This window comes from Gouania willdenowi, chromosome 7 (genome assembly GCF_900634775.1).
Source record: "Gouania willdenowi chromosome 7, fGouWil2.1, whole genome shotgun sequence".
Lineage (NCBI taxonomy): Eukaryota > Metazoa > Chordata > Actinopteri > Blenniiformes > Gobiesocidae > Gouania > Gouania willdenowi.
In genome coordinates, this window is record NC_041050.1 from 16,569,564 (window position 1) to 16,641,652 (window position 72,089).

The 72,089-nt window shown below is 40.0% G+C and overlaps 1 protein-coding gene across 7 annotated transcripts; it reads left to right on the forward strand.

Annotated features, from left to right (window-relative positions):
* The first annotated feature begins 2,526 nt into the window (after positions 1–2,526).
* Positions 2,527–45,889, forward strand: LOC114467065 (potassium voltage-gated channel subfamily KQT member 2-like). Of its 7 annotated transcripts, none has more exons than XM_028453073.1 (18): positions 2,527–2,867; positions 18,113–18,203; positions 18,285–18,411; positions 19,092–19,267; positions 23,541–23,666; positions 23,773–23,883; positions 25,480–25,575; positions 25,795–25,889; positions 28,339–28,398; positions 32,085–32,114; positions 33,553–33,606; positions 35,246–35,451; positions 36,653–36,670; positions 37,340–37,445; positions 38,811–38,942; positions 40,312–40,380; positions 43,229–43,322; positions 43,603–45,889. In XM_028453073.1, the coding sequence occupies exons 1-18, from the start codon at positions 2,575–2,577 to the stop codon at positions 44,464–44,466; spliced, it is 2,748 nt and encodes a 915-aa protein (XP_028308874.1). In that variant the 5' UTR covers positions 2,527–2,574; the 3' UTR covers positions 44,467–45,889. The 7 variants fall into 7 exon arrangements, 6 of the variants coding, with proteins under 6 accessions (XP_028308874.1, XP_028308870.1, XP_028308869.1 ...); XM_028453069.1 differs by lacking the exon at positions 40,312–40,380 and adding an exon at positions 18,558–18,564 and having other exon boundaries at positions 18,285–18,404; XM_028453068.1 differs by lacking the exon at positions 40,312–40,380.
* The last annotated feature ends 26,200 nt before the right edge of the window (positions 45,890–72,089 follow it).

A 72,089-nucleotide genomic window follows, 5' to 3' on the forward strand; every position in this document is an offset into this window, starting at 1 on the left:
AAGTGGTACTGGGTTTGGATTGGGCCTGTTTGGTGGTTGCTCCCTCCTTCCTGAGTCTGCGCTTGTCCTGTGCAGCATGGCGGAGATCATCAATATATTGTGCAGCACCCTCACGTACACAGTTTCTCTGTCGTCCTGTCTATTGACTTGCCTTCCCAAGACTTAAGGTCTATGTGGCACTTCCTCAGGTTTGCCTCGACGTTATCCTTAAACCTCTTCTTTTGGCCTCCCACGGCCCGCTTCCCTTCAACAAGCTGGGAATGAAGGACTTGTTTTGGTAGGTGAGAGTCAGGCATGCGGACAACATGGCCAGTCTATCTGAGTTGATTTTTGGCAATGGTGGCAGTGATGGTGGGCATGCCATCCTCCTCCAAGACACACACACACACACACACACACACACTCTCTTTGTCAAACTTTGTCACGCTGCAGTGGAAAGTATGTACAGACTGAAGACGTTTTTATAGAGACAGCATCCATACCTGCTGTGCTGCAGAAACCACACCATTGCGTTGCCATGTTGGGAGTGAATAAACCCGAGAAACTGGGAAGTAACTTTGTGTAATCCATTCATTTTAATGATGTACCTGTAATCTGATTACCAACCATTTCAACTGTAACTGTAACGGATTACAGTTACTCATATTTTGTAATCTGATTACGTAGCGCTGTTACATGTAGTCCGTTACTCCCCAACACTGGCCATATTCTCATTAAACTAAATTATCTCTCTTTTTATAATCTCCACTTTCTCTGATAACATCTAAAGGGAAATGACTTGTTTCATTATATACATACTATATAGTAACACAAATAATGGTGTCATCATGCTACATTATATATATTTTTCTCCTTTCTGAGATGAACAGCGTTGTTTGTGCAGTGTGGTTTAAGTAAAGCCGTGTGTGCAGCTCCGCAGTCTTTATTCCTGATGTTAGGAGATGTTTGCAAAAACGGTGTTCATCTCTCCTCAGAATGTCGAGCGCACGCAGAACCTTCCCAGCTTGACACACTTTTTGGTGTCCATTAATCTGACTGTAGAGAGCTGCTCAGATAAATATTGCATGGACGAGTGTCAGCCAGTGAAAGCCTCTCCCTGCAGCTTCTGTCATTGGCAGGATGGGATCAGACATTTTCAGGATGAAAACACAGCAGTTTATGGTTCTGTGGTTTCTCAGTGACAAATGAAGGATAGGTTCGGTTTGTGCAGATCAGTAATAAAGAGGTGAATTTATTATTAGTCATTGAGCTTCAAGTTGGAATAAAGACATCCCTTTGGAATGGGTATGAGTGCAGTAAATGAACAAGACTCCAGTTAAAGTTTATTAGTGTGAGGTGCTTTGATTGCAGTATACTTTTTCAAGGAGGGCTGAGATTCACATAAGTGTGTAAAGCAGTAAAAACAGACAAATGACAAGTTACGCTTTATGTTGTGCATAGTGGTAAAAGATAAGGATTCACAAGTTTGTAGTAAATTTAGTAAAAGCCAACATACTTCAAAGCGGACCTTCAATTTCAGTACAATGGTGACTTAAAGAAGGAGCACATAAAGGTGGAGGAATAAATTACTAACTAAAATGTGGGGGCACCCTGACTTTTTGCAACATTCATTGAACCAAGAAGCAACATAGAATTTTATTATCAAAGGAATTCACTCCTTCATTTCACAACACAAAACTGATTCATTGGTAAATTATGTTTTACTTTATTTACAAGACCCCCAATTCCTCATTATGAGTATTTAATCTATTATTAAGCAATTTCTCCCTGGGATTAATAAAGGAATTCTGATTCTGATTCTGAAATTCTGAAAACCCTCCCACTATTATAATAACGACCAAAGCTGTCAATTCTTCCTATAATGCAATATTTGTTTAATCTTGCAGCCCAAAACTCACAAAACCCTCCCACATATACTTTTAAATATCTGGTTATAATTATATAATCCCATTTTAATAAATTAACTAAATCAAATATTAATCCATTGCTGGACAAAATCAAAAATTTGTGGAGATGAAATAATCTCCATCTCACTCCATGAAAATCCTTCCAAAAATATATGATCTGTTTTTGTATTGGTACCTTAATTGTTTATCATATATATTCATGTCATAAAGTTGCACCTGCATCCAGAAAGTAGTGATCCCAGGAATAAGGTGCATGGGTAGTACAGCAGGTGGGATACACCATTCACCAGTTAAATTCAGGAAACAAAAATACACAGATTATTTTTTGGTAAACAGTAGGTTTGAAAATGATTGGATAATATATGTTTTATAAATATTACTTATTGCGGTTAAAAAGCTTCCATGCAGTGGTGTAATTAGTCAATAATGGCCATTAGATGGTGGGATCATATATTAAAGTCAGTCTCTCTCTCTCTCTCACACACACACACACACACACACACACACACACACACACACACACACACACACACACACACACACACACACACACACACACACACACACACACACACACACACACACACACACACACACACACACACACACACACACACCATCGGTTCGGGCTCAGACAGCTGCTGGTCAGACTGGTCTTGACTTTAGAATGGTGCAGAAATCTCTTAACGGGGGGGTCTTCCCAGCTCAAGCCGGAGATAAGAAGCACAAAGTGGGCTTTGTCGGCCTGGAGCCCGGAGCTCCGGAGTCCAGTCGGGACGGGGCGCTGCTGATCGCGGGCTCGGACAGCACCAAGCGGAGCAGCATCCTCCGCAGATCCGGATCCGGCACCGGGAGACCCAGAGCGGCCAAGAAAAACGCCAGTTACCGGAAACTCCAAAATTTCCTCTATAATGCGCTGGAGAGACCGCGGGGCTGGGCGTTCATCTACCATGCTTATGTGTGAGTATGTGCGGGGTGTGAGGGTCCTGCTCTCAGCCTGTCTGTCTGTCTGTCTCTCTGTCTGTCTGTCTGTGGGACTTTTACACTGAAAGTCATGATAGAAGGAGGAGGGCCGCATTTCACCTGCAGAACTAACTGTGATCCATCATCATCACCTCATAATGGTGAGTCAGTAGTAGTACAGGGTAGTGGTGATGGGCCACGCCTGCAGTGGACTGTGTGTGTGCAGGAGTTGGGATCATTCAGTGGAGTCAGCAGCAGCTTATGTTGCGGCAGCGTTCAGCACCAGCTCTGTGGACAGCTCCAGTACTTTGACTAATGTGTGCGTGTGTGTGTGTGTGTGTGTGTGTGTGTGAGGTCACAAAAGTCTCTGCTCAGAGTTGATGTCAGACATTTGACGATCAGTGATGCTGTCATAGATCTTCTGATGTTTCATCTAAAGACAGTGATTTACATCCAGGCAGGAAATATACAATTGTAGCTATTGTGTCTTTGTAAAAAGGTTCATTAGGTGTTATATACAGTATTTGGCTTCGATTGAGATTCTCCTTGAGTTTTAATGATAGGGTGGGACGATATACTGAGTTCACAATACGATACAATAGACGATAATGGGCTCACGATAACGAGTCGATGCAATATTTTTAGAAAGGAAAAAAATAACCTTGCTTTTTATTTGACCTTAACTCTGGAAACACTTGCATATTTACTCTGGGCATGAACTCAATATGAATTAAAAATAAATAAATAGGAGCAATTTTTCCTATAAAATGAAAAAAAAAAGTGCCACTTTGCAAATACTACACAAAACAGATGAAAACCAAATCTTGTCCTCATTATAACCTCAACAAATATTGCTATTCATGCTCTGTAATCTTACAAACTCACTCTGAGTATGCGCTGGAGTTCAACTCAACAGGTCTATAAAAAATATAAACAATGACAATCTGTGGGATATTTCATCAAAGTGCAGGTCTACGGGTTAAACCTGGTTTACCCAAGTCGTCCGTGGCCACACTGGCTTTTCTTCTCAGCTTGAGTGTTTTTGATGAATAGTTTCTTAGTGCGCTGATGGTTGTGACACTGCTGCAGGTCACATCCAACACTGCAGCCATTGCCTCTGTGCAGGTGAGCATTTACATTTCTAAATATTAAACCCAATATCTCCACATCGAATAAGCAATGGAGAGGAATAACTCCCTTTAAAGAGAGAGAAAACTACAGCTGAACCAGACTCAGAGTTGGTTATAGACTTCTGCCTTGATTGGTCAGGATTTGTGGAAAGGAAGGAAAGAGAAGAACATGAGCGAGAACCTTCATCTCTTCCAACATGGTTCCATCAAGTTTGTCTAAGCCTTAAGTCAAAATGTAGTCATCAGCATTATTTCAGTTATACTATAGTATAGTGTTAGTCAATTAAATTACATTAGGATTTTAATCGGCTAAATCATTGACAGTCAGGTATTAATGTTTGTAAATACAGTACACGCAGATTTGATGTAAACAATGCATAAGATCATATGATCACATGAGTTCTGATTGGATTTAGTTCAATGTGACGATTATAATTTAGTTATTATTAGCTGACAAAATTTCAATATATTTTGATATTGTTTTTGTCCACGTTTGTTTTTTTGTTTTTGTTTGTTTGTGTGTGTTTTTTAAAAAGAGTCATTGTCCGGTTATTGTTGCTTAAAAAAACGTAGTTGACAAAAACCATAACAAAAAATCTTGGTAAAGAAATCTAACAATGGTCAAGAACCTAATGGGTTTTCTGTTGACTTAACATTATATAACACAATGGAGTTTTATGACCAATATAAATGTGTTTTAGATGCTTTTTACAGAATTCTACAGTACTTTGTTGTGTGTGTTTCCACTCCAGCGGGGTACATACCCCCTCGCATAAAAACCAGCTAAGCTTTAGAATATTGAAAATATGTATTACAAATTTGCTGCAAAGATGAATGGAATATTATAAAAAAGATATACATCAACATTTGCTACAAGGTGGTTAATAGTATGGGCATTATGGGCTGTTTCCTTTCCTTCTTTCTTTTTTAGGGAGGTTTATGATAGAATTATACCATTGAGACTTCAGGCTTACTAATGCATCGATGCAGTAGCTTAACTGTAGGAGGTACCGGTACATTGTTATTTGTCCTAAGTCGGTCATCTTGGAAAGGTCCTGGAGGTTCCACTTTGTTCAATGTTCTGAAATGGAGCAGTATATGTTCCTGTTTTCAAAGTCAGGTTTGTGCCAAATTGGAGAGAACGTACTTGGTTTTAACGAGGTCTTTCTAATCTCCTGGGCTTTCTGTGCACAGTTAAGGTGAAGGCGACCACTGACTTGTTGTAGCAGTCATGGTGTTAGAGAGGGGCAGTGCTAAAGGGAAAGTCAGAGAGTTTAATGTCATTTGCACTGACGTTGTTCTATTTTTAACCTGGTGTTGAGGTCCTGCTTTGGATGTGACCATCTTGAAATGTTTATATTATTATTTTGTTCCTAGCATAGGTTTTTGTAATTGCAGAATCCAGTCTGCGTGTTTCAGTGGGATCATGGAGAACACTTTATTATTATTATTATTTATTTTGGGTAAACACTTTGACTGCAGCAATTTGGCCAAGGAGAGAGATAAGGAATATTATTCCATTTTGCAGATCTGCTGTTATTGAAGTTAAGGTGTGTTAATTCATTTCAATTTGTTGATGATTTTGTACCCAGATGTTTAATAACATCTGTGGTGGGAGGGTAATGTGGGTTTGGCCTGCAGGATTCAATGATCGTCTTGTTGCAGGAAGAAGAGTTGATCTAGACCAGTTCATAGAATAGTCACATATTTGTGGAAAGTCATAAAGGCATTTGTAACTATTGTCTTGCTCCCTAAAATATGCAGAGTCTGCAAAAATACCCCCTTGCAGAACAATCTTTTTGCAGCTCTGGCTCAATGCCTGTTTTATTCATTATTCATGCACATCACTCTACGGTTATTCACTCAACTCTTTGCTTCCATTCAGCTAAATTACAAACCTATGTGCACCAGGTCTGTCCTATACACAAAACGAAGCATTGGACTAGCACAATGATAATATTGAATAGTTACTTGATTGTGAAGCTTTCTAATCCATCAGGGTTTCCTTTATATGTCGATCTTCTGTGGTCTCGTTTGTGATGCATTTATAGGATCAATAAGTGGAACATGAGTATATCCGGATTACTCAGTTCAGAAGCTTCTGGATCCCCCTCTATTGGTCTTAGTCATGACTTTTAGTTTTGCCATCGGTAAATCATTAGCACATGGTGACATAAACCTTGCCAATAGTTCAAGCTGTGAAGCATTTTGTGTGATACAGCCGGCGTCTGTTCTGACGAGTTCAAAACCCGTGAGATAAATCTCAGAGGTGCTGTAACTCAATTCATCCAACTCATATTATTTAACTGATTCCAGTATGTTTTATCATAAAAACCCCCATATTTTTGTATATTTGTCTCTTATTTTGTTGTTTTTTGAAAATGTGGTTTTATATGTTTTTCTTGTAACTTTCTATTTTTGCAATCATTTGCCGTAGATTTGTTCTGTCATTGAAAAACACCTTTCAGTTGGACTTTGATAGTAGCTTCTAACTTAGACACATTACAATTTGACTTTTAGTCGACTATATCTTAATGTAATTTTAATGTCACACAATACAGAAACCTCCAACGGACCAACTAATAATTTATTTGGGACTAACTTGAGCATTTACTTTGGAGGCCACCAGTTGCCCATGTCTGCTCTACAGCTTTAAAATGACAAAAATCGACCAGTTCTGCACAAAACTGTAACAAGTTTGCCTGAAAACATTGAAAAAAGAGAAGTATTTGATCCCACAGCGGTGAATTAAAGGACTGAAGTTTGTCATAGAGGCAGATTGAGGACAAAAGGTTGCTTCTGTTCTTTTTGCTGAGCTCGCCATCAACAGACAAACTAAGGACGTTACAAAGAAAGGACACGAGCAGCAGAATGTAGCTCCAACCCAGTGATTGTAGTGAAATTGACTAATTATTATGGTCCTAATTCATGATTTTTGTATTTTACTTTGATGCTGCAATACTATTTTATTTATTTTTATTAGTGATGCCATTGGCCATTATTAGTAACTTGCTTCATGACATGATTTTAAAAGATGTATTGGTCTCTTTGGAGAGTGCAGGTTGAGGTGATGCCAGTGGTCTGATGGAGGCTAATCACGTGACTCTTTAACTTTGTGTTTTTTGGTTGAAAATTGCTGCATCTTCCTCATCCCACTATGGTAACGATAGAGTTTTATATATTATACAGTGCAAAATACCACCAGTCCAGCATGTACAATGATGTCAGTGTTGCACATAATTAAAGATGCCATCTGCGTAACAAAATGATGAAACCCACATCCAAAGCTATACACATACATGCATGAATAGAAATGATTATTGCTATAGGTTTTAATGACTTCTGACTCAGAAATACTTCAATGGGATTTGAATTTGTAAAGTGCAAAAAGTATTTTTGTAGCTTTTGTTAATAATTGACCTTTTAATGTAATATAGCAGTAGTGCTAAACATAAACGTAGGGTGGAGGTTTATTCAGACTGTCACCAAAACCTTTATATAGTTATCTAATGTAATTTCAAATCACAACTTATTACCAGTTCTTTTGCTGATCATCTGTCTTTTGAAAGCATAGAAGTAGTAACAAAAGAGCAGTTTACAGACACCCTAAGTCTTTAGGAGTCTCCTGCCTATTAATAGCATCTCCCAGATGTCTGCAAATTATGTAAAATCCACCAGAATCCTGAGGAAGCTTCCATCATTTTTAGTTTCAGTTGGATTAGAGATTGATGTTTACTTTAGTAAAGTTTTTCTCTACCTTCTTCCCGGATATTTTAATTGAACATCTCAGAGGACAGAAAACAAGAATAGTATAACTTCAATGAGCTTTATTCTCTTTACAGTTTCAAATACGCACACAGCTTTCTATGTCTGTGTGTTTCTCTGTTCTCTGTGTATCTCTATCTGTGTCTGCGTCTATTTGTGCATCTTCATGGCTGCGCCCTCCATGTGTCTGGTACAACCGTGTCTTAGCCATATATCACAGTGCAGTCTAGCTCTCGCCGGCTGCTGACCTTGAGGTCATGAAAACAGTTCACAGTTGTGTGTGTTCAAACCAAAGCAACAAAGTGTCAGGGCCTCCCAAAATAACATTGAAAAATACAGAAATAATCTTCTACATTTAATCTTGGGATTTCGTAAATGTGTGACGCAGTGGTATTGTTTCAATAGTTTTTGGTTATCTGTAAGTTCAGGTTCATTTGTCAGTTGGTTCATTATTTTTATTCCTGTCAGTGTAGTTTTAAAAAATATAATGTATGGTTGACCATGTGCTCTGTTAGTTCTCAGTTTTGTCTTTGTTGGTAATAGCTTCCTGACCGTGTATTGATTTCATGTTCTGTCAGTATGCTTGTGTGATGGACGTCCCTCCTTTACCTCATGTTCATACTCAGGAGTTTTCCATCAGCTCTTCACCTTCCCCATATTTAACGTCTGCCTTAGCTCTGAACAAGTGTAGGTTCGTTATCCGTGTGTTGCCTTTTCCCACCATTAGTGTTTACATTTAGTTTATTCAGTCGTTTGCACGTTAGTGTCTTTGTCAGCTTATAATATTTGCTAATACACTGCTCATACATAATGGAAGCCCAGATTGCTTTGATAGCAGCCTTCGGGTCATCTTTATTGTTGGGTCTAGTGTCTCTCACCTTCCTCTTGACAATAACCCATAGATTCTCTATGGGGTTCATGTCAGGCCAGTTTCCTGGCCAATTAAGCACAGTAACACCATGGTGATTGAACCAGCTTTTGGTACCTTTGGCAGTGTGGGCAGGTGGCAAGTCCTGCTGGAAAATGAAATCAGCATCTTCATGAAGCTTGTTAACAGAAGGAAGCATGAAGTGCTCTAAAAATTCCTGGTATATGGCTGAGTTGACTGTGGACTTCAAAAAACACTGTGGACGACACCAGCAGATGACTGGCAGCCCAACTCATCGCACACTGCAGAAAGTTCACATTGGACTTCAAGCAACGTGGATTTTAAGCCTCTCCTCTCTTCCTCCAGACTCTGGGACCTTGATTTGCAAACGATATGCAAAATTTACTTTCATCAGAGAACATAACTTTGGACCACTCAGCAACAGTCCAGTTCTTTTTCTCCACAATCCAGGTAAGACGCTTTTGACGTTGTCTCTGGTTCAGGGGTGCTTCCTTCTGCTAACAAGCTTTATGGAGATGCTGATTTCATTTGGCACCTGCCCACACTGCCAAAGGTACCAAAAGCTGGTTCAATGACCATGGTGTTACTGTGCTTGATTGGCCAGCAAACTGGCCTGACCTGAACCCATAGAGAATCTATGGGTTATTGTCAAGAGGAAGGTGAGAGACACTAGACCCAGCAACAAAGATGACCTGAAGGCTGCTATCAAAGCAGTCTGGGCTTCCATTACGCCTGAGCAGTGCCACAGGTTGATCACCTCCATGCCACGCCACACTGATGCAGTCATTCATGCAAAAGGAGGCCCAACCAAGTACTGAGTGCATTGAACATACTTTTCAGAAGCCTTACATTTTTATTTCTAATAACTTTTTTTATTGATCTTATGTAATTTTCAAATTTTTTGAGACATTGAATTTTGGGTTTTCATTATCTGTACGCCATAATCATCAACATTTCAAGAAATAAAGTCTTAAAATATTTCACTCTGTCATGAGCCTATATCATATATGGGTTTGACTTTCTGAAATGAGTGACACAAAATATTGAACATTTTCATGATGATCTAATTTTTTGAGACATACGTACCTATATAGTGCACACTGGACAAGAAGGCAAAGCAAATTTATTTGTGTACACATTTCCTACAAAAGGCAATTTAAAGTGCGACAGCACAGACTTTTTTCACAAGAAAAATGCGATTATGTGATCTGAGTGCCATATTTTATATATTTTCCTGCAATCTTTGTTGTCATTTTGTGTGTGTTTTATTTTGGTAAATATATATATTTTTTGTGTGTGTATTGTTGGTGTATGTGAGGTATCTACGGGAATAAGATCTCTGCCAATCATCCACACAATAAATGTGTCACTACGTGAGGAATGTGATCTATACTGTACATATCATATCATATCATATCACGGGAGCAGGTATAAATCAATCAGTTGAGTAGTCTTTTCTGCACCCTTTTCTTCTTTGCATTCTTTGTCTTAGTTGCAGTCTAAATTTAGCGTAGCGTATGTTTGGCCAAGCGATGTGCTGAGTAGAGCAGATCAATGTTTCTTTATCTGCAGCTCAGGGAGGAGGTGCAGGTTTTTCTTCCCCAACAACGGGCCACATCAGCCTGATTAATCAATGGTCACGTTTCCACTGACGTCGTCTGGATACAAGCTGACTTGCTTGGATGTTTGCAGGACGGAGTGAGATTTCTCGCTCCAGTTGCTGTTTTTGTCACAGGTATACAGAAGAACTCAAATGCAACGCAGGAAGGAGTAGACTGAAGATTGAATAAACGGGCCCCGCACAAAACCAGGAAGACAACTGAAATATTCCCCACTCGGATTTGTTATTTAATAACCACTTTAATAATCACACTCAGGAACTCTCAATACTTTCTAGGAGTTTGAAGTCTCTCTTAACGGGTTGACCATCTAGCAAGAGACTGACAGAACAGAGGGAGTATAAGTAACCTCCTCCAACTTGACGAGGGAATGAGGAGCAGCTGTGGAGAGCAGGAAAACTGGGCAGGAACAGGCAAAATTAAGGAACAGGGAGTGAATAAGGAGGTAAACCATAACTAACTAAGCAGACTCATGACAGTTTTATAGTGCACTGAGGTGTTAGAGAATAGCCTCAGGGTATCAACCACATCTAACATTCGGTGAATCCCAAAATTGTCAGAGTAAACTGTCATTTAGAAAAAAGCAATACTTCATCTTTGATTTGCTACTCGGAGATATCATTTTGTTCTCTTCAAAGCAGAATGTATTTACTGTCATGCTCATGCTTTCAAAATGTTACATAAATTGGATTGGGGGTCATTAGGGATCAGGGTAAACGGATTCAATCTTCCAGTCTGTTGGAGCATGGAGACTAAACATGTAGGTCTTTAGTTTTTTGTTACTCTAGAGTTGGCAAACAAATTGTTACAAATAAATCTTCAAAACCGGTTGTTCAGTTGATTGTTAAACATTAGGCGGCTAACTGTGCTGGCAATTATTGGAGTGCTGCAGGAGGCAGGTTCTGTGCCTCTCCTTCATCAGCAAGCGTCCTCATTAATAGCTACTAATGAGCTATAGTATAAGGCAAGGTCAGAGCTGGAGAGTGGCAGAAAGTGATCCTAAGTCAACATCTCATTGTTGTGAAGACCATAAGATATAAGTCTAGCCTTTGGGATGGATTGAGTTTGGCTGAAAACCCAAGACAATATAGACTGTAATACATCAGGGAATGCAGCGTAACATAGGTTACATTCAGGCCGCAGGTCATAATGCACAATTCTGATTTTTGAGGAATCTACTTTTATTTTTTTTTCAATTGTGTGTGCTTGTTGATATTACCCATTCAATTTAATTTTATTAACTAAATGCAACCTTTAAAGGGTAACTAATACCCAAACTCATTAATTCCTGCTGAATTCCTATGTATTTGAGCTTTAAGTAGTGCTGTTGATTGATCCTAGTGTTTGAATTTTACGTATTTAGTTGTATAATGTCAGAGTGACTGCCCTAAACTCTGCTGTGATCATTAGTTATAACTTATCATCACCCTGCATTGTGTTCAAGTGCTAATTTTTCTTTGAAGTTTGTTTTAATAAAGTTCACTTTACGTACAGGTAGACAATTGAGGGACCCATGCAGCATTGCCAAAAACGAGTGGTCATCCGATGTGCCTTCCTGGCCCGATGTTTAATGGCCAGACATTTATACATATCTGATAGAAAAACCCAGTGTATATACTAAAGAAAACCTAAAAGCATACAAGTCTCTAGATAATTATATCCTGGATTAATCTCACCAAACATTCTCTGTCAGAGAGAAGCTGTCCTATGACAGCCGATCACAACACGCTAACTTAAACCAAGTGTTTTCAGCCTCGGTCTGTGCGCGTTCACATAAAAGATGTGAGGAGATGGCAACATCTGACCAATCAGTGGAGAACCTGGCAGGGCGACGTCTTTACAGTGGAGAACCTGGCAGGGCGACGTCTTTACAGTGGAGGAACAGCTTATGATCTTAAACAAATGTCATGAATTCAAAACCATGATGACAGCAAAGAGCGACAGTGTTAGTTCAGCGCACCAGGAGGCAGAGCTTTTATACTCGCTCAGATTTGATCCACTTCATAACCTAGTCCCGACCAGGTTAGGTCTTTAGCTTTAGCTTAAAATTAAAATTATGAATAACTAAAATCCATAATTCAGACCAAAAACAACACTGTTGTTACAGAAAAGGCAGGAATGAAAGAACCCAGACAGGAAGCTGCTGACAATGTTATATATGATAATATTTATGATATTAATCTATTGGATGATAAACGGACAGCGCTCAGTTTCACTTTATTACAGCACACATGTTTTTCTATTCAAGTAGACCTATTTATCACACACACACTGGGATGAGAGCGCATTGTTTCACAGTCTGTAGTATGTTCCTGCTGATGCGGTCAGCCTCTCTGAATGTATTAATGAATTAATGACCTCACCCGTCCACGCATTTGAATACACAGGCTTCATCAGCTGACTGTAGCATCGATTATATTTAGACATCGATGTCTAAATATTCTCTCCCCTGTCAGCTGTCAGATCAGATCCACACAGTGACGTGTTCACACATCACCTTTGATTGGACTGCTCGCTTTCTAAGAGAACTGATTGGTCAGGAGGCGGGACTTTAGCACTTGCTCAGATCCTAGCCCAGGGGTCACCAACCTTTCGCAAACTGTGAGCTACTGTAAAGTTACAGGATAATCTGAAGGGCTACCAGTTAGATATACTACATTTAAATAAATACTACATTTTCACAGTTTCACTTTAATTAAAGGGTTTAGATAATAAGGAAAACTAGCAATTACTTAAATAAATATTTCAACATGCAGCACTTTTTTCCTTAATCCATGCAATTGTTTCACTTTCATTACATTTCATAGGAAATCTTTATGTTCTTATTAGCTAGTCTCTAACTAAAAACGTTTTAACTAATCGTAAAACATGTCAAATTTGTACAATTTAACAATTTTGAAATTTTTCAGAAAAATCCACTTTGCATTTTTTTTAAAACACATCAGCAGCTTCTTTAAAGGTCCAGTATAATTTAATATAATAGTTTTCACACATCTCCAATTTTTATAAGAACCCCAACAACATAGTATTTCAGGTTTATTTTCCCAAAGTTGACTCTTTACAAAATGTGTAATAACACGAGTGGGAGGAAAAACAACTTTTTCAACTTTGGCTCTCTGAATGAGGAATGTATATAACTGTAACAAAACCATTATAAAGTGCATTTTTCATAACACTGCCCCTTTAACAAAATCCTACATGCAAAACTTAAACAAATTTGTCTCAAAGTCTCATTGAAAATAAACCTTTAAACATGGTAAATTTAATACAAAAACGTATCAAGTGCAGCATATACAGTATTCAATTGAAGAGGTCTGAGTGCACCTCTTATGGTCCATGCAGGCTAACTGGTGCCCGCGGGCTCCATGTTGGTGACCCTTGTCCTAGCTAGAACAAAACCTGCTCCCGACCAGGCTGGTCGTTCAGCCTAAGTTAACATGGCGATTTAGCTCTGTAAGACGTTAGCGAGCTTTGCAGTCCAGCACACATTGATTAAATCCTGGAAGTTAGCACGATAAGAGGTAATCTAGCGTCGGCCCTAGATGCTTACAGCAACTTGTTATGAACAGGCAGGTAGGCGGGCCGCTGCACTCCTGTTAACAAAGATTTCTGTGTAACTCCGCGTATACTGATCAGTTTCAAAGGATGAGAAATCTCTACATTAAAATCATCTATTCTTTTGAACAGGGTGCCCAATTTTGTGCAATCAACAACGCAACACGATGGGCATTGTGTTGTTTTTATACAAAAACAAAAGTGTTTCAATCGCGTGCCGATGCTAGTAGAATGCAGTTCTCCGGTTGTTTTGCACCGAGCCTGCGTGCGCATACACCTAATTTAGTATGCATACGTCACATGAAATGGGTTTATTTTGGCTTCAAGAATGTTGAGTGGGAACAGCTACAGTGCACGCCCACTGGTGTATGTACAGACACATCATGTATGTATCCCCGTCTGTCTCTGCTTGTGCGCGAACGTGCATGTACTTCTTTTTGCCGTGTGTGCGTCTTCATTGTTTATGTGTTGTGTGTGTGTGTGTGTGTGTGTGTGTGTGTGAGGTGGTGTTCTGAGACTCATGGTGGGAGTAGAGCAGGGGCTGTTTGTGAGTGATATAGTGTCTAGTAGTTGAGCAGTCAGCGCTCTGTCACTGCCAGCACTGTGCGCTGCCTGACTGGGCATGTCTTACTGCTTCAGTAATGCCCAATGCCATAATCAAGGCATTTTTTAAAATTTCCCCTTAGAGGCAGGTCAGCAGAAAGCAGTGGTTTAGTTACTATTTAACATAAAGAATAACTAAACCCTTGCTTTCTGCTTAAAGTGACCCACATGCACAAAAGAGGTCAAGCGGTAATATGCTATTACATTGGCTGTTTATGGAAGCAAATATGTAGCCATGTCACCATGAGTGAAAAACTGCAAAAACTGATAATGAATCTATACAACAGGAGTCAGCACCATAACGGTTGACTAATTTAAATTTTTTTTATTTTCTCGCTGCCGCCGATCCTCCTGGAATGCAGATATTATCTAATTTCAATGATGGAAAAGTAGAATAGGAATCGAAAATAAGCAGGACAGTGCCTTGAGTTGCAAACACATGCACGCGAGAACAGCTCTGGGGTCCTAAGCATCACATACAGGCGACTATTCAATCCCACAATTAACATAAAATACATGTTTTTGGACATCAACAGCCTTTGTGCTGAGCTCTTCCAGAGATGTACAAAGCATTCCTTCAAACATGATTCAAAAAACGAAGGCAGATTGTCACATAAAGACTTAACTTTAACCAGTCAAGCACAAACTGCTGTAGAATCAATAATGCATGAGATGTGAACACACACATTTGTTGCTATGAAGGACTGACCTCAAACTGACTTCACAAATTGAACTGGACGGAGGCGATGCAGAGTGAGAGTGAAAGTGCAAAGTAATTCTTTTGACATTTTGCCTGCTTTAATTTCTACAACAACAAAAAACAAAACAATATGGCTTAGGGAAAAGGTCAAAAGGAATTAAAGTTAATCCAATGACTACATTGCTGCAGGATAGCATTGATCACTGCCACTTTATGCTCATTGGATCAAATCCAGAAGCAGGAGCCAAGAGTTTCATGTGACTATAGAGAACTGCAGTTGCAGAAGAAATAATGGGCTGCAGCTGAAAAGCAAAACATTTTTCACAGGTCGAGTAAAGATGCTAATGAAGAGTGAATGAAGCAAAATAGACGTTTAATGCACAGCTTTGCTTACATATAAGGATAGATTCAGTTTACATACAGAGAAAATGTATGTACTAGTGATGAGTTAGGTTTGATCTATCATTTCGGGAGGGAATTGTAGCTATAGCCTCATCAGTCAGATTACAGCAAATTATTGCTTTCATTTCTGTTTTTTCCCAAGTATGTTCACTTTCAATTTACTGTATATGTTATCAAATATTGTAAATGTATTTAATTGCTTAGTCCATGCATGGGTAACTGGCAGCCCGGGTGTCACATGCGGCCCGCTGTTGGTTTAATATATACACATATCGACTCAAAAACACAAAACATGTCTGAAAATACACAAATTGTTACACAAAAATATCCATAAAATCCATCCATCCATTTTCAGACCCGCTTTGTCCTATTTCAGGGTTGCGGGGGTCTGCCGGTAACACACAGACAAACAACCACTCACACTCACCTCCACTCCTACGGGCAATTTAGAGACTCCAGTCAACCTATCAGTCATGTTTTTGGATTGTGGGAGGAAGCTGGAGTACCCAGAGGAAACCCACGCAGCAAGGAGAGAACATGCAAACTCCACAGAGAAAGGAGCTAGGTGCTGTGTCAGCGGCTGTGTGAACCACTAAGCCACTACATAACATAAAATACATAAATATGATTATATAAAAATTTAATACACAAAATAAAAAATACACATAAATGACACGTTTTTATTTAAGGAAAAATACAACTCGAGCCGTTAGGGTTAAGGGACTTGCTCAACATCCCACAGTGATGACCCAGGTTGGATTCAAACCACCTTGCACAAAACCACTACAAAAACACAGAGTGAGAGAAAAATATATAAATTGAGCTGACAATTATAACAGCAGGTGTTTTTCAGCTGTTTGCTGTAATCCCACTTCCTCTTTTGGAAGTAGTACAGCTGTCTTTACATTAATTTCTAAATTAGGTGCATCATTAAGTTTGCTTGAATTAACAGAGGAAGGAGCTGTCATGCCTTCACTTTTTATCACCTATAATTGACATTTGTATGTTTGTCACTGTAATTTTAATTGTGCAGAGTCACTTTCATATTTGTGGTGATATATAATAAGCCGTGTACTTGGTCACTAGTTAATTGTAAGCCTATTTCCTGGTAAATTTAACACCGTCTTTGATAGATGAAAATAAAGTGACATTAAAACAAGACGTTCACACTTTCCATTGTTGTCTCTACAACATCCTGCCATCTTTTTCTACCCAAGACTCATTTTTCTTTTCATCCTAGTTTGTGTTGACAATAATCTGTTGATCTGTTAATACATTTCACTTGTAAGTAAACGTCACCTGCTAAATAGCTCTCCATAATGATTGCTTCGTTAGGCTTTCTCATGACTTCAACAGCAGGAGTTCCTTATACTCATCTAACCTAATGGTTCTTTCATTGCATTGTCCATAATTTTATTTCAAACTGTCTTAGTGCAGGGTGAGCTGTAACACCTGATCATGTGCTCAGGAAACACTTGATCACATTCCACAATACGTTTTCTGCAGTCTCTGCTGGTTCCATCGGCATCTTTAAAAAAAAAAAAAAAAAAACACCCTTCCCAGTATTGGGTTTCATTGCACTCTCCATTAGCACTGCTTTGGATTTCTTCCAGAACAATCTTATCTACAGGATGTCCCTGAGGTGGAGCCCTGTGGAGTATTTTCTACATCAAATTGTATGTTACCATCTATCCAGTCGGACGCTCATCTGATTGTAGGTGGGATAGGGCTTTGTCAAATGATTTCCATCTAATCTGATTTATTTCCCTCAATCAAGCTTAACTTCCAGGACTTCCAGGATCTGCTAATAATTTCACTGCCTGGTTTGTCCGTTCCTGTGAGGATCATCCTCTCTTACACTTTATGCACAGCAAGGCAGTGTGAGGCGAGCTTTCACACAAACACAATTCACTTTATAAGGGCTACGGGTTTTTTGTTTTCATTGTTTGCTTCCACTTGGCACATTTGTGTGTGAAAGCTAACCTGAACCAAAAAAGCTAACGCTAATCTGAGTCACATCACTTTCAAATGCACCCCGGAGTATTTTTCTGATCGTGGAAAATGCAAATGTCTATTGAGAGACTTTTTACGTCCGTAGCCAGTACGTGTTTAATATCACCACATACAAGCTGCTGATGTAAGGCAAGCAGGACTCGTCACTTCAAATGTGTGAAAAACTCATCATCCTTGCCCAGTTAAACTGAGCACAGTACACTGACTATAGCTTATTGTTGTAAAATGTGAAAGTTTGCCTCCAAACCAGGTTAATATAATACATGTTTTTATTAGTTTAATCAGTGGCTGATACTTCTCAGAAAACTTTTTACTGGTTCCGGTATGTTCTAATCCACCTCATTCCTGGAAGAGTTTCTCTTGAAGAGATTATGAGCCCAACTTCCTGTGTGATTGAAGAGATGGCGGTCATTGATGAAATTATAGACATCCATTATTTCTTAAATACCATTAGATTGAGAGAACAGCAAAAAAGTGGTTAGTTTTAATCTTTTATGTAATACACCCACCATCATTAAGTAATGGGGATTAATAAATAAAAAAAAAACATATCTCATCTCTTCCAGCTTCCTTTTGGTCTTTTCCTGTCTCATCCTCTCCGTCTTTGCCACCATCAGAGAGTTCAAAAACAGTTCTGAGAGTGCCTTGTACATTTTGGTGAGTATTCATTTTAATGCTCTACTCCATATAGATTCATGACATGATGGAACAGTCTTTTTGTTTGGTTGTGTTCCACAGGAAATTGTGACCATCGTAGTGTTTGGAGTGGAGTACATAGTGAGGATATGGGCGGCTGGCTGCTGCTGTCGATACAGAGGATGGAGAGGCAGACTAAAGTTCGCCAGAAAGCCTTTTTGTGTCATAGGTGAGAAAACGTGCTTCATTTAAAATGTAGTACCTAGAATCAAGTGCATTCCTTTCATAAACGATGACTTATCACAGCAGAAACAACAAAAATGTGTCTGATTTGAGGGGCAGATTATCAACATTCACTTCAGTATTTAGAATAAGGTTTTTTGTATTTCTCGTCATTTTGTCTGTTTTTGGGGTGACTTTGGGTGTTTCTGTTGCCGTCTTGTAATTTCTTCTGTTATTTGTTTGTGTTTTTGTTCTTTATGTTCCATCCATCCATCCATCCATCCATTTTCTGACTCGCTTGCTCCTCCTTTTTTCAGGGTTGCGGGGGTCTGCTGGTGTCTATCTCCCGCTCTCATTGGGCGTTGGGCGGGGATACACCCCAAATACCCCCGCATATTTTTGAATGGTTAGATAAGAAAAAAATGACAAATAGTGCATCTTGGAACACAAAGTATGGATTTATATCAAAACTAAATAGTTAAAATAAAATTGTAAATAATTTTTTCACATGAAAAAATAGAACTTTAACGAATCACCTTCAAAATAGAAATATAGGGTCTCATTATGTTCTGTGTCATTATATATCTATGTGTGGGTTGTAATTCATTGTGATAGTGCGGCTGTAGTTTGCTGTCAAGCGTGTCACTGTATCTCTGCGCTTCTGTGATTGTTGCTGTGTTTCTGCAGACATCATGGTGCTGATTGCCTCAGTGTCTGTGCTGGCGGCGGGATCTCAGGGGAATGTTTTTGCCACCTCAGCCATAAGAAGTCTGAGGTTCCTGCAGATTCTGCGGATGCTGCGAATGGACCGCCGTGGGGGCACCTGGAAGCTGCTTGGATCTGTAGTTTATGCACATAGCAAGGTGACCCCAACCTCCTTTAGTTAAGCCTGTGATTCAGGTCAATCTTCATACAACACGTGTTGCATATCTATGCTGCAAAAACCTTTATGCCATGAGTGTGGACTGGGATTTTAGAATTGCATTGCATTCTTCATCCTTCTGTGTGTTATTCTCTGATGCTCTTGCCAAACAAAGCAACTGTTTCAGGTTGTCCTATTGGCTGTAAAATCAACATCTCAGCAGAATCAAAAACTTCTAGATGTTTTCCAATAGAGCAAATTTAGATGGAGATATGATTATATATATTATTAAGTCAAAAGTTAGTTTCAGTAACCATCCCCATACAACTGAACAGACATCAGTGCTCACAAGCGAAGAAAATACACTCCACCCCGCTGGTAACTCCACCCATGGACTCCACCCCCAGTACCTGTTCTATCGCTTCGTATTGCTGATCTGATGTGTTTGTGACACAATCGACACAGCGGTTGAACAAAACAAATGATTATCACGTTAAAGGTCCCATGTTATGCTATTTTTCACCCATCTCCATTTGTTCTAAGAACCCCAAAAACATTCTATTTGAGGTTTATTTTCCCAAACTTGCCTGTTTTCTAGAATGTATTATATATTCATGAGTGGGCGTGTCTATAGACGTGATACTGACGGCCCGCCCTGAATGTAAACACACATGGTACTCAAAATAATTGATTATTGTTTATTTTTAAAAATATTTATATAATAAAAATAGGTTGGCCAATAGGCCACCACTGCCTGCAGGGCTTCTTCCACACACTTACTGGTGGAGGAGACTTTGTAATGTTTGTCCACACTTTCTGAGGTTTTTTCTCCCTACTGAGCAACATCCTAACTTGAATTACCTGTCTTCGTATGCTCAGGAGGTTGTCGTTCCACTGACATACCAACTGTTTACGTTCCATTAGCAACAATTCCATGTTGATGGTTTGAAAAACATACCATATATATCTTTCTGCTGCCAGCTGGTTCCATTTCTTTGTTAGCTGTTCCACATACAAATGCTGCTTTAGTTTCTCCTTCTCTGCCTGGATCTTCTCAGCTCCTCCCTTGTGTTGGAGATTGTTCATTGTTTTTAAGTGAGATTGCACTTCTTGGCCTTCATTTATCAACCATTCATACGTTCAGATCTGAGAGTACGACGTGCGTTCGACCATATTCACGCCAACTTTGGTATTTATTAATTTTGACGTAAGTGTACGCACGTCAGGTCTAACCTTGTGTACGCAAATCTGAGTGTGTCGATTTGTGGTTCAGCACAGCCAAATCTGACTGAGACTGAAAATAAAGTATTATACAAGCCTCAGCTGTCATTTAAGCATAAGCAGACACACATTCAGAACATAATAAATACAGACAAGGGACATTTAGTAATTTTTAAGATTTTTTTTAAAGCATTTTGTTTGTGAATTTCTTTTAATGTGATATTTATTGCCTAAAACGTGCCGACTGAGGCCGGAATAAACGTCATATCTGTGTGTGTCTCTGGGATCTCTGTTTTGAAGTTGCTCACAGCGCACACAGGGGGGCAGACGTCACCAGCTCAGTAGCTGATTCTCTTCCAGAGAGTGTTTAAATGCGCTTCTTTAATTCCAGTTTTCACACTGTCAAGAAGCACATCTTTGTTTTGCTTCACCTCAGATGTGGGGTTGCCAATTTTCATTTTGGAAAATGTTCTTTTCATGTTTGACCTCAGTGGGCGGGGCCTCCGAAACAGGAGGTCGTAGCATGTTAATGACAATCAAATTCAGCCGCCAGATTTGGTCCTGTCGTACGACCAAATGTGCACTCAAGTTTGCACCCGTTTTTTTTACGCAAGGTTGATAAATGAGGGCCCTTGTGAGTACAAAGTGGGCAACATCAGATCATCCTATTATGCCTAAAAGCTGAGACGCATTGTGTTCAGCTCTCCCCTTCTTTTCTGAAGCATTACAGCTTCTGTTTGCAGTCACCTCTAATTGCTCCTGGACCTGTCTGTGTTTGACCTCTACCTGAGCTTGGGATTCTTTAAGGTGCTGGAGCTTTTTCAGTTTTTAGTTTCATCCTTTACAAGTGTTTGTTCAGTTCACAAATCAGAGAAGTTTGTAATGGCAGGACCAGCAGATGATTGGGGTCCAAAACGAGCAGGTCCTCCTCCTCCTCCTCCTGCCCCTGTGAACTGACTGGCATAGTTTTAAACATGCTAGATACACATAAAAGCAAGGATGTACATGGAAAAAAATACTGCTATATTGATCATTCATACCAATATTTTAGATATCCATTTTTGTTTTCTGAAATATGAATAAAAAGTTATATTTTTGCAAATGATATTAATAGCATTAAAAAAGTCACACATTGACATACATTACAAATCCATGCCTGCAGAGTCTTAAATGTCATTCTATTTCATTTCATTGATTTTTTTTTTTGAGTAGGGACAAGAAAAGAAAAAACAAAAGGAACTATTTTGTGTACAGAAAACTCCAACACAGAAAGACAATCAGAGATGTTCAAAATAATATATAAGATCTATGTACACATGATTGTAATAATGTGTCTGCTCAAAAGAGAGTTGGAAGAAGAAGGACTTATTTAATCCCACCCCCATTTCTTAATCAACATGCTTTGTCATATTTCGCCAATTAAAGTCATCATAATAAGAGGTGGGGCCTCCATGGTTCACCTGTGATTATCCAGCACAAACCACAGATGACCATTTAAATCAAACACGGGCAACTGCGGTCCCAGGTCTAATGCACAAAATGACACCAAATACCCATGATATACAGTAACAAATTACACAAAACTTACTCAAAAAACACACAAGAAGACTACAAAAACACAGAAAAATTATAGAAAATAACATTAAAATTCACAAAAATGACTCAGAGGTTAGAACACAAAATCACGAAAAATACAAATTGATTAAAAAAACTCAAAAAAGAAGAGAAAAGTACAAAATGACAACAAAATACACAAAATGTACTCCAAAATCACAACATTTTTGAACCAATTGACACCAAAGACACACAAATAACAGAAATTCACACAAAACAACAACAAAAACATGATAAATGAGAAGAAAAAAATTTTAATCAAATAACAACAAAAATATTAGAGAAAAATATACAAAATAATAACAAACACAAAATGATTCCAAAAACACAGACAAAGCATTTGTTTTCCCCTGTATTAATGCTTAGAGTGGTGATTATTTTAAAAGTCGACATGAATGTTAATAATGCGTCTTTTTAATCAGACAATCACATTTTTTTATCTCTGATTTAGATTAAAGCCACAAACTTAGTTTCTTTTAAAGTTAATCCAGCCACATGAAAAGCTAAACGTAAATCACCAAACCAGACCATTCTGTACATTCCAATTCAAATGCTTGGATGCTCATATTAATATTAATATTAAGTAATCTGAGCTATTGGAGCTCATCTGTTGTACCAGGCTCTGTGAGAGCACAAATAGTGCAACCTGGGTCCACGGTTGACTACTTTCTAAATCTTTTGCAGGGGTTTTAATGGGAACTAAACACTGCAGATTAGCAACATGTAACATAATGACACTTTTGTCCAGGCTTTGAACAAAATTGCTTTATTTTGTATCATTTTATGTTTTTCCTGATGACTTAAAACAACAATTTTGACTGCCTCTTTTTCTTTGAAGTCTTAATTCCTGTCCACAATGATGAGGGGTTTATTCTATTGTTCAGGGAGGGTTAAGAATTATTAGTTTAACATAATACAAACTGAATCTGGTTGGACTCAAATGAAAGACACCCGACACAGCCTGAGGTTACAATGTTCTTCCACAGTAGAACCCACTAACAGTCATACACATCATAATGAAGTGAGAACACTTTGTTAGTTATCATTAGAGGCACAAATGATTAGTTTATGGGTGATAATAAGACATCTTCTCTTTTACAGATAAAAGCCTCTCAGTCCTGTCATCCCATTGTGTTATTTCAGTGCCACATGATTTCCAGTCCCTTTTCTCTTTAGCCACCCTAGCTCATTTTAATAACTCTAACAAGCTGTGGAAAGTGTGCCGCTGTGCCTGTTTCTGTGATGATGTGCAAAGCAGTGACAGCAGGTCTGTGGCAGCTGTGGAGGCGAGGGAAATAAAGACATTTAGGAATTACTGGTTTGGCACAGAGTGTTCAGGAATGACTTAATAATGTCCAATAAAGTTGCAGAGCATGACGGAGGTGTCCTGAGGCTACTTTTGAGTCCCTGTACCCTTACTGTCTTGTTTTTCTACATAGGAGCTGATCACAGCATGGTACATTGGCTTCCTCTGCCTTATTCTGGCTTCCTTTCTGGTCTACTCGGTGGAAAAAGGCTCCAATGACGAGTTTGAAACCTACGCTGATGCTCTTTGGTGGGGACTGGTACGGCCAAACTCATTGTTCACAGTCTAAAGTGACATAAAAATGACAACCACAACTTCAAATCAATGCACCTACTTTTTTTTATTATTTTTATTTTTTTTATCAGATCACTCTCACTACCATTGGTTATGGTGACAAGGTTCCTAAAACCTGGAATGGTCGCTTGCTGGGAGCCACGTTCAGTATGATCGGAGTGGCTTTCTTTGCTCTTCCTGCGGTAAGTGACTAGTACTTTAAACTGTGTGCAGCCTCTGACAATATTACTGGAGTACTGATCTTATGTTCATATTCATCAAGCATCCATCCATCTTAAAACTGAGGCAGCACAACCTTACGTCTCCTTTAGAAACTTTACAGCAGCATTTTGTTTTAGTATTCAATAGATTTTTTATTTAAACTAGTGTATGGAACTATTCCATCACAGTATCTAGTTAGGACATACATTCACTTGTTTTTCATTGAAAAATACTCCCTTTACTTAGACTATAGAAAACCCTTTATCGTATACGTGTTACAAAATTGTAGTCGCTTGGTTAAAGCAACTGAATTTGAGGCTTTGCTTAAAGCTGATATCTGGAGTTTCTGAGAAACGTCTCAATAAACAGCCTCACTTCCTCCCACTTCCTCTACTAATCTACCAGAAGCCACGCCTCTACTTTTCTGCATGCGCATTGCGGAACATAACAAGGTCGCATCGGGTCGCATTGATATACAGTAGGTCTATGGGTCAGGTAACAGCGAAAATCATATTTACCTGTTTGCTGTTATGACGCGCGGCCTTGTTTCCGTGCACAGTTCCGCATTCACTTTGATTGACAGTCTCAAAAACAGGAAGTCAAAGCCTATTGGCTGGGCGCACTCGGCGATCATTTCCATTTGTATAGGGGTCTATAGGACAAAGGAGGGACTTATATACATTAATGTATATGAATGACCACAGGCAGTAGACCATAGTATAAGACTAGTTTGGTATTTTTTTGCATTTCAAAAGAATCATAAATAAACAGATTTCTAAGATATCAGCTTTAAAGGAATAATTCAATCCATAGGTGTATGGTAACAAAGTAAATGTACATTACTATACTTAAGTAGTTTTTTTGATGATTTGTACTCGTCTTTAGTTTTTTTCTTCAATTTCTTTTACTTTTTTAGTTTAATTCATGCCACCTCGTTACCCAGATTTGAAAAACTCATCAAAATGTCTGGTTTTACCAGGGACCCTGAATGCATCTCAGGAACAAATTAATTGAAGGCGCGGCTTCTCCAGTTCAGTGCTGCGTCAAATTCGTCATCAAAGTGGGAACGCGTCATCAAATTGTAGCGAGGTGTTTAGGCTCGCCCTGCAGTAAGAAAGGAGCAAATCACCCTCTAACTAACGATTGAGGGAATCAATGAAAAAAACACTTTGGGCGTCTGTATGAAGCCCAAATAGCACTTTTCTCTTTTTTAAAGCACAGAAAAGTCGATTTAACTTAACATGGGCTCTTTAAGATAATAGCTTAGCAAATATCAGAATCAGAATCAGAATTAACTTTATTGGCCATGTAATGTATGTTATACACACGAGGAATTGGTGAACTGTGCTCTCTCTGACAATGTAAACATCAAATAATAACAATCAACTAGAAAAAATACAAACATAAATATAAACAGTAGTTAAAGACTAATATGTGCAAAACTAAATAAAATAGTATAACAAGATAATAATAAGATTAGCTGTTATTGGGGAGACTTGGTGAGATTTGAGGATTTCTCTTCTTTTTCGTGTTAGGTTAACAAAAGCCACTTTTTTATGTACATTCTCTCTGTACAGGGTATCCTCGGTTCAGGCTTTGCCCTCAAAGTTCAGGAGCAACACAGACAGAAGCACTTTGAGAAACGACGCAACCCAGCAGCAGGCTTGATCCAGGTACAATTCAGCTTCTCCATAAAATAAACTGATGAGCCAAAGTAACTTCATCACCACTTAGAGTTTATGTGAAAAACACATGTTTATCTTCATCAAAGATGATCTTTGTTTAGTTGTCAGCATCAAAACTGAGAAAAGCTGGAGATTATCCGGCCTTTGGGAAAAATATTTGGGCTTTGAGCTTTAAGATAATCCGGATCTGATTTCTTCCTCATCCAGGCAGCTTGGAGGTTTTACGCCACCAACCTTTCCCGCACTGATCTGCTGTGCACGTGGGATTTTTATGAGCAGACAGTAGCTGTTCCAATGTACAGGTGAGTGATTGAAGAAAACACTGGTGTAGTCACATTTATACAGTTGAATACACACTTATTTTTCAGTCAACGTTTGTGTATTTACTGCTAATTCCCCCTGAAGCACATCATTTAGTATCTGTGAGCCACATACTGATGTGTCGGTCGTGGGTGAACCAGCTTTTTAAGACTGGATTGAATTTCATAGTTAAAGTGGCATGTGATTGGTCAGTATAGCGGGGGGAGGGGCTACACACAGCATGCTGAGCAGGGCACTAAATAGAAGACTGAAGGGAGTTCTTGCTTTTCTTTGATATTTTCAGTTTTGCCTGTTAGGATGCCCAAAGTCGCACCACAATTTGCACGCACCTCAGGCCTGCTGAACAATTACATATTTCGGCATAAAGGAAAAAAATTGCTAAAAGAATGCGCGCACAGCGAGCATTATGGATGCCAAAAATACGATGGAACCGCACAACCGGCAGATTTGCCTGATTCATACGAAATTCACCACATGTATTCTTGACCCCAAAATGAACAAAAAGTTACCGATGACCCACGCCCTAAACCAAACAGGAAGTCAGCCATCTTGAGTCGAACGTCAAAAATGGTGAAACGCGATTGCGTGAACTAGTCTGAGGGGCTTGATCCGATTCGCTTCACCGGAAAATCTTTCGCAATCACATTCTAAATGCTGTATCTTGGCTTTTTTTCAATGGATTTGCATCAAATTCACTGAGAGTGAGTATTTTTCATACAAAATTCACCACATGTATTCTTGACCCTAAGATGAGCAAAAAGTTAAATTACAACCACGTCCAAAACCAAACAGGAACCCAGCCATCTTGGATCTAAAAATGGTGAAAATGAGTCCGAGGGGCTCCATGCAATTCGCTTCAAACTTGGCCAGAAGACTTGGGACCCACTGAAGATTAAAAATCATCGAGATAATTTGCGTGTCTTTAACGGTTTGGTCGTGCGCGCATTACAAACGCAACGCAAAAACGAGCACAAACTGTGATGGACCCGCACGACCAGCTGGCTTGTCCTATTCATACGACATTCGTCGCATGTATTCTTGACTCCAAGATGAGCAAAAAGTTATGGATGAATTTGCCCAAACCCAAACAGAAAGTTGGCCATCTTGGGGTAATGGGGTTTTGCTTTTGTACGAACTAGTCTGAGAGGCTTCACTCGATTCATCTCTAACGGTTTGGTCGTGGTGCGACTGGCGCCATTTCGCACGCCATTATTGAAAAATGCATATAATTTTCAAATGTAATGTTCAAACTACTTCATATTTGATACACATGTTGACTGTTTATCCCTAAACAAGACTCAATGTGAAAATTACCCATCATGCCTTGCATACTCAGAGGGTGCTGCTTTTAGTGCCGTGCAACGCTAACAGCGCTAGCGGACGATATATCGTGTTGACTTCAAAATAGTGTTGGATGAATCTTATAAGATGGGAACAGGTCGCTGATGAAGAAAAAACAGGCTGTGATCAGTGGGAGGGGCCTATAATGTCACCGGAAAATCCTTCGTCATCACATTCTAAATGCTGTATCTTGGCTATTTTTCAATGGATTCGCATCAAATTCACTGAGAGTGATTTTTACTGTTTTTCCCTTCATACTGGGTTTGTTCGACCGGTGCCATTTTGCGTGCCATAATAGAAAAACCGCTATAACTCTGATGGGAGCAGGTCGCTGATGAAGAAAAAACAGGCTGTGATCAGTGGGAGGGGCATTTTACACGCCATAACAAAAAAGTCTCATATTTGATACACATGGGTTGCCGACCCCGGCCACTCCTTCGGACCCTACATTTTTAATGTTGTTTGTGTGTGATTGGAGTCACTTTGTATATTTTGTTATTGTTTTGTATATTATAATTGTGTATATGCATATGTTATTTCTGTGTATATTTGTAGTTGTGTGTTTAATATGAAATAGTTACATTTAAATGTATAGTTGCCTGTTACTAGTCTGTGGGTCAGTATTAGATTAGTAATTACATTATTTATTCTTCCTTAAATCAAGCAGCATAAATGATGTAATAATGAGTAAGTTCTACAGATGGAATTTTGAGTAAAATTAAGTTGTCTGACATGATGGTACAGTTTCTAAAATAGATTTTTTTCCCCTGGTATTAAAAAAAAGAATTCTGCTGAACCACTAAATATAACAGCAATGTTATTCCATATTCTTTTGAGGCTTAGAATATCCTCATAATAACAACAACATTATCAACCACTGATATGTTGGACTGTGGAAGGACAGGACTAAGCTCTGCCCTTTGTTTTCTGGGGTCGGATTGATTGCTGATTGCTTGTTGTCCTAAGTCATGTTGTCTTTCTTGTCAGCTGCCACACTAAACGTATTTAGCTTTAAAGGAATGAAAGGCTTTAACCTTTTGCTGAAGTCCTTGTTTTAATAACAAATCCTTCTTTGTCTTTTTTTTTCAGACTCATTCCACCTCTCAATCAGCTGGACCTGCTGAGAAATCTGAAAGCCAAATCATTCAGGTACATTAGGAAGGACCATTAAGGATTGATTATCATGATTATAGTAAGACATAATAAGGATCCTCCTCCTCAATCTTCTGTTGTTTGTCCTGATCCAGATGGGAGGGACTGGAACATATCACAGATTATCTGGGAAACGAGGCAGTAAAGTGCATTCTAAGATAAGATAAGATAAGATAAAACTTTTTTGTTCCCTCAATGGGGGAAATGTAAATGTTGCAGCAGCTCCAAAAAACAGGGAAACAGGGAATTTAACAGGATCAAACAATAATTAAAGAAGGGAAGAAAAAATACAATAGAATTAAATAATACAAGGCATAAGCACTATCTACACTTCCACTTGTGGATCACACAGTTTTCTAGTTTTCTATCTGTTGAACAGGGTGTGTATATAATATTTGGTGTTATTCTTTGGCCCAGGTTATCATTGTAAATAAGAACTGGTTCTCGGCTATAACTATACCTGGTAAGATAAAGGGAGAATAAAATGAAAATAAATACAATTTACTGTACCATGATAAATGTCACTATTAAAAAAATAAACAAAACAAAAAAAAAAACATAAATAAATTGCTTCATATTTCCTTTAAAAGCCCTTTTAAAAAGTTTTGTTTTTTAGACAGGTAATGATGCCTGTTTCCTCATTTGACGACACATTATTTTTTGGCTTTTTATATCCATCATTTAGGGGAGAAATCTTATATTAAATATGAAAAGCAATGCAAAAAATGTATTCAAAGAGCACAATACGTAATATAAACGTAACCATTCAACAAAAACCTTTGATCAAAATATTGATTATAGTAGAAGTTTTATACTCGACTTTGAATGAAGTCTTAACTCATAGTGGAGATGATAAAAATGTTTTACTCATTCCACATAATTTGAGTAAAATCTGAATATTTAAATGCCAAATAAAACAAACTTTATCATGGCTCATCTGATTTCCAGCTTCAGTTATTAATGTCTGAGCTGCTGCACATAACTAATCATCCATATTATTACAGAACAATCATCTATTAACTAGTAAATACACAAATTCAGCTATCTGATGTAACCCTAAAAGTGGAGGGAGGAAAAAATGAACAGGATCTAACAAATTTTTTTTAATCCAAGACTAAAGAAATCCTAATTTAGTAAAACTGAGTAATAAAATAACCAAAGCAAAGACTGATTTACTGATAAAAACCACAAATTTATCTTCCTGAACCAGAAACTTGGCTGGATACTGTTTTGGCTTGAAAATACCGGTACTAAAATCTGCTGAGCGTACAGGATGATGTGAAATATTGGATGGGTTGGCACTGCAGCTGATTGGACAGCAAATGTGATTGACAGGTCACTGCACCCAGAGATCTGAGATTACAGTGAATAAAGAATACTAAGTAAACATCTAACATCTTGAATGATTTAACACAGTGATGTGGCCGGGGGGCCACATTCGAACCTCGGTCTAATTTTTGTGTGCCCCCCAAAGTAAACCTACAAAATGAGAGGGAAATACACAAAATTACAACAAAACAAAACCAAACAAAACAGCAACAAAAATACACAAAACAACATTAAAAACACACAAACCTATGTTCTGTCCTGTATTAATACTCAGGTTCTTTATTCTAAATGCAAACATAAATGTAGATAATGTGGCCCTAGAATCAGACAATGCCATTTTTATGGCCCCCGCACAGCCTGCAGCGATAACATTTGCCCACCTCTGGTTCAACCAGAGAGATGATGTAACTCACAATTAATGAGACTTGTGAGTGATGAATGGTTAGTTGAACTCATCACTAAATGTACAGCGGAAGCAGGCAACGGTGCTGTTGGATGTCACATCCAACACTGTAGACACTGCAGGTGCAGGTGAGCTGTGCTCTGCCCTGTGACTGTCCCTGAAGCCCCTCCCTCTCTGTATATCCACAGCTTTCTCATTATTAATCTCTGATCAATGAATCAACACATTTATACCGTGCGGGAAAAACAAAGGCAATGGATACGCACGTATCTTTATATATTATTACTGATGGTTTAAACACATGGAGACTGTGATATCTTAATAAAAATATGGTACACATTAAACACGTAATAAAACAATGATTATATAATCATTTGTATGGATTTAAAATCATATTAGAACATTTACCACGATATTCTGTTTTATTTCCTTTTAACATACTGTACAGAAGTGGTATTTAAAAAAAAAGTACAACAGAAGTCTTTTTGACTCCTTTTTCTTTTTGTAGATCTTTATTGAGTGTTTTAAAGCATCACTAAATGATTGATGTCATTTCATGAGAGTGCGTCTGCAGCTTAAGCCAGGCCTGCTGCTTAAACTTGGTCGGGAGCAGGTTTGACCCACGGACTGCGTTACTATGGTAACTAAGGTGTTTTCCATAAAATTATGGACTATGAACTTATATTTTTGGTTAAGAGATTTTGTTAGATGAAATGGCCTAAGGCCACTTCACGACTAAGGGAGTAGATTATATAATTTCTCAAAAAGTCTGCATAACTACAAAACTGGAAAACTTCTGACTGCTCTGAAGACTGAAGACAAGAGAGACCTGGAAGCAAGAGCGAGCACAGGAAGCAAGAGAACAAGAGAGGGAGGCGATTCAATTTATAATCAGGTCAAGATGTTAAAGCACATTTGCAGTGTAGGAGGAGTGAGGCCTGATTGGTTTAAACACCAGAGGCGGGAGTCTTAACTCTACAGTGAAAAGACAAGATGGGGTGTGTCTATGGTCAACATGTGCTTTTGAACAAGTTCTGGAACAAGTGACGAGTTGTATGGAATTATGGTAGCAGGCATGCTGCTGATTGGAGCTGGCAGCTTTCTAACCTATCGCAAAGTCTGTATTACTTTGGCAACTGTTTTGGGAAGGCTGCCAGTCATTTCTGAAGGATGGGGCAGGGCCTCAACACTCAGACTCATGTGATGAATTACCTTAAATGCAAGCAGGAGCTTCTTTTGGATCGTTTACGCAGAATTGAAACCAACTTGGAGAAGTTGAGTGCCTAGCTTGCAAGTTAAGGCCACTTTATTGGATTAATACAGAGAGAACCAGGACACAAGGCTATTGAAATTGACCTAGCCTAAATCAAAAACACATTGCTTATCTTTTTTTTGCTCCCAAAGCCAGCCATTCAAGGTTGTCTCATCTATCTATCACTAGGAAGTTTCTGCAGACAGACGCTCCATCCCCACCACTGATGATGATGTCTGTGCATTACAGACCCTGGCCGTGTGCACTGAAGTGTATATGACAATACAGTAGTGAATCTCAATCCATTTATTTATTTTTAAAATGTATTTTAAATAAGCATATAGGCTCATTGGTTTTTTGTCAAAAAATAAATAAAAATTCACAGCACCCCCTGTTTAGAATGACTTCTAGCGGCCCTGACTGATAGACACACTGATAGACTCATGACACATAGGGTAATTTTGATTATTTAAGTTGTTTTTTAGGTATTTTCATTTTCATATTAATTTTGTGTATTTTTGGAGTCATTAACTGCGGGGGGCTGCAGGAAATTAGTCAGTGGGCCACATGTGGCCCTTGGGTCACCAGTTGCCCATGTCTAGTCTACAATATAATCAAAGAAATTTGATTATAAACTGCTGACAAGGAATGATAAAAATGATAAAACTGCACCATGTACTCTGTGTTTTCTGCTCACAGGAAGGATTCTCAGGCTGAACCCTCTCCCAGGTCTGTGATCCAATCATTTATCATCTCTCTTCAGCTTCCTTTGGCTTCTTATCAATTCAGCTCTTAGCTTGTGCTGGGCGACTCCTCTTGTGGGAGTGTGAGCACAAGACCCATGTCTGCTTGTGCGAGATGCGGCTGTGCGTCGTTAGGTGCCTCTTTCAAAAGTGGTGGTCATGCTACATTTGCTCATGTGATGCTCAAAGATCAGCCCAGCTTTTTTTTTCTTCAGCATCATCACAGGAATTGTTCCCTTTGGGGGAGTTTGCCTGTGTTTTGTCCTACTGGGTCTTGACACTGGCAAATTCTGTAACAAAATATGTTGTAGCACTTTATTGTAACTGTTATCACTTATTAGAGTAAAAAAAAACACTAACCTATACACACTTATGACTCTGAGCCACTTTATTAGGTCCACTTGTTCAAACTGATTAGGAATCAAAGGAAATCATATGGGCTAAGGTTACTGACAAAAGATTTGTGCATGCTCACACAAATATTTTCACAGAACTAGTGTGTGTACACATACAGCTTGTGCAAAAATATTGCATTTACACCTAAATGTATATTTGAGGATAACAATTGCACTTTCAGATTTTATTCCTATGGATATAAATCTGACAAAGGTAAAACAACAGTATGGGTTGAACGCCTGCTATTGCAACTGAATTTTGATATTGTCTGAGATTAGATCAGTGAGGTCTTTTTGGATCAGTGATGTCACTAACCGTCACAGTTGGCCCTGCTTCTCCTATAAAAGATGGGAGGAGGTACTAGGTTGTCTCTTCTCACAGCCCCCAGTGAGCATTGACTGACAGCTCCGAGTAGAACTGTGCAGCGCTCTGGGGCGGGGCTGCTGTGACTGGGTGTGTCTTAATTACTCTAGGAGCAACACCCATGATCAAGGCATTTTTTGAGTTTCCCACTAGTGGCAGGTCAGCGAAATCCTTTAAAGATCAGATTAGATACAAACACTGCATCTTCACAAAATGTAAACATTTGTTGTTATACTGGGTGAAATGGTCATTTCATCCTGAGAGTAGTCAATGAAAAGGAACAAAATCTGTAGCAGCTGGAATGTTGTAAAAACTCTGACCAATCCCTGCCATTCGGTTCAAATGTAAAGAAACAATCAGATGACTTTATTTCTTGTCCTGCCCCCCCCCCCCCCCCCCTTCCCTCCCTTCTCCGTTACCATAAATGTCAAGCACATATGAGGATCTGAAGGGCACCCTTTCTAACTCTTTAGGTTTTAGGTGTACCAAATAAAATGGCTTACACACGTATCGTCCTAAACAAGTTACTTTATAGTTAAGTCCAAGAAACACCTTCTGAATTTCAAATCATGTTACAACAAAGTGTTACTGGCATACTCTGCTGTTTCTTTAAGTGTTCCCACTGCTGTTTGATCTTTTGTCTCTTTTATCGCCCACCACTGCAGTAATGAAAGTGCACACAATGACACACTTTGTGGGTGCTGTCCCAGAAACATTAGGTACCGTTGCTGCACATTATACTAATAATTGCACTGCAAGTGTGTATGTGTGTGTGTGTGTGTGTGTCTTTCCATTTCTATGACCGTTTCTTTTCAGCGTTTGACCTGCAAGAAGGTATAGGAGTCAAAACCTCAAGGCCATGAGATCTACTTTGAACGATGAATTATTATGTTCACATTCTGTTTTATGCTTCCCTCAGTGAAGATGTACCCTTGTCTACTGCCTGATTTAAGGCTTTAATTTGCGTAATTTCTATGTGCAGTTGAATTGCTTGCTGCCTTTTAGGGCCTGATCAGCTCAATCAGCAGATAATTGTTTGTAGGGTAGACATGTCCTATGTCTCAGGCAGATTATACAGATTCAAAATGGTAAACCTTTTTTTTTTTTTTTGCATGTTTTGTTCGCACTTCTCTGCAAAGAGTGAGAGCACAGCTCATCCTTTTGAGACATGCACTGTCATTTTGCTTCCCATGCATGCCAGCTTGTAGCTTCCTGCTGCTTGCCTGAACCACTGAACGCACCATAGTGCATATGTCTCCTACGTTTCTGACGAGGTAAGAGTCATCATCAGGTATTTACTGTATTGTGCAGATTCTTTTTTTTTTGGGAGGTAAATGCAGACATGTATTAAAGGCAATAACTTCAGAAAAAGATACCCTCCCGCTCTAAGTAAAATGAAATAAATATTTGGCGAAACAGATCCTTTTTCTTTTTCATTCTAGTGTCAACTAATATTTTTCTGTAACTAAACACAAACAACAGAAAATAGAAAGTTAACAACAAAGGAAAAATGGCGTCTTCATCTCCAGGCAGTTCTTGTCTGTTCTTTTTCTATTTTTCATTTAAAAATGTAATAAACAAAAGGGATTGTGACTGTTAGGTTGATTGGAGTCTCTAAATTACCCATAGGAGTGAATGTGAGTGGTTTGTGTCTGTGTTGCCCTGCGATTGACTCACGTCCTGATTAGCGTGTCTCGCGCCCAGTGTGAGCCGGAGATTGGCACCGGCAGACCCCCGTGACCCTGAAAAACAGGAACAAATGGGTGTGAAAATGGATGGATGGATGGATGGATAAAAAACTATATAAATTTTAAGATACAACAAATAATGCTTTAATAATTTAAGTTGACAAAATCTGATCTTAGGGTTGACATATTGTAATTTTTTCCTCCCAATGTTGTAAAAAGAGATGTGCAGATTCAATAATAATAATAATTATTATTATTTAATAGACTAAATCTTTGTGAGAAGACTTCAAATCATGAATGTAAGTCTTTGCCTTGAGATGAGGTTGATCTAATGTCCATTCTGATACACACAGTACAATATCATCTTGTATTGCCCGTTACTAAAAAAAAAAAACACATGGTTTTCTTTGTATGTCGTAATTACACGCAGAAAGCATTCTTAGAGTCAAAGCAAGTAGTGCTTTTAACAAAGAAAAGCCTGCACTTGCACAAAATTTTCTAAAGTCACAAAAGCAGAAAAAAATGAGACATTTATTGGTAATAAAAGTTTTCCCATAATGGTTTGAAAACTAAAACAAAAATCAGCAAAGAACAAAACAGAATAAATGCATCTAAGAGACAACTAAAGATGAGCAAGCTAATGATGACGATCTCTGGTTGTTTCCCGTAGTCGAAAAGCCAGCCTGAAGGACAAAGTGTTTCCCAGCCCTTACAAAGCGCCTGTTGTCAAAGAGAAGACCCAGTCTCCCAGCGCAGAGGACGGTGCTGATGAAAGCCCCGGCAAGGTGGCCAAGAGCTGGAGCTTCACTGAGAAGAACAAAGGCCAGAAGAGCAGCTTCAGAGTCCGAGGCAGCGCTTCACGCCAAAACTCAGAGGGTGAGGAAGCAGCATGAAGAACCATGGATCATGTATAGTTTAGGTTTAAACACTAGAGTAGAATCAGAGGATACACTCATATCAAACTCATATTTTCTTTCAAGTTAGAGCCTGTGAGGTGTTTTGGTGTTGGGCAAGAATGGTAGAGCATGATAGATGTCCCAAATACATTCATACATCATCCAAGATACATAACAGAAAATATATATACATAATATATTCTCCTTCATTGTCTCTTTGGATTCATGTTGAACAGTTTAAACACATTTTCATTAGCAGTGTTTCTTCTTTGACTTCATGTTAAAATGCAAACCAGTGTTCATTTTGACAGCTAATTTAGTTTTTTGCTATGCCAGTATATATGTGGTCTCTGAGGGGGGCTCACTCTCCCACGCTTGGAAAACCCCTGCATTAGACAATATGCTCCCATGAGTTCTGATTGGATTTTGTCCCATGTTACGATTTATAGTTTTGTTTATATTAGTCAACAAAATTAAATCTTAAATATATTTTTATACAGTTTTTGTTAACATGAAAAAGGAGCCATGGTCTAGTTATTGCCACTTAAAAAAATGTAGTTGATAAAAATGAAGACTTGTGACTAAAGAGTTTAGAAAACACAGCTAAACATGTCTTTAAATTTATCAATAAAAGGTAAAACTCATTACTACATTTCCAAAGCTGACATAGCAAACAAACAAAAGAGATAAACTGAAAAATGTTTTCTTAAAAGTTTGTGTGGCTGGTTTCACATCATGCGAGTAGCCGTCGTACAGGTGTTTTTTCTGTTATTTGCTCCACTTAGTGGGACATGATGGCTTGTGTTGCAAATCTTAGGTTTTGTGTAAAGCAGTCGTTCTCAAACTGGGGTCCTCGAGTCGTAGCTCGGGGGCCCGTGAAATGTAAATGTAACCAAAATTGTTGATCATTATGAACTTACAAATCCTATCTTTGCACAAAACAGTTCAGTGGCTGGGGACCACAGGTCTATTAATCCAGTTTAACACATTTGAACAAATCTCGGCTTTGTGTAGCTTAGAGGCTTAACATAAGAAGTAAGAGCTGGTTTTCTAAACACGATCCAGACACCATTATTGTTTCCACAACTTTGTTTGGAAATGATTTATCTCTCATTCTCATCTTTCTCAATTCCATAACAAATCTTCTCTCCATGTTTCCCTCTCTCTTTCTCTTTTTGCAGCAATTGAAGGTTTAATAAGTAAGACATTGGAATATGTGGTTGGTTGGACTTTTTAGATCAACATTTCCAAAAACAAGTCAAAGCTGCATGCAGAAATCTGCGAAAAAAAAAAAGAAAAAAAAAGATTTCACTTGACCTGAACCCGTTTGTCATTGGTTTTATGTTTCTTTAGTATATATTTAATATTTCAGAAGCTAATGCAAACATATACAGTAGTCTGTCACAGCAACAGTAAGCTAAGCTAACCATGGGTTCAAGTCAATTGGTGCCAAGATGACTTAACAGTGACGCAGAGAAACATTCTACCAGAGCCCTGCTTCAGTTTGCATGACACCTCATTTTCCCTGCCAGACGTATGAGGAAATTTGACAAAAAAATGAAATGTCGTTTTATTTCCAAAACAATGGAGCAGCCTTGGCTAATTTACATATGCTAATTACAATGCTAACCTGGAGATGGTGGTGGGAAAAAAGTTTCAACAAAGCTTTGCTCACCTCAGCTGTCCTTCAATTCTGCACCGAGTCGTTTCTTTTTACCTACAAAGCTCGCTCACAATACTCCCGAACCTGCCTGAAAGTTTCCTGGTAACTGAGTTTTGCACTGCCGCTCTGCTTCAGCTGTTAATTCTTCTCAGTGAAACAGATAAAAATACTCTTTGATGAGCTTTAGTCATGTCTTTTATTTCAGAGGCTAGTCTTCCAGGTGAAGAAATTGGGGACGACAAGAGCTGTCATTGTGAGTTTCTCACTGAGGAGTTACCGCCAGGATTGAAAGTTACAATCAGGGCGATATGGTAAGAGCTCAATAAACTGTGATTTTCTTTAGTCAGGCAACGTCATCTTTGATCTGTACCCCTGAATCATTTTACTGTAAAACACCCAAAACTTTGCCTTTAAAGATCCTTTGATAAGTTAAACTTTCTCGCTGAAGATAGTTAAAATGGTAAACTCTACATGAGGACAGTATAAAAGCAAAGGGTGCAAACAATTGTGTAAGCTCTTTTTGATGGAAGATGAGATAAGATAGAGCTTTATTCATCCCACAGTGGGTAAATGTGGGTTGTTTCAGCAAAATCACTCTAATACCTTGAAAACATAAATTCTTTATTAGGCACAACTACAACATTGTCTCCAATAACAGACTTGTCATATTTGCCTTGTCATTGCTAGCTAAGATATTATTAGCAACAGTCCCTTTGAAAACAGAACTATAGCAAATATACGCATATCCTGTTTAAGATGTGAAGCCATATTTCCCAGTAATTGGGTTGGCAACTGTTTTTCCATATATACCCTCTAAGCTCCTCTGGGCAGCTTTAAATTTAGTTTCTGGCTAATTGTCACTCTGGATCATGTTCACACACAGCTCGAAGCCAAGAGTCATTGTTCATATTATTACTGACATCTGTGTCTCAGCAGAAACTCAAAGGGCCTGTACTATGAAGCTGGATAAGTGCTGTATAGCCGAGATATAGCTCCATTAGTGGGCTTGACTTAATCAAACATTCTCCATCACAGAGCAGCTGTACTACGAAGCAGGATGTCAACACATTCACTTAACCCAGCACAGTCGTGTTTCCGTTCACGTAGTCTGCCTCAATTTCACACACACTGGGATGGAAACGCATTGTTTCGTTCTGATGACTCAGTTAACCCGGTGTAAGGGACTATACAGTACTATACCGCTCAAGTTTGAATTCATTCATTGGTCCAAAGAAACGGAGAGCGCCTGACACAGGCTTCATCAGCTGACTGCAGATTGGTCCATCAGATGTAATTCCATACTTTTCCTATAGGATGTCAACGGTAAATGAAAATATTGCATTTATCTATAAATTATTATTTTTTTCACAGCTGTCAGATCTGCATCAACCATGATGAGAACTGATTGGTCAGCAGGCAGGACTTTTGTAATCACTCAGATCTTATCCACTTCTTAACCTGGTCCCAACCAGGTTAGTCATTCAGCCTAAGTTACCATGGTGATTTACCTCGGTAAGAAGTTAGCCATGTCATAGTACAGGACACATGGAATAAATCCCAGAAGTTAGCATGATAAGAGGAAATCCAGCTTCGCAGTACAGGCCCAAAATGTCTGCTATGAGGTGGTTGTTATTTTAAGATGATAATGATGATGATGATGTGTCCTTCCCTCACAGTGTCATGAAGTTCATGGTATCCAAGAGGAGGTTCAAAGAAAGCTTACGGCCTTATGACGTCATGGACGTGATCGAACAGTATTCTGCAGGTCATCTGGACATGTTGTCCCGCATTAAAAACCTGCAGTCCAGGCAAGGGCACCTTCACTTTCTGAGCCACTTATAATGATTCCTTTTTACCTGTAAGAGAAGAATCAAATACTATCTCTAAGACCAATTTTAATGGCAACTAAAAAATCCATTCACTAGATAAAAAAGTTTACATGAAGTTTTGCCTTTTATTCAGACAATCAGCAACATTATCTTGAATTGAAATTTATTTACTTTTCAGTTTAGGGGAAGAATCTTTGATAATCTCTGGATTCATTAATAGATCTTGTAATGCATATTTGATTTTACCAGTGCATGCCCAGTGTGGCAGACTGGGTGTAATCAGAATATCTGACTCTCAATGTGATCATCAAAAACAACAGTAAGAAGAGTAAGCAGTGCAGCAACAGTAACATAGGCACACATCCATCTTTCAGTGTCAATACTATCACTACAGGAACCCATGGGAATGCACACAACACTGAGCATGATGTAATATCTTATTGTTATAATATCAGAAACATTGTAAATATTGTACATTTTATGCTCCAGTGATCGTCACTTAAAAAAAAAAAAACACGAGTTATTGTTACTTTAAAAAAGTCTCTAACATATATAATCCCATCATCTATGTATTCCCCAGACGACTCAACAACAATCTGAATCATATGATACCAGGATCATTTATATGCTAATATGTTATTGAGCAATTCAACTCCACAGTATACAGTAAATCCCAAACTCTCAACGAGTTTGGATGAGACGTGAATTCTATTCAAGCAAAAATCAAATTCCAGATGCCTCAACTGAATTTGTTTTGTTCAAAATGAGATGCCAACATTTGCAAATGTATTTTATAACCACTGGCATTGAAAGAGTTAAAACTGGAAGTAATTAAAGGGATTTGTTAACAGGAAAAATAAAATAAAAATTGATTTTATGTCAATCTTTTCAAAATAATTGGTTATTTCAATGTAAGGCAAACCTCAGATGGGCAGTTAGTGAATCTGCTTTTTGGTGTGTCACTATTCCTGCTGCATGTTTTATATTCAAACCAATATACTGTATATATTATCTATTTAATCCTGATCCAAAGCAACATGACTCACTCTTCTTGAATGCTTCACAAATTCATTTTAGATAAAACATTTCACACCTGTATTCCCACAGTTTTCTACGTCACTTTTCCCTCCTGCTAATGAACTCACATCTTGATACCCTGAAGGTCTAACATGCAGAAGAAATATATTCCAACAGTGAAACACATACAAGTTTCATCCATGGAGCTAGCCAGTCTCACCCTATGTCTTGTGTGTATGGAATATATTGACACTTGTTCTCCATAGCTGATGTGATTTCCACTTCGCTTCATTTTGCGTTGCACTCATGTCGTCTCTGTGTGCCTTGCCAGGATAGATATGATTGTTGGGCCTCCTCCCCCAACAACACCGCGCCATAAGAAGTCCACTGAAGGTCCTAGGTTAGGTTAAATGATCCTTGAGAATGACCATTTTAACAGCATTATTCTCTTTATATCATGGTCCAAATTTAAAGACAGTGAACATGCTACCATATTATTTTGATTAATTAGACCCCCACTCGAGTTTGAGCTGCTTGGCCTGTCTCATTAAATTAGAGTGACCAGGCTGGATTAAAACAAAATGATTTATCCTAAATACAGAATAACCAAATACGAATGGCAAGCAGTATGAGAATGGATTTAATATCAGTGAAATCAAATAGAATTAAGCTCTACTAGTGCTCAAATTTAGCGTATGTGTAGTAAATTTTGGTTACCAGTGCGTGCGTACACTTTATTAGTGAATTACTAGTACTACAAGTAAGCCTTATATGCTAATAACGGGGTAGGGGAAGCAAATTAAGTCTTGGCATTGACTTTGTAGAATATTACAACCAATAATGATGCTGGATTTAGTTATAACTCCTCCTACTTAATTTGCATTGGGTCTACAGTAAGTACTATTGAAACAAAAAAAAAATTGTTTTTTACCAGTAAAGCTTTTTCATGCACGAGTGTGCAACTAGTCCAGGGGTCTGCAACCTGTGGCTCTGGAGCCTCATGTGGCTCTTTGACTCTTTTGCAATGGCTCCCTATAGCTTTAGAAAAGAAAAAAAAAAAAAATTGTTATTTTTTACAGAGGGTATTAATGATTAATGACATTGACTTTAAATACAATTATGATAAAACAATTTGTTAACCTTAAAATAAACCTTTATACTTCAACTCCTGCAACCTCTACAGACCATCAACTTTTTTTGCACCTGTGGTTAACCTTAAGTTTTAAATCCCTGGTAAGATAACTAAACTAACAAAAAGACTATTCTGGAAGAAATTAGTGATTGTATTTGTGTGGGGAAAGATTTAATTAACTGTATAGAATTTTATACATTGTATTGTCTTCATTGAGAAGGTTTTTTTTCGGCTCCGGAAGGACTTTAAGAGTAAAGGTTACAGATCTTTGAACTAGACCTAACCTCTTACTAGCAAAAATGTTTACTAATAGAATATTTTGTGTTACTAGTAACAACAAAGCTTTCAGTTTTTACTAAACATATTTTAAGTCTACTCGTAACTACAGTACGTACTACTACACTTTTTTAATTTTTTAATTTGAATTGAATTCATTAGTGTATTGTACATTTTGACAAACCTTTTATTTTATACAGATGCCTTTGTGGAAAGTGGAAAATAAACTAAGTTCCAATTGTGCAAGATCTAGTCTCTTCCTTTTTAAGTTTATACATGAGATGTTTACTGCAAGGAAACCGTGATAACATTTATTAGCAACAATAACCATGGGGGGTGAAATTAACTAGTAACTTTTACTTTGAGTACTATTTAATTGAGCTACTTTTTTTTTTTTACTTAGGACTGGTCAATTTTGCCCCCCCCCCAAAAAAAAATCTCAGATTTTTTAAAGAAAAATTTGGGTTTTGATTTTTTATTTTTATTTTTCAATGCACTTAAAAATGACTGCAGACATCAGATATATTGTCAAAAGTGCAACTTTATTGCTGTGATTGTCCTCAAGAGTTAAAATGCATAGAACAATCCCAAGATAAAAAGGAAATGAGGTTCTGTCATTCAACAATTTCAAGCTTTAACCCAGGTTTAAGCAAAAGTGCAACAGCAACTTTACATTAGCTTAAATTTTCTGATTAAGAAATCAGATAACTACATATTTTAGAAACTATAACATTACAATTAAAAACATAATAAACTCTTCCCTCAGCATCTCAGCATAGTGCGAATAAAAAATTGAACATGCATGTGGCACACATATAGCCTACTCAAAGGGTAAACAAAGAGGGGGCTGGCTCATCACGCTATGGTAACCCACAGGGACGGAATGCAAAAAGTCAAAAAAAAAAAAAACTGTTGTGGGGGAAAAAAAAATAATAATAAAAAAAATATATTTTTTCAAAACTCGAATTTGTTTTTATCTACAAATTCGATAAATCGATAGCCCTATTTTTACTTGTACTTGAGTATTTTATGTATGACTTACTTGTACTTGTATTTCAGTAAAATTTAAATCAAGAAAAAGTACTTCTACTTGAGTAAAATATAAGTACTCTTTACACCTCTGACTAGTAGTACTAGTAAAGCCAAAATATTCCCTAGTAACACTAGTAGACCTAATGCAAATAAAGTGGGATATAAAGCTTACACGTAGTACCAGTGACACTTTCTGATTCACTAGTAAAGTGTACTCACTTAGTGTACTAGTAGATGATAACTATGCTTGATATCACCAATATCAAATTTATGCTAAAACGGCTTTCCATTAAAAAGTTTTCTGATGTAATTTTTTAATGAAGTTCAGAATTGGGTTAATTTATACCAGCTGCTGTCCAAAAAACACAACGGGTTTAAGATAATGAACCATGCCAAATGGCTCACTCTACAGGGGGTTGAAGTACTGAATGCTTGCAGTTATTGTAGACAGAGGCAGAACTCCCCCTGTGGGATGAGACGGGAATGAGGCATGAATCACCACAAATGCATGCAGAGTGATGCATTTTGACTCATTGCAGTGATACCGACTTTTATCATTGAGGATCTCATGATGCATGCATTCACACCATTTAAACCCTTTTTGGAAACGTTTCATGTACAGAAGCGTCAGGCCTTCATAACATGCTATTCTAATTGCATCTATTTGTACAATGAGCATCATCAGAGTAATTTCCGTGTACAAGTACTTCATTTTTTAGCATCATCTCACATTTTATTTATAAAATTGGGAATTTGTGCATTTAATTTGGTGTTTTAACTGTAACATTTCATTTTTTTCAAATATTAGAGTTGACCAGATAGTGGGTAAAGGCCCCAAATCCGAAGGAGACACTGCAGAGGACCAGAGTATGATGGGACGTATTGTCAAAGTGGAAAAACAGGTAAGAATGTTCCTCCCTGGCCTGGATGGAAGCCCTCCACGTGCAGTTTAAATATGTATCATAAGTAGGGGTGGGACGACACATGGAGTTCACGATACAATAGATAACAATGGGCTTGAGGAAACGGTTTGGGAGGGGAAACTAGTTACTAAATAAATTGCAGTTGGAATAAAATTATATATATCGTGCGATACCTTTTCTCACGATATATCGTCCCACCCTTAGTAATTCGTTTTCCACATGTTTGGTTCAATAGTTTAATTTCTGTGTGCATCTGCAGGTATTCTGTATGGACAGAAAACTGGACTTTTTGGTAAACGTGTATGTGCAGCGTATGGGCATCCCTCGCTCAGAGACAGAGGCCTTTTTCAACTCCAAAGAGTCATATCCAGCCCCGCCTTACCATAGTCCAGAAGAAAGCAAGCTGGAGAAAGAGGCAGAAGGGGAAGTAAAGGAGGAAATAGGATTGAAGATATGTGCAGTAGTTGATATCCCGTGCTCTGATGGATCTTTAGAAAAGAAAGACCCGTTACTTGGCCAGTCCATAGCGAGATCGGCGACAGGAACTCCCTCAGGCAGCAACGGCCGGCCTTCAAGCTCCTGGCAGCACCAGCTGCAGAACCCCATCAGTCAACCAGCCTGGGGCAGCAGTGTAGCAAACACCCCATCACCAGTAGGTGGCAGCGGCGAGCACTCGCCCACAATTTTCCGCCTCCCACCTCCCCCTGCACCAGCCCATGACCATTCTTCATCCTGTCAAGTGGGTAGTAGACGCGACAGATGCTCTCAGGGCCGTCGGCGCCATAGAAGGCAAAGGTGTAATCAGGAAGCCACGGCCGCAGAAAGCGACACCTCAGTCTCCATCCCATCTGTTGATCATGAGGAGCTGGACCGCTCTTTCAGTGGCTTCAGCATCTCCCAAGCAAAGGAGGACTTCTTAGGACCTTCTTTCTTTACAGGGTCTGGAGGGGGAGCATGTGGAGCTGGGACTGAACCTGGGGCTGGACCATCACTGTGTGCAAGGGTCAGGCCTTTCATAGCAGAGGGAGAATCAGACACAGACTCAGACCTCTACGCTCCCTCACCGCTGTCCTTCACTGGAGAGGTCTCTTGTGGGGAGAGGGGATGGCCTGGACTAAAATAGGTCAGGGAGGGCACCTCTGCCTAGCAGACACATTGCTGGGAAAAGAGATCATTGCTTCAGATGCCAACACAAGACTCATAAGATCTCACAGCCAAATGACTAAAAGAAATGCTAACTGCAAGATTCCAAGTAGCTGTGGATGAGAGTAGAAGACTTTCATTGAAGGGTTATGAACCCACTTTTTTGATTGTATTTCCACACTTGATAAACAATACTTGATTGCAGCTGCACTGTATCCATCAAGTATGTGATTGCAAGGAAGACATTTTGAATTGATCACCTCAAAACAAAATAATGCTATGTTTAGCATTTTGGTATTTCTGCACTGCTTCTGTTCAACACGGATTATGGAAAGAATAATGGGCTTTCAGCATTTGTTCCAATGTTGGTTGGTTTCAGTTTAGTTAATGGTAATACTAAAACATTGGCTGTGGTATTCATGTTGAAGTCAAGCAAAATGATTAGAGAATATCAGAAGAATATTGATTTAGCCTTGGGATTTTGCAGTATCACAATGAACTTCCCTTTAAGTCGCACTGGTGGTGCCCCTTGATCAAGAGAACCTCCTGCATGGCATGTTACTTGATTTTAAAGCTCGTAATCATCAGGTAATAAAACCAAATAGCAGGAAAAAGTCAACTCCTAAATTTCATTGAACATATTTTTTACTTAATTCAGTAAATGAACATTAAAAAGCATATGCACGAGTGGTTTGAAGCTACAATTAGATTTTAGTCTGATGATTTTCAAAGATTACATTCATTCCATCCTCCAATTTTAAAGATGTTCTTCTCCTGGGTAAATTCATTACAAAGTGACACATGGGCAATCATCTGATGTCACAATGAGCTAATGGGAGTTAGTGATTATCATTTAATAAAATCACTCATGCCTTATTAATGCTGAACCTTTTAAACACTCACATATAACGTGACTTAGCCCGCATTCGATTTCTTACCTGTGTCTGGGATTGTTCGCCTCTACACTAAAAGCGGCAATGCAATAAAACACAAGCAAGGCCATCAAGAACCAAGCTTTATTTTTACACGAGAATCCACTTTTGAGTGGACAAAGGAATCATGTCACGTATAACACTTCTTAAATATGTTTAAAAAGCTGTGGCCTCCATGTTTAAGGCTAGGAATTAGCATTTATATTGCTAACATCTGCACCTTGTAGATTTAATGTTAACACACAAACAAAACATCTACATTTTACTAATACAGGATTGACATGGTCACGAAAATAAAGAAAATGTAATCAAGACTGTTAACACATCACCCACATTGTTCTGAAGAGAAGACAGGCTAGCAAGCATGTTTTGTACTCTAATGAAAGGTCTGTAGCAGTTTACATGAGACTGTAGGAAATTATTGTTTGACTGCACCTTTGTCTTCATCAATAATACTTTGTACATCACTGACAACTCTGGTCTTTGTCTCCTTTTTTGAACGTCCAACACAAAAATACGAATGTTAAATGGATATTTAAATGAGAGGTCAATTGAAAGACAAATCTATGTAACCTTTCCTGACCCCACCGGGGCCCTAAGGGAGTTTGGATCCCCAGGCCCCCAACTCACCCCATCCCTAATGCATCATCCAAGTCCGATGTATCATCGGTACTTTCGGAGGGATAAGAATGAGGTCTTCTGAGAAGACTTCCTAAATCCACAGTGACATGAAAACTGAACACAGCCCCCTTTTCAGGTTCTCCTGGAGACACTCATCTATTGAGGCTTTGGCCTTCAAGTTCAGACACAGACTGGCGTAATCTTCAACATTCGCTGACTTTGAACCACATCCCAAGCAGGTGCTGAAGACTGATGTGAGCATCAACTGGGCAGATGTAACAGGTGTTAAGAGCAGAAGCTAAAACCTGCATTTCAGATGCAGGAGGCCGTAGCATCTCAAGCACACATCATCAACTCATTTGTTTGTTATCACTAAGTTCCGTGTTGATTTCAGAAACAGTTTGAAGACAAACAGGTCCACCATTTTAGAGTTATAGTCTTTATACTGGCAGTTTTCAATGCTTACCGCTTTGCTCAAAGCTTACTGATTTAGGATGTTTGCCCCACACAAATGTATGTGTGTAGCTCTCATTAAACGTGTGAGCAGAGCTTGCAGAGCTGCATTAATCTAACAAGTGAAGCCCAGGTTGGGCAGCCCCAAGTCAGTTCATGAAGTTTGAAGATGAGAGTATGGCTCTAACGTCCACATAGTTTCCTGGTTGTCTTTGCCTTTGGGTATGGGCGGCGTTAAGGTGATGGGTTCTAGGCTCAGTCACTGTTTGTTCCTTAGAAACTGGGTAAACACACTGACTTATCCACAGTCTAGCAGCTGTCCACATCAGTGATGGACATCTGCAGTGTTCGTGTTTCACCTTGACCATCATTGAGCGCAGGCTTGGTCCAGTTGTCAGAAAGTATGACTGACTTTTCCTACATGTCAGAAATGAGAATAATTGACCCTTCTATCGGGACTGTAGATGAGCAGAGAGATGCCTCCAGAAGATCAGTACCATAATCACTGTTCACTGTTATAGAGGAAATGCTGCTCTGCATGGTAGAAGTGGAAGTTATTGGTGGATCAATGACTTGAAAGTCTGTGCTTTCTCCACAGAATGTGAGAAATTGTGTTGAGAGACCAACAGTAATGGTTACCTTCTTATTTTCCTTAGGAGGAAACTCCTAACTCCTCATTTGAAGTGGATTTGGTCTGTAGTAAGATGGCTGATATAGTGGCATTCATATTCTGTGCCCACCGCTATTTTTTGAGTCCAATTTCTCCTTCATAATCGATCCCCTGAAAAGTATGGGGTGCCAAGTGTAAAAATTTAGTCTAAAAGTTGTGTTAAATGTAAGAAAATGTACTAAATATGAGAAAAGTGAGATAAATAATGAAAATGTGTTAGCTACAACTTTTAGACTAAATTTTTACACTTTACACCCCATAGAAATGTTCCAGGTCTTAAGAATAAAGTCATGACATCCAAAGAAAACGGTAAGATTTAACGAAGCAGTAACACTTCGACTTCCCATGTAAATGCTTTTTCACCACCAACTTTCTATGGGAGTGGAAATGCAAAGAGTGTCCTGACCTGAAGAAAACAATAAGTGAATGCTGATGGGCTGAAATCTTGAAAATGGCTATACCCACATACTGTATAAAGGAATATATTTGAAGACTGAAAGTTGATATAAATGAATCATTTTCAAACATAAATTAGTAACAAAGTTTTATTATTCAGCTTTAGACTGATCATCTAAAGGGCATTCATGAGATGTGTCACAAGTGCACATCAGTGAGTCATTATATCATACCTGTAGTAGTAGCAGCAAAAACTCACTAGATGGCATCATCAATACACCTAATTTAAAGTGTTCACAGATCGATAGATACATTACAGTGACTATTATAAGTTCTGTCAAATCTGCTTTTTACAAACATGTAAACATGAAATCTAAAGAAATTGAATGCTGAAGCTGTATAGTAGAATAAGGAGTTTGTCCATATTATGTTGCATAAATAGGACTTCAAGTGTTTGCTCTATTATTCCCTGCTGTACCCTAAACCTTAAAACCTTTATATGGATGATATATACATGTTTTACTAGGGATGTAACGATTCACTCAACTCCCGATACGATTCGATTCACGATACTGGGTTCACGATACGATTCTCTCACGATTTTTTCATTTACAAAATGGGACTGTAGACAATTTTTTTTTTGGGAAAAAAAACTAGAAAATACTGTATTATTTTCCTTTTATTTTTCATTGTCAAAAGAATTCCTTGATAAACTATTCAAAACAATGCAATTTAACTAAAAATAAATCTTGAATGAAATAAATAAAGGAATAATACAAATGAAAATGAAGCCTATTAATTTAAATTCTGGTTCTATAATAAACTATGCAAAACTGCATAATAGTTCTTTTTCTTTTTAAAAGTGCAACTGAAAATGTATTTTGTGCCTTAACAATTGGACTTTAAAAAAAAAAAAAAAACGTGATTACACTGATTTACGTCATATTTGTTTGGACCAGCAAAGGGCGCTGGTAACACAGTGGTCGGTTGGCATGCAGATATCTTGCAGTGAAGAAGAGAAGCTATGCTAGCAGACAGAGCTAATAGAAAACCGTGACTTTTACAGATATTCAAGTAATATTACAGATATTCTTTCGGTGCTAAAGGGCTAATGAATCATTTATTAACATATTTAAGAGTAGAAGGCAGCCAGAAAGAAAGTATTAGCAGACTCCGCCCGCCGCCAACACTTCCGGATAGCGCCCTCTGCTGGTTAAAAAAAGTACTGCGATTCAATTGTCAGAAAATCGATATCAACCGTGATACCTATGAATCGATTTTTAACTGCCTTACGATTAATCGTTACATCCCTATGTTTTACTCATTTAACCTGAGCCAAATAAGGATAAAACTTTTTGGGAATATAAAACTGCTTAAAAGAGGTAGGTCGAAAGGGAGTTGATTTTCACAAGGTACAGAAATAGGGGGTTTGATTATCGCTGGATGATTATTTATATGTTTTGGCGTTTAATATATTTTGTGTTTTCCCTTTGGTTTTGTGTGTATGTGTATCTACGTATGAATGTACTTACAGACAAGTGTGCAGTTATTTATGTACATATGTTTCATGTACGAAGCTGTTTATATTGAACTTCAGATTACACACAATAATTGAATTGAATTTAGATAGCCATAATTATTATAATGAATTAGTTCACATTGCATTTAGCCTTCCGATGAAAAGCTAAATAAACATCGGATAAAATAATCAAAAGTCTCCCACTCCTTTTTGGACATATATACTGTTATACAGTATATACATATGTTCACAATTGTATGATGGATTCTCATCTGTTATATCATTTTTCTACATATTGGAAATCAAACTAAACAAAATAACTAATATTAAAGGTGTTCTCTTAGGTTATTGGACTCCAAAGTTCCTACATGCCAAACTTTTTTTGTACACTGGTGTGCAGTTTTTGGAGGATTTGTTCCAGTACTTGTGGAGTATAATGTCAATACTGGGTCTCCAACCAGAACCACCTTCCAGCTGTAGATGCAAACCTGTATTTACACACTTGTCCCCAATGACATGGTTATCATAAAGCTCTTCAGTGGGCCTGATGGAGAGGGACCAGCGGAAGCTGACTTTAACTTTGTTTTGCATGGTGGCCCGGGTTACTAAGCCAGGGGCTCCCTGATAGGGGGGGTGTCTTGTTGTATAGTGGTGTCCACAGATGCCTCCTTGATGGGATGTGGGGTTCTGAGCGACGGAGCAGCGGTGAGAGAACTCTGGACCTCAGTACAAAGCAGGCTTTACATAAATTATCTGGAGATGCTAGCGACTCTCGTGGTCTCGAAGCATTTTCGCTCTGTACTAGCAGGCCAACATGTTCTGATCAGGACAAACAACACAACAGTGGTCTCTTACATAAACAAGCAGGGATGAACACGCTTACTTCCTGTGCGAAAACTATCTCACTCATGTCCCAGGATCCCTGAACCTGAGAGAAGACCTTCTCTCCAGAGGAGGCCCTCTTGTGAGAGAGTGGAGGTTGCACCCTTTGGTAGTGGCTCCTATATGGATTTGCTTTGGCAGGGCAGAGGTGGACCTTTTAGTTTCCAGGTCAAATGCCCGCTGCCCCCTGTTATTTTCCTTAACAGACTACACTGCACCTGAATGGATGCACGCTCCTGTATGTGTTTCTACCAAAGGAAATTATACTGCCTGTGCTGGAGAAGGTGCGTCATCAGGGTCTGTCCCTGACTCTGGTGGCCCCTCGGTGGCCAGCAAAATCTTGGTATGCCAAGATAATCAATCTGCTGGCAGCGGAGCCGTGGCAGCTTCCTCTACGGAGGGACCACCGCTTGCAAGCAGGCAGAGAAGTGATTCATCCACGTCCGGAATTGTGGTGGCTATATACCTACCAAAAGGCCAAATTTAATAGCTCAGGGTTTGCCCTTAAGTGTGGTGGCAACCATCCAGAGTGCAAGGGTATCATCCACTCGGGGCTATATGCTTATAAATGGCGGGCATTCGAGCAATGGTGTTCTTTCACATCGGTTTGGGATAATTGAACAAAAAAAACAAATTTGTGAAAAATGTGGTCTTAAGATGCATTTAATGAAGAAAACCAGTAAAGACGGTAAGATGGCTGTGTAAGAGCAAATCGCGCGTGTGTGTGTGTGTGCGTGCTTGCGTGCTTGTGTTTCGGCTGGGGGCATAAAACATTTTTTTTTTGCACCGGGGTCTCTCACCATTATACTACGCCACTGTATAAAGTGTAACCAAATCAACGTGCGCCCTTTTGACATGTCCACTCCATACAGATTTCTGACCTCTGCTGATCCTGCCCTTTATTAGTCTCCATCAGCAAAAATAGATTCATTTATATCGCCATTGTTCTACTGATTTCATTAAACAGCCTAATTTTTTACTAGCTGTTGCCTTTTGTCAGTGAAATAGCAACGATGAATGTCAATTCTTGAACTCAACCCCAGGTCAGCCAATTACTTAAGTGATCTGACTCAAGGATTTTCATTGAAAGGGTGATAGAAAAAGGCATTGATTGGCCCATTAATAAAAGTCAGATGATGGCCACATTGCACCTAAGGCTTATTTATTTTCCTCAGCATCAGGGGGAATTCAGTGCAGCTTTTACCACGCCCAAACAGACACTGAACAAACAACGAGCTAACCAAAGTGTTTACAAATCAAACTGCACCGCGGTGACATGTTCATCCCAATTTATTTCAGTCTGCACACAAAAAATGCACATGCAGACCAACGAAGGTCCGGTACTCATCTGAATGTTGGTCAAGCATTTTACACAGATAACTGGGAAAAAGGAAACTTTGTGTACAAACAGTATCATTAGGCAGTGGATAGATATTGACCTCTTCAACGATGGATGCTAAGAACCAAACCATCAATGAAGCTATTAGTTATCCGACTGTAACCAGAGGCCTGTCAAAAGTGAGCAAAACACGTGGGCTTCAGGACATGTTCCTTCACTGAGTGCCATTACACCTCAGCAATAATAAAAGCGCTCCTTCACCAGCATCACTGTTCCCTTCATAAGCTTCTTTATAAGGGAAACGACGCACTTAAACTGATGATAATTCAATAAATGCGTCTACATGTCGCCTCTTTGAATTTTAAATCACACATAAGCCCTCAGTTTTCAAATACTGACCCTCCAAGTTGACGCTCTGTGTCCTTGACAATGTCTGGTACGTGTTTGGTTTGGTGCTCTCAGTACAAACATTTTATTTATCTACATTGTTGAGTAGATACGTGACATCAATACAGACCAAGGACAGATGCAGGTGACCGTCCTCTCTTCCACTGTGACACATTCACACAAATAAGGCCCACATTGTAACTGGAGGTCATACTGGCAACATACACTACCGTTCAAACGTTTTAGAACACCACACTTTTTCCAGTTTTTTACTGAAAATATACAGTTTATTGTGTCATTGCACTCTGAAATGAAAAATGACACTGCTTTTATGCAGACAGAGGGGGTTGGAAGTAACCAGGAAAAGTTGCAACACCTGTAGGAATTAGTAGCACCAGCTTTCAAGGCTGATTCAACCTTCATTGCTGCAGAACAGATTTAAATTGTCAACCCACTTCATGTTCCCTGAATAAGGCCTATTTGTATAATTCTGAAATTTACATTATTTTTCAGTTTTGGCTAACCTAACCTTTTTTTAACCTCTGGCTGTTCAGTACATACCTTTGTACCACTTCAAGCTATTCATTGAACATGCATGACTTGAATTGCAATAAATAACTGGAAACATTAGGGTGTTCTTAAACTTTTGACCGGTAGTGTACATCACAGTTTACTTCCATTACACAAAGGCTGGCACTGGGACAAAGGCTTTGAAAGATGTCAAGAGGCAATCTGTGTTGTTTACTGCCTCGTTGCTGCGATAGTTTGTCATAGCAGAAGGTCGTGGGTCTTTTATTAAGCTATAGTGGAACCATAAACGCATGTGATAACACACACTGTGCAACAGAACAAGATGTATTACTGAGCAAGTTTCACACATTTTCTTTCTTTTTTTTCAACTGATGAGGTATTTGAGTCAGTGTTCATTTTAACAACAAATTATGGTTTAGTTTTAGTCATAGTCTTTTGGCTAAAATACAACATTTTTTAGTCAAATTCTATTGGTATTAATCAGGAATATTTCAGTTATGGTCTAGTTTTACTCAACTAAATGACATACATTCTTTAGTCCAGTGTTTTTCAAATGGGGGTACGTGTACCCCTAGGGATACACAATGGCACTCCAGAGGGTACGGTTGCCATATCAATATACCGCCCCTATTTGGCCGGCCGTGACCAAGACTAAACCTTACCCTAAAACCATATCCCAAACCCTAACCCTAACTCTAAAACGCTACGTACATGTACTTCGGTAACCGTACCAATAGCGTCGGGGGTTGTCCGTACAAATAGACACTTTCTTCAAAATATGGGGCTTCGTAATGTTTATTTTTAGTTAAAAATTATAATCATATTATTGATGAGGAAAATGATCTTTTGATTAGAACATGAACTGAAAATACAAAGGTCAGTCTTGCTCCAACACCAATGAGATGACCGGAAATGATAAAAACTGTAAAAATAAATCCACCCAGGAACTACTAAATACTGTTTCAGCCCACTTATTTACATTGGGATTCATTAAATTGTGTGTTATCACTGATTCATTCCATCATTATGCTATATAGTTGTTTTTTCCTACTATTCTGAGCAAATGTATGTAGTTGGACAAAGGGGGTACTTCAGAAATAAGAAAAAGGGGGATATTGAGCCAAAAATGTTAGGAACCACTGTTTTAGTCGACTAAATCAGTTACAGATATTGTCGACTAAAATATACAGCATGAGTTTGTGTTTTCTAAAGATTTAATTACTATTTTTCAACCTGATTGGATTGGATTTGATATGATTAATGCGTAACACCACATGATCACATGAGTTCTGATTTGATTTTGTCCCATGTGACAAAATTATAGTTACTTATTAGTCGACAAAAATATTGATATGGTTTTTGTTAACAGTTTTTTTGTAATTAATCCTTGTCAAGTTATTGACACTTAAAAAAATATATATTTGAGGAAACCAATGATTAAAATGTTATGTCGACAAAATGAACACTGATTCTAGTACAGTGAGAATAAAACCAAAATAAAAATGTTCCTTTTTAAAAGTCTCCTTCAGACGGACATTGATTGAAAAAAATTACCAAATCTAATTGATCTTAATTACCTGGCGGCTGGTGCAAACAGAAAGTCTGGTCATTCATTTATCAGGTCTGATGGAAAATATTATGACTTTATTGATGTACAAATAGGTCTGAGTAATTAGCTTGATGCACTAGTTTAGACTGCAGAGGCACGACTGTTGCTGCTTGATATGAACATATTTCAGTGACACGGCAATCAGTCAGGCTGCCTCTGGGCTATATGAACTAAATTTGAACGTTTTGCTTAAGTGTGCAATGGTGCAAACACTCAACATCCCAGCACAGCACTAAAAACAAATGCACAGCAGTGATGCTTCTACGTGCACACCAAGAAGATTTCTTTTGTAATGGGGGAGAGGTTATATAGGTTTTAATAGTATCAGAGGTTACAATCAGGTACACTTATTTGCTGTGCTTTTATTTCAATAATAAAGCACTTTATCATAGACACTCAAAGCGCTTTACAGAATGAAGGCATTATTCTTTCACTCCACACTTAGTGGTGGTAAGCTACTATTGGAGCCACAGATGCTCTGGGGCAAACTGATGGAGGCAAGGCTGCCACAGTGCGCCATCGGCCCCTCCGACCACCACCAACACTCACTCACACTACATTCATACTAGGCAATGTGGGTGAAGTGTCTTGCCCAAGGACACAATGACAGATACCACTGGAGTGACTGTCCCCCACTGTGGCACCTGGAATTCTCAGTGGTTTTCCCCCCACTGTACCTGAAGGTGGTTGAACACAGACATGAACATTGAGGAACAATGGGGCCATCTATAAGGGGGACTAAAGGGGAGAACTTTTTGGGGTCCATCCATAAAGTCAGCAAAATGATGGTTTCTATGAATCTGTGATAACCACATGCATTTATTTATATGAATAATAGCCACTGTTTTGCAGGAAGTTCATGATTTGAGCCACAGTATATAATCATCTTAAAGATGTAAATCCCTTGTTTTATTCAGAAATAAAATGGGGTAAAAGTGACCAAAATGGTGGTGAAATGGGATTTTAAAAACCACAGAAATTGGCATTAACGGAATATATTGAGACCCTCATAATGACGCTTTCACATGACCCTGCTTTTATGTTAAGTTTAAGTATTTGTATGGTGTTTATTTGAAAATTAAATAAAAAATATATACTGTATATAAATCATCAAAAGAAATTGAATAAAAGTTTCAAATTAGCGGACAGAAAAAGCAATAAAAAGGGTTCAAAGTGTCAATATTGGCTCTAAGCGGCAGAAGTGGGGGAGGGGGGTTAATATGATGTCATTTAAAAAGTTGGAACAATTAGTTTAAACTGGCAAATAATGGGCATGACAAATTGTGAATGTAGTTAAATTGGCAAAAAATAAGCATGAAATATGATGAAAAGAGGTTAAAGTGACAATAATGGGTCAACTATTAGGTGGGAAATATTTGGTGGAAAGGGTTTAGAAGTGCTGCAAATGTCTTGAAATTAGAAAAAAAAATTGCAGAAAAGGCAGTGAAATTTGATGGAGATGTGGCAGAAATGGCAGTAATGTAGCAAAAATACATTAAAAGGGGCAAAAATATGGCAAGAAAAAGTGATGAAAATAGGTTTTGTGTGGTTGCAGAAAAAAGGGAAAAAATAAGCAAAATGAGCTCAAATTCTTCAAAAAATATTCTTAGTTTCTTGAATACATCTGGCGACCCCCTCCCAGTGTCTTGCGAGCTCAATCGAGGTCCTGACCGCAAGTTTGAGAACCGTTGATCTATCACACCAGTATTGCACTAAATACATCTTATTACTAGTAATTAATAAGGCTTTATTTCTATATCTACTTTTATGCATCTGTCCTTCGCTGAATTTGGAAGTTAATAAATGGCTTTCATTGGAGTCATAAAATAGATTATTAATCCTATACATCCCACACAATGCAAAGGAGACATCTGCTCTTTTTTATTTTTTATTTTTTTAATTAACCTTGTCTTTCCAGCTGCCCAGAAATTAGCTATGGTTGTCCTTTAGTTAAGGTTTGCCTGATGACTGTGGAGGCCATTGGAGTTCAATGTTCATTAAACCAGTTCAACATGACGTATTGGGAGCATGTTTAACATACAGCCCCTGTGTTCAAATCTGTCACCTGCACACACACACGCACTCAATCCAATTATTTTAATAAATACTCTCAGCTCAGATTGAGCAACTGAGGGCTCCTCCCTGGACAGGATTCCCATCTCACAGGGGAAAACACAATGACAACAAGCACACAATCATTCACTCCTTCACCCCTACGACAATTAATAAACTCAAAATAATCTATGGTATGTGCTAATTCATCCTGTAAATTGAATTAAGGGTATTTAATTTAGATAACAAGCAAACTCTACTATAGGAAAGTCTTCTTGTTGTGTTGGACATGTGCTCAGCCATCAGCTAAACATGGGATCTGTGATCATTTTAAAGCAATCACTGACCTATTTCCATTTGACCTTATTAACAGCATGCAGGTTGTGTTTCTGACATTACAAGACTGCAGGTGCCTTTTCTTTCCTTTCTTTTTGTTTGCTCTGTGAAGTGTTAGAAAATGACTTTGACCCCAAAGAAAAAAATTGCTGTAGTTCTTGATTAAGTACTAATTTTTAGTGTTAACTATTTCATTAGTTCCATTAGGAAATAGCTAATATTAACTAATGCATCTTTGTAAACTTGGATATTTTTTTTATTGATTTGGTTTGGAAGGATTTGCATTGGCATCTTTTGTGTTCTTTTATGAATGTATTAGATAATTGATAATGGCCATACATTGCTAAAGCTGCAGTATGCACTTTTGGTATAATTTGGTCTAAAATCCATAATATCCTTTCAGCATTATGGAATTCAAAGTGTTCCAAGAGGACACTGGACCTCTGCTCCTTCTCTTGCCTCCATATTCAAGCTTTAGAAATCCAGGAACGTGACGCTCCTTTTCAGCCAGTCAGAGATCTTTTTATAAACAGAGTGCTCCATGAGCTGTTTAAGTCGATGCACTTTCACATTCTGACTCCTATCTGTAGTAAAAGTGAAATGGTGGGCTTTCCAGCAGGAAAAGTAAGGCACTACTGTTACTCGTCAAAGCAAGCAAAAAAAACGAAGACTGACGTGGTAAGACAACAGTCTAAAGTCCCAAACATACTCAGACAGAACGAACTCCATGGAGGTCCGCGCGGACTCAAGACGGTCCACCCCAAGTAGTGGTGTCAGAGCTAGAGTGATAATAGACAGGATAAATTGTGCGTAAACCTCAGACAAGCATATCCAGGGGAGGGAGAACATTCGCATTTCATTAGCCATCTAGATGCAGAGTGGTATGGGTCTGCTCTGACCTGCAGCTGGGAGTGCCGCAGCCGTCTGTGAGTGCTCTGCGGCGGAGGAGGGGCTCACGGCAACAGCTGCCAGCCGCTGCAACTTGAGAACAGTAACTACAGATTGATACATGCATTCATGTCAGAGTCTCTAAAACATCAGAAAACTCTCCAACAACACCAGATAAGGTCCCTACATTTGTCACTAGTCGCTATTGAGAAAAAAGTCGCTTCGAGCTCCACAGTTGTGCGCGTTCAGAATTTAAAACTGGGAGGTGAGGTGGGAGTGTGTTTGATTCCATACAAGTCTCACCATTCTACATACTACAGCTTTAAGCTCCACCCATGGAACACATGTTGTCAGGATGGCCAGCATACATTAATGTTAACTTTATAAAAAATCCCTCAGTTGTTGATTTAGTCAGTCATTAGCGGGTATTTAGAAGATCAAGCCTGACAAATTTAAGATGACAGATCCTCATTTCATAGTTAAAAAGTGATCATATCTGATGCCAGTCTTGATTACTCTGCTATTTCTAGAGCGCTCTGTTTAAAGTAGTGACAGTACTCAGATATTGGTAGATGCAAAGCAGTGACAAATTTGCATTACATCCTTCTATTCATAAAGCCGTTGCACTTTTTAAATGCTTCTCTAGAACTTTAGTTGAGAGTTAATAAGCTGGATGCTGCTTGTGTTTTAAAATATTGCCTTAAACAGATTAAAACACAATCATACATTCATTTTACGAGCTCTCAGTTCAACACACTCACATTGACTTTTTCATCTCACCATCATTACATGGGGATTGCACTCATTTTTTCCCGCTTCTGTTGGGAATTAACTCTGCTCAGTAAATCTTTCAGCGAAGCCAACATAAGTGGACTTGAAGTGTACAAACAAATAACTTCTGGCGAAGCAATTTTAATTGTTAATGAAACACAATAAAAGCAATTGTTTTGCAAGGATTTGTAAAATGCAGGGATTAAAGCGTGAACACCGTGTCATGGTTTGAGGGTGTTTTTTGTTTATTTACTCAGCTCTGCTCTGTGAACACACAAGTTTTGCTAAATACCCTTGAGTGTTTATTTAAGGTTTATATGGTCTGAAGGTGTTTGTTATTGTCATTCAAGTTAAAAAAAAAATATTCAAAGCCAAATCTGAAAATAGGTGGAACTGGTGCTGCAATTTATTCCTACACCGTCAGGAGATGAACAGGGTTAGAAAAGTAGTGTGTAGGTGAAAGACATTTTGAAATGTTGGCCTTATTTCAGGAATCCGGATTATCCTATCTAATGTCTACTTCTGGTAAATGTAATTATCCACCTATTTCTGAAAGTTCTAGATATGAATCAGGATATGTCAAGTCTTTCTAAGATAATTTAGTTGGTGGTATTACAAAATTTGAAAATATTGCATACAACTTTATATCATACTAGTTAACAGGAGTTAAAGACACACTGTATAACGTTTGGCCACTAGGGGCGCTAGACCCATAACTTTCATGTTAAGTGCCCCTCGTGGCCACAAGCGCCACAGCACTGTTGCAAAAATCAACAAGCAGTCAGTCGGGCCACCCTCCCTTGTCTTGTGATTGTGTATGCAGACAGTAGTTGACCTGTAACTTTGGGATAAGGATTGGCTCCAAGGGCTGGGTCGGTTGGGCTGGGGTGCGAAGCGGGGATGGGCTGGCGCCGCAGCTGGAGGAGCAGCAGCCGCCGCTGCCGGAGGCCCGACGCTCTGCCCTCCTTCGCCACATTGATGGCGCTCCCCATCACTGCCTGGCCTTGTCACCGTCGTTGGCCCCCTTCCCCGGGTGTCGGCACAGAGGATGGGGGGACTCCGGCGGGCACCGCAGCTGGGGAGATCCGCGAGAAGGGCTTGGCGCGCGTCCAGAGTCGCCGAGAGAGTTGCCCAGCCCTGAGAGACAATCCTTATCCCGAAGTTACGGATCTGACTTGCCGACTTCCTTTACTGAAGAATCCATGTTTAACTGAACAATCGTGGTGATTAGTGCATCATTAACCCAACACCAAACTACCATATTGTGTTCTTTTGGCTGTAAACAGAGGATAGCTGTTTCAGCTGCCCCCAGCAATTGCGCCTGGTCGCGAAATGCCCGTATGTTGTGACGTCATGTGGGAACTATGTATATCTGAACCTGTGGTCACATGACTGCGTTAAAATGATACGTTCTCCAGGCATTCTCCAGGTCACATGACCTGGCCAAAGACGGTCCGTCTCTCCAAACTTACATGGTCGGTATTTCAAGAGGGAAGCCCCGCTCCAAGCATTGATACTGTTAAACGTTGTGTATTGGCCTGAGGAATCATTTAAAATAACTCATATGGATCAACTCTTCAGGTCAAAAAGTCAACGGTTAACCGTTGATTGCAAGTGAAGAGCATATATCCAGAGCTTTTATGTGAAAGACTAAAATTGCAAAGTGTATTTGTCTTTATTTCCACGGCTATGTTCAGTTGGTTTAGTGTTGCTCTTTTTCACTTAATGTTTTGCTTAGTGTCTAATCATTTTTTCCAGTGTCTGTTTTTGTGGTTTCCATTGTCTTTTGTGTTTGTTACCCTCATCCTGACTGTGTGTAAATGCAGAGATTAATCAGTTGCATCTGTTTCTTTCAATTGTTTTTTCCAATTCCAGTTTGCCAGCAAATACCATATTGGTTCATTGTTGAATAATAGGACAAAATAAGATAAGATAATCTTTAATGATCCCCACAGTGATCAAGTTGTGTAATTATAAATGAATTGTAATTGGAAGAAATGCTGGTCACTGTAATCATAATTGAATTGTAATTGAACATGGGTAATTGAAAATGTATTTGTAACTGAAAAATGTAATTGACCCCAACCCTGGAACCAAGTGATACAGTAGGTCAAAGCAGTATAAATAATGCTATAAGTATTAAGATATGTGGAAGAGTACATATAGAAAGTTTAAAAAGGGCAACTTTATAACTGTACTGAAGAATTATTCTCATTTGTGATTTTTACTTTGACTAAAATCATTTCTCACTAAATCCTCTTTACTTAGACTCAAGTATGGCTTTTCATTTCATTTCATTTCATATCATTGTACAAGATTGGAAACAATAAATGAGCCATTGACTCCTCTCAGTGTCTTCTTGTACAGCTCAGTTTCCCCAACCTTCTTTGACATGCATTCAGCTTTACTTAAGAATCCTTCTGGAATGCTTCCTACAGCTCCAAGCTAGCTCACCTATTTATTTTGCTGACTTTTTCCCAAGAGATGCTTTCCTGTATTTCTTTTTTCTAAAAACCAGGGCTATTTGTCAGTTTTCCTCACCTTTGATTTCCTGTCTGTGACTTGCTTCACAATCTCTCATTCTATCTCACCTGTGTAACATCTTCTTCCACTCTTATGATTAAACCATTTCCCCTCTTGTCTTTTGAGGGTACCTAAAGTGGAAATGTATATAACAAAAAAATGAGTTTAAAGTATTACCAATAAACAAAAAAGGTCTACTTATTTGGTTAAAAAAATAGCAGCTCCGGTGAGTGTTTGAAGCAGATGAAACAGCTGAATGACTCTGCTGCTGCTGCCGCACACACAACCTGAAACAATGTTTGTCTGACTCACAATCACAATAGCCGCCTAAATAGCAATGTGTTTTACTGTAATGTGCAGTTTTTTGGCTGAAAACAATAACAAGAGTGTGTGGATAGCAAAAGAAAATCGCTAGTGATCAGCTATTGTGTGAAGTCAGCGTCTACAGACACGCCTTCACATGAATAATAATAATAATAATACATTTTATTTGTAATGCACTTTATATTTGATTCCAAATCTCAAAGTGCTACAGGATTGAAAAAAAAAAAAGATAAAATAATAATAAATAAATAAAACACAACATATATTAAAAGACAGGACTAAAAGAGGCGTTAACTCCAGGCAGGAGCTGAGGCGGGCAGCCGTGGCAGAGGGGGAGCGGGGGGGGGGGGGGGGGGTGGGGGGGGTGGGGGGGGGGGGTGACTTCAAGATATAGTTGTGTGTCGTCAGCATAGGAATGAAAATTAATTCCATGCCTGCTAACGACACGACCCAGGGGGAGCATGTAGATGATGAAGAGGGTTGGACCGAGTACGGAGCCCTGGGGGACTCCACAGGTGACAGTGTGGTGTCTAGATTTTGCACCCCCCACTCGGCTCTGGCAGTGAGGTAGGAGTGAAACCATTGAAGGGCGGTGCCAGAGAGACCTGTGTAGTGCTGGAGTCGATGCAGGAGGATATGGTGGTCTTCAGTGTCAAACGCAGCAGAGAGGTCGAGAAGAATGAGGAGGGATGAGGAACCGGAATCAGAGGCCATCAGCAGGTCGCTGGTGACTCTGATGAGAGCTGTTTCTGTGCTGTGGGAGGGACGAAAACCAGATTAAAATTTTTCATAGAGTCTGTTAGATTTTAGATGATTATAGAGCTGGGTGGAAACAACTTTTTCGAGAACTTTGGAAATGAATGGGAGATTTGAGATTGGTCTGTAATTTGACAGTGGTTTAGGGTTGAAGGTGGGTTTTTTCAGGAGGGGTTTAATGAGAGCGGTTTTGAGGGAGGTTGGAACATGGCCAGTTTCTAAGGACAGGTTTATTATTTTGGTTATGAGGGGACTGATGGATTTGTTGTGAGTTTGAAGCAGAGGAGATGGGAGTGGATCGAGGCGGCAAGTGGATGGGTTAGATTTACGGATGATGTTCTCGACCTCCTGCTGCGTTGTGAGGGAGAATTGTGGTAGGTTTGGTGCGATGGGTGTTGTGGGCAGGTCAAGTGATGTGCTATTGAGACATGGGAAAGAGGAACGGATATTATCAATTTTTGATGTTAAGTAATCAAGAAACCGGTTGCAATTTGTGTCTGTGTGGGTGTAGAATGAGGAGATCTTTGGTTTGAGAATGTGATTAATTGTGGAAAACAGCTTTTTGGAATTGCCTGAGCTGTTGTTTATGAGTGCTGAATAGTGTTCTGACCTAGCCCTGGAGAGTGATTTGGCATAAGCCCTACGATGTTCCCGGTAGGCCAACTTATGCACTGTCAGGTCAGATGTTTTGCAGGCACACTCCAGGACACGGCCAGACCTCTTCATCCCTCTCAGCTCGTCTGTAAACCAGGGGGTAGAGCGGGTAAATGTGACAGTCCGGGTTTTCAATGGAGCAAGAGAGTAAAGAATGGAGTTGAGGCTGGTGTTATAATAGTCCAGTAAGTCGTCAGCTGATGATTGGGGAGAGGGGGAGAGAAGCTGGAGATGTTGACTGAGGGAGGTGGAATCCAAGTTTTTGATATTTCTGAACAGTATATGGCGTTTTGGTTTGGTGAGACGGACTGATATTGGAACTTTGACACCGATGTCTTGTACTTGAAGGCCTGTGATTGGGAGGGAGTCTGTAATGACAAGGTCCAGTGTGTGGCCCCTATTGTGTGTGGGGCCGTCCACAAGCTGTTGGAGGTTGAGACAGTCCAGGATCTGTTTGAAATTGGAGGCCAGTTGACAGTTATTGGAGTCCATGTGTATGTTGAAATCACCAATAACCAGAATATTTGAGTATGCTGTGCAGAGTGAGATAAGGAAATCATGAATGTCAGAGATGAAAGTTTGTTGTGGTTTGGGAAGGCAATAGATGAGGACTATTGTTCCTAAAAAAGGTTTTTTGCAGCTAAAAACCAGGCTTTCAAAGGAGCCCTTACTGGGCACAGACACGGGGGATATATCAATGTTGCTGTGATGTAAAACAGCAAGGCCCCCACCCCGACCAGTTGTACGAGCCTTATTGAGGTAGTGGTATCCGGGTGGGCAGGCCTCATTGAGGGATGAGTATATTCCAGGTTGCTGCCATGTCTCTGTAAGACAGAGAATGTCTATCTCCTTATCCAGTATGTGGTCATTTACTAATCCAGATTTATTTGACAGGGACTGCACATTCAGCTGTTGAAGTGTTATGTGGGATTTAGAGTCCAGTTTGTTGAGGAGGAGGAGAGCACTGCGATCCACTCCAGGTTTTCCAGTGTACTGTCTACACCCAGCACTATCTGTGCCAGGAGTAGCGGCGCTCTGATGACGCAGACGGTGACGCGTCTGTTGCGCGTTGGGACGTGATGCCGACCAGAGGGATGTGATGGAGCTGTGGTCACCACTTTGGGACACAACATACCGGCGCCCTGATCCCCTATGGATGTAAAGAGGTCGACACGGAAGATCCAGCTTGTGCAAGGAGGCTCGGTGGTTGTATTTGAGAGCCTGGTGATGCTGTGTCGAGGTGTCCGACCACAACATGATGCGTGGTGGGTTAGTTGCTAGCAGAGATCCAGGCATGTAGCGGTTAATGACAGTGACATACGCCAGGGTAATCCAGAGCTTCCACTGGGATGGTGTTCCATGTACAGACATTCGCTTGAAAGTAGAGGTGATGCAGGATTCGTGGAGACTGATAGGACTCGCCGTTTGGATAGTAGCGGCTACAACCACTAGCATAGCCGCTCCAAGCAAGTGGCCATCGGGCTTGCAAACCTTCGACAAGACAGTCCAGGGGAGGCAAGCAGCACTAAAACACAGCCGTAGGTACAATCCTACCTGAAAACATCTGATGTTGGCTCCAAGGTTTAAGGATTCGAAGCCAGAGAATGGATGATCCACTGGGACTTTTCCGGATCCACGTAATAACAGGTATGTGCCGAGTAACACTTCACTTAGAAACAGTACTAAGAAGTGCAATAATAGCTGTCAAAAAACAATACGGTAGGATGGGTTTTGCAGAGAAGCGGCGAACAACCAGCGCCAGCGTCCTCTCAGCGTCCTCTCCCTCTGAATATGCATAAGTAGGCCCTAAAACAGCCCATTTTTAGAATTGCTGGGAAAGTCACCTTTCAGAGGCTAAAACTCTGGGAAACAGGCGAGTTTGGGAAAATAAACCTCAAATATTACGTTGTTGGGGTTCTTAGAACAAATGGAGATGGGTGAAAAATGGCATAATAGTGGACCGTTAAGTGTGTATCTCGTATCAATATCATTCAATTCAATTCAACTTTATTTATATAGCGCAAATTACAACAAAGTCATCTCAATGCGCCTAACAAAATATAAAGTTCATAGTAAGAAAGAAAGAACCCAACAAGATCCACATGAACAAGCATTATGGAACCAACATCTGGCTAACTCTAACTTAGTGCCGTTATTTGGCTTCCAAACACAAAATAAATGATTCTGCTGGGTTTTTCTCTGGGTTTTTAGCAACCATTGGCTTTACACTTGTTCAGAAACGTGACCCAGCGGTGGACAATGATACGTAAGTTAGCGTCGGCACTGTGTCACAATGCAGCTCAGCCAATCGTCATTCAGCCTGTACTGTACGTCACAGCCAGGCTAGATGGCACCGAGCAAAGTCATTTGAGGGTCAGATTCTTAGTGCTCTTGTCTGCTCCACAGGCAGTTTTGACACACTTTACCTGGCTCACCCTAATTTACTATACACCATCTTTTGATGGAGCTTGTAATCACTACAGGTACCATATTACAGTATATAGGCAGATACTTCAGGAATTTCAAGTCTATCTCCACTACCGTCTGTTCCTTTACATTCCAATAGAGTTAATTCTCATTGTTCCTTCTCCACTATATTTTCTATTACTTGCTTTTATCGCTGAACAAGCTTTTTACCTCTTAACCCATCTTACTGTAGAACTCAGCTTTCTCTTCTCACATCCAACCTCTCTAAAATTCAACATCACACCTTCTACTTCCAGCTTTATAACACTGTTCATAGTATTTCTTCACAATGACCTCCATTTCAATTTCTCTGCCTCTTTACACTGTGGGAGAACAGCTCAAGTACATCTCCTGTGTTCCTGGTCTTGTTTCTATTCTTCCTTTCATCCGTCCATCACATCAGGCAGTTCTCTCCATATACAAGTCATCTCTTCTCTGTTTAACATCCCTATACACTCATGTGTTCCCTTCTCTTGACTACCTTTGAATATTTAAGTACCGTAGTTTGTAGACACTACTCTGAAGAGCATCATTTGACTTTGACATTGATAAGCTATGTTTAAAGTTGTATAGGTCCACGTCTACAATTGGTTCTTCCGAGACACAGAAACTCTGTCCCTTCAATTAAGCATGACAGCCAGAATTTAGCAGATTAAGTTACCATGGTAACAAACTGAGATTCTAACTCAACTTTTCTAAAGTCTTTGCACAACATGGAGTGGAGGGACTCAAAAGAAAAAAGCCTGAATGGTACCAATGACGATACAGGAAAAGGAGATGAGGGGAAAAGCGTTGTTGGGAGTTGGAGCCAGAGCAGAGATTAAAGAATGTAGACAGGTGAGCAAGAGTGAAGAAACCCATGAAGTAATTTTAATTAAAGAATAAATCAAAGAAATTACAAACCAAATTAATGATGAACATGAAAAGAAACACAGCACGCATTATGTTTGGGAGAGAGAAGACTAATGTTTCAACAAGTAATCAGTGTTCAAGCATACCTCATAATGGGAAGGGAGGTTATCAAGCAGATGGGGCTCACCTGAGTGGAAACAGGAAAGAGGAGGGATGCGTCTAACTCACCCAACATGTCACACATACACACACACACACACACACACACACACACACTGACAATACTAGAGACAACTACAGTAGTCCTGACCAACAGACAGAGACAGGGGGTATTTCATCAAATCCAACTCATGGTTATTTCCAGGTTTAACCTGAGAGTCTGGCTCAGTTAAGCGGGGTTCTAACTGGAATCGCCGTTTCACCATAGAGAAAACACTTTAGTTGCCACAGTAGGTAGCTCCCGACCAGCTTTAAGTAGCAGGCTGGTTTACCTGCAGCGGCTTTTTGAAGATGGTAATTTCGTGGTGCTTTAAAACATTCAGCAAATATTTATAAAAGAAAAAAGGAGTCAAAAAGACTTCTGTTCTACATTTTCTCACCATCTATGGCTTTAATGAAAATGAAACAGAATATCAAAGTAAATGTTTAAATATGATTTTAAATCAATCCAATGGTGATAGAATCCATTTGTTTAAACCATCAGTAATATGCGGATCCATGCATATCCATCGCCTCCCGTTTACTGCACGGCAGGTCATTGAGGATTCATTGATTGAGCGCTGAATACAGAGAGGGAGGGGCTGTTGATGACAAAATTCATGAAAAGTATTGCTTTTTCGGGAGGTGAGCAGTGTGCACACCTCCCGTGCACTGTGCAGCTGCAGTGTTGGACGTAACATCCAGCAGCGTCATATGCACAACATTTGAATTTAATCTTTAGTGCTGAGTTCCAAGAAACTATGAATCAAACACTCACAAGTCACAAGTTTTTTGGTTTTTTTTTTTAATCAAACTCACATGATCAGTGTGTGATAAAACATAAAACACTTCATTTCTTTTCTATGATGAATTAACTAAATCAGTGGTGCCGACCCACAGGGGGGTCACGAGCCGCCGAGTGGGGGTCGCAAGATGATTTCAAGAATGCTCCTCAGGAGGCGATAATGACAGATTTACAGCACGTATAGGTGTGTGAGGCAGTAATTAGCTCAAATTTACTTTGAATTTAAAATTTGAAAAATTAAGAGTTGGTTAATACCGACCAACGACAAAACAGAAAGGCCAATGAAAAGGGCAACAGAGGAGAGTGGAGAAATGCAGCTGCGACCACACACAACCCTGGTGGCTTGGTGGTCCCCCCTCCTCACAGATGGGGCTCAAGGCCGACCATCTTCCTCTGGAGGGCTTTGGTCCTCGCCGCAGATCCATGCCCCTCAGGCACTTGGCTTGCCCCGTTAAGCGAGCGGGCGCAGCGGTCGAGCCCTGATCGTTGCATATTCTGATGCACGCCCCGGCTACCCAGGCGTCATGCGCTCTGGAGACTGGCTTCCCTTTCTCCGGGTTAATTAAGAGACTAGAAGACGGCACGTTAAGGCTCAAACATACCCGGGCATACCTCGCGCACAACGAACTTTGCCCGCACTGTTCGCTCTCCTCAGAGCTTGCATACTGGGGCGTAGTAGTTCCCATTAAAATCCTACATGTCCCATGATTTTTAGTGCTTTTCTGTAGTCCTTGGACTCCTGTGACGTGTTTTAAAGGTGTCGCTACTGTCGTAGCTCATCTGCCAGTCTCTCCTCTAAGCCCATCCTCATCTCTCCTGCTCTGCTTGACCAGGTGGGTGAAATACAGGTCGGTGTTACATTTAATGTGCGTCGATACAATGCCGTGCAGTGTTTTGTGTGACACCAACTACGCGGAGAAGTCGGAGCGGTTGTAAAATCTGAGCTTTGCATTTAATTGGCCTGGCAGACTCCTTGCGGACTTCGCCTATGCTCATGTCTCTAATCACTAAATCTGCGATCAATCTCATAGGTCTTACACTTAAGCTGTCACTGTCAATTGACTTGACTCAGCTGGGGAGCTTCAAGCTGAGAAGAGTTTGATGAAATGGGAAAAGCCAGCGTGGTCACGGACGGCTTGGGTAAACCAGGTTTAAACCATAAGCCTGGCTCTTTTAAGAACACTTTGATGAAAAATCCCCAGGACATAATTCAAGCAGAATACCAAATAAAAAGCAACTGACTAAATTTAAACACAAAACACAAAAAGTTAAAGAGTTGAAGAGTTGAAGAAACCGGACAACAAAAGAAACCCAAACTGTTTTTTTTTCTTTCAAATCTACCAAAAAATATTATTATTATTTACTGTCCTGTTTTTATACTTTTTTATTTTGCTACTAATACAATGCAATAAAATAGCTGTTTCTGCACATATGTACTTTATAAGAAATAAGGGAACCCCATCCCCTATTTTTTTATATCTAAAAATTGAGGATTGCATTATAGTTCAGGCAGGCATGCAATTCAAGCTTGCTCAGCCCCATCAGCTGACAGTAGCTGTTAACAACTGACAGCATAGGGTTGGGGTTAGGGTTTCCATGTAACTCGAGGGGGAGCTCCATTCGCTTTGGCAGAGAGGTCCCAGAACAGAGCATTTGACTAAAGTGATCCTCACTGGACCAAGAAGAAAACCCCATTGTCCCTCTGTAATGATGCAATTCCTCTAAATTTGCATTAAATATTTAAAAATAAACTGACAAACTGAACTGAACTGAGCTCACAACCATTTGACTTTTTGGGAAAAGAACGACATTACCACTGGGGCACAACCTTAAAGAACAAGACCCAATCAAAACGAAGACCCCATGACAACCCATTAAACTGAAATAACCAATTACCAACCTTTAACAAAGCTATTCAAACTCACAAAGGGACATTAAAATATGAAAGCCTTTGAAGTCTGAGTTTTTCCACTTTGCTGGATTTGAAAAGATTTTATTCTCAGAAAATAAAAGCCCATAGAAGTGGCTGCTACTGTATATTACTCAGTATTCAGTGAGGATAGCAGGCTTGATCTCACACAGGCGGCGTAGGAGGCCTTGCTGATAATCTCACACTGATGGAGAAGGGTTCATGTGAACCTGCTCTGCGTTTTTTATCTAGAATGGTGAATGTTACTCTAACACCAGTGACTATATAGAAGAGAGACAAGAAGGAGTTACCCGAACGCCAAAAATACTTCAGGGAATGATGTGACACAGAACTTGAAGTGTGGAGAGGCTGTAACAGTTTCTCAGAAAAGAAGATGATGTTTCATTTACTCACAACAGTAGCATTAAGGTTCCTTTAATTAAAAACCGAGTAGCATAAATAAAGCAGCATGATGGGGGATGACCTGAAGGCAATTGCAAGGTTTTGTTCCTCCCTTCAATTAAGGATATTAAATAATTTGGTAATTTATGAATGTTTTCACCATTTCATTGGCAACAGGCCTGCTCAAATTAACAGCTTGGCAGTGCGAGTGGTTTGTCCTTTAAAGATGCAGTGATTATGATAAAATGTTGAAGATGCAAACATCTTCCTTCCATGGATAGCAGCAAAGCTCTGGGTTTAGCACGTAGTGTTAGCTGCAGGATCAGTGCTCTGAATGAAGAGTAGGAGAAGAGAAACAAAGGCCATGGCTGCACCGTTGGTCGTCACATGTAGGGAACGGACTACCTGAGGATCAGGGGACTCTCATCTGAGGAAGAAATGTGTGGCTTTGAGATAAGTATGGGAGAAGGAAGCTTAGGGAAGGCACAGATGGACGTGTGAGATGAATGTGTGAATTATCTGGTGGCTTTATCGCAGGAGGATAGTACAGTAAGGGGTGCAGTTAAGGAGAATTGCTTTGGGAATACACGCTGGAGTTGAACTGTATTCAGGCAAGACTTAAGTTAAAAATAGGGCTCGGCTTACAAAGCTAACAAATAGTAATTTGACAGGTGTGACATCTACTAAGCCTGATGTGCCGAAAGGAGTAGAATATGTTACTGTCAGAGTGAAAAAACTGATGCTGAGGAAAGACCGATGGAAAAAGCGAACAAATAGATCACAACGAAGAACTAAACAGAAAAACAACTTTGATTTCCAAATGAATTTGAAGCAGTGCCACCTCAGCAGACACCACCACATCAGACACTCGAAACAATACTTTCCGTTGACAAAATAATTATATTTTCCTTTGTTTGTGTGATTTTGGACTGAGCTGTCAAAATGTGCATACAATGTTTAAATTTGGAAGCTGACAATGTGCCATTTCGATCATTCCTAAACTCAAGATTGCTGGGTGATTTTCTTCTTCTGACGAAATCTTTCTTTCGAGCAAACAATCACCAACTTTTGCCTCGGCTGCAAAAATAGGCCAATAGTTCTAATGCTGCGTTCACATCGGATACGTCACGAAATGTTTGTGCGTCCAGATTACATACAAAGTCAAAGGACAGATGCGTCCCAGCAAAATCCTTCCTGTGTGGCGGTGCGGTCCGATCCCGATTTTACGCATATCCGCATTACGCATGTCCGTCAACACGGACACGGTGTGTTCACCCATTCAACCATGGAGTAGAAGCTGTGTATGACCACCTGGAGCTGAATGACACGGCCTTTATAACCAGGACCGGACTAGGAAGGATTTGACGTGAAGGAGAATCATTGAGGAGGTGGTAGTAGCAGGTAAAAGTTCTCACTGTAGTTTTCATCTTTGAAAGTCTGCACTGAGCTACGATAGCATTAGCCGCTAATCACACCGACTTTTTTCGCTGGTGATTTATGTTTATGAGAGGAGAAAAGGGAGCGCAGCTCCTTGCTTCAGCAGGCAGTGAAACTCACCGTGTTGGATGTGTTGCTGATGGGCGGGGCTTCGTTTCAAATGTGCATATTGTTAGGTTCTGTTTATTTTAACCCTTGAGTCCTCTTTTTGTTGTGTCTTTGTTTATTTGGTTTGTGTTAACTCTCGTCTGTGTTTCAGGGATTCCTGTTTGTGGCTCCACCCCTCAGTGATGTCTGTGTGCTTGGCGGGTGAATGATTAGCTCCCTCGTGTTTTCACCCAGGTGTGGCCCATTCCCAATCAGGCCTCCTCCACTATTTAGCTAAGTGTTTGGACACAGTATGGCTGCGGGATCATTGTGTGTTAATGTGTGTGTGTGTGATATCAGGTTTGTTGGCACCTTCCTTGTGTCTGGTCTTGCTCCCTGTTCCTCTGTTCTGGATTTAAGTTTTGATTTTGGGATTTTTTGGATGATTAAACATGGACTGGTTCCAAGAACGCTACTCCTCTATCCTGCCTCCTTCTCTCCTCGCATTTGGGTCCACACCCACACCGGATTGTGACAGAATGATCCCGCCAACAGTGGACCCAGCGGAGAAGAACTTTGTGGAGAGGATTTTATATTTCCAAAGCCTCTTCCGTGAGGTCAGGGCAGGCAGGATTTTGACTGAGGAAGATCCTGTCAGGGATTCCTACTGGGGAACTCGACTGGCTTTGGGAGGACCCCGGAGCCTACAACGAGGTAGAGGTCGGTCGAAAAGGAAGGGTCAGCCCCGCCAGTCTCCAAGCTCCCAGGTTAGCGTCCCTGTATCCCCTAGCTTCCAGGCTAGCGTCCCTGTATCCCCTAGCTTCGAGGCTAGCGTCCCTGTATCCCCTAGCTTCCAGGCTAGCGTCCCTGTATCCCCTAGCTTCCAGGCTAGCGTCCCTGTATCTCCTAGCGTCCAGGCTAGCGTCCCTGTATCTCCTAGCGTCCAGGCTAGCGTCCCTGTATCTCCTAGCTCCCAGGCTAGCGTCCCTGTATCTCCTAGCTCCCAGGCTGGCGTCCCTGTGTCTCCTAGCTCCCAGGCTAGCGTCCCTGTGTCTCCTAGCTCCCAGGCTAGCGTTCCAGAGTCTCCTAGCTCCCAGCCGCCGCCTGCCCAGCCGCCAGTCCCGGCTCCCCGCACCCGGCCGCCGCCTGCCCAGCCGCCAGTCCCGGCTCCCCGCACCAGGCCGCCGCCTGCCCAGCCGCCAGTCCCGGCTCCCCGCACCAGGCCGCCGCCTGCCCAGCCGCCAGTCCCGGCTCCCCGCACCAGGCCGCCGCCTGCCCAGCCGCCAGTCCCGGCTCCCCGCACCAGGCCGCCGCCTGCCCAGCCGCCAGTCCCGGCTACCCGCACCAGGCCGCCGCCTGCCCAGCCGCCAGTCCCGGCTCCCCGCACCAGGCCGCCGCCTGCCCAGCCGCCAGTCCCGGCTCCCCGCACCAGGCCGCCGCCTGCCCAGCCGCCAGTCCCGGCTCCCTGCACCAGGCTTCCGCCTGCCCAGCCGCCAGTGCCGGCTCCCCGCACCAGGCCGCCAACGTCGCCGCCAGTGCCGGCTCCCCGCACCAGGCCGCCAACTCCCAGCTTTCCCGGCCCCTCTGAGCCCGGCCCGCCGGAGGTCTTCCCGTCTTCGCCCGGCCCGCTGGAGGTCTTCCCGCCTGTCCCGTCTTCGCCCTGTCCGCCGGAGGTCTTCCCGCCGGACTCCTGGTCCCCTGCTTCGCCGGCTCCGCCTCAGGGGAGGCCGCCGGACTCCTGGTCCCCTGCTTCGCCGGCTCCGCCTCAGGGGAGGCCGCCGGACTCCTGGTCCCCTGCCTCGAC

What these genes read in the sequence shown, in the direction of transcription:
- LOC114467065 (XM_028453073.1), top strand. Translation starts at nt 2,575, where the DNA reads ATGGTGCAGAAATCTCTTAACGGGGGGGTCTTCCCAGCTCAAGCCGGA. An exon ending in CAGCAGCAGGCTTGATCCAG is followed by an intron (nt 25,576 to 25,794) that starts GTACAATTCAGC and finishes TTCCTCATCCAG; the next exon opens with GCAGCTTGGAGGTTTTACGC. An exon ending in GTAGCTGTTCCAATGTACAG is followed by an intron (nt 25,890 to 28,338) that starts GTGAGTGATTGA and finishes TTTTTTTTTCAG; the next exon opens with ACTCATTCCACCTCTCAATC.